At 36.0% G+C, this 69,546-nt stretch overlaps 1 protein-coding gene across 1 annotated transcript; it reads left to right on the top strand.

Annotated features, from left to right (window-relative positions):
- Positions 1-9,231: 9,231 nt before the first annotated feature.
- Positions 9,232-34,951, top strand: BPIFB4 (BPI fold containing family B member 4). The gene is made up of 15 exons (XM_031949320.1): positions 9,232-9,244; positions 12,301-13,258; positions 15,702-15,806; positions 15,996-16,139; positions 17,902-17,965; positions 19,177-19,237; positions 20,609-20,700; positions 22,665-22,868; positions 25,028-25,081; positions 26,896-27,066; positions 29,275-29,342; positions 29,517-29,559; positions 30,827-30,890; positions 32,780-32,856; positions 34,555-34,951. Exons 1-15 carry the CDS (start codon positions 9,232-9,234, stop codon positions 34,576-34,578), a joined length of 2,142 nt encoding a protein of 713 aa, XP_031805180.1. The 3' UTR covers positions 34,579-34,951.
- Positions 34,952-69,546: the final 34,595 nt, after the last annotated feature.

The following is a 69,546-nucleotide window of genomic DNA, read 5'->3' as shown; positions in this document are numbered from 1 at the left end:
TGTCACCTGTAAATGAAAAAGGTTTGAATTAGGTGTTTTCTAAGGTTTCTTCTAACAATCATTTTTATATTCAAAGTTTTCTTTTGACTGGTACTGTTCTTTTGAAAAGTTTTATTGTTGCTTTTTTATATTACAAAGAGTTTCTCCTTTATATCCTTTCCCATTTATACTTAAAAAAATTCAAAAATATGTATTTATAAATACAAGATAAATGCATCCCATAGGTGCAGTTCTTACCTCTTTACTGAGAGGAAAATGCTATGTTTCCTTATTAGTTTTCTGGGATCAATACCATCCCTTACATTTCTTCAGAGTTTGGCTACTTTTTTTTTTTTTTAAGATTTCCCACTGCATCCAGGACAATCTCCTTTGTCTAGATATTTATTTTGTCTAGATTTATTTGTCTAGATAGTTTTGGAAGAGAAAATGATGCTGGTGACCTTGTATAGCCCCAAATCCAATTCACTTGAATTATATGGTATTACTTCTCTGATATAATGGTTTTCTAAATTCAGGGTCCTCAAACTATGGCCCGCGGGCCAGATGTGGCAGCTGAGGATGATTATCCCCCTCACCCAGGACTATGAAGTTTCTTTATTTAAAGGCCCACAAAACAAAGTTTTTGTTTTTACTATAGTCCGGCTCTCCAATAGTCTGAGGGACAGTGAACTGGCCCCCTATTTAAAAAGTTTGAGGACCAATAAAACAACTTCTGTGAGTAGCAGCTGCCCACTGAGGACCAGGCAACAATGCAACTTCTTTGTTTCTTTCCTCACTCCCTTCCTCCCTCCTTCCCTCATTCCTTCCCTTTCTTCCCTCCTTTTCTTCTCCTTCCCTTCCTTCCTCCCTTTCTCCCTTCCTCCCTTCCCTCCTTTCTTCCCTCCTTCTCTTCCCTTTTTCTTTCCTTCTTTCCTCCCTTGTTCCCCTCTCTCCTTTTTTCTTTCCTTTCTCTCTCCCTTCCTTCTTTTTTTCCCCACCCTTCCTCAATATCTTAATTCATGAGCTAGATTGCTTTTTTAATGTCTCAAGCCTACATCACTTTGGTGACTAGTTAACAAAGTTCCCAGGCCACATCCACTTGGCCTTTCTTTTGGCCAAATGTTGTTTTGACCAGAAACCCTGAGAGTCTTTCCCTCCCAGATTGCTTTCCTATTATCTATCTATCTATCTATCTGCCTATCTACTATCTATCTTTGACTAGGTAAAAAAACTGTATTTGATTTGGACTGTGTTTCTCTTATAGACATTATTCATAAAAATAAAAGTTAGCTCTTATATAGCCTTTTAAGGTTTGTAAACTGGTTTAGAAATATTATTTAATTGGGTCCTTGCAACAATCCTGAGATGTACTTTGGATACTCGCTAGAAAAGATCATAACTGGCAGTGGGAAATGGGGTACTTTAATAACCACAGAGGGTACAGAGACAAACAGCAAAATGATACAGAGACATAGCAGGAGAGAGAAATAGGATGATGAGGAGAGGCAGGCTGCATTGGGAGGGGCATGGGAAGGGGAAGAGGCAGAATATTATGCATGTAACCATGGATTAGAATTGGGAGCACTAGATAGCATGGACTTTATAGAGATGGAAGAGTTTGTTTGAGATTTTATTTATATATATATATACTTTTAATAGACCAATATCTATATATGCCTTCTTGAGGTTAGTTCATTAGCATATCCAAATCATCTCAAAATTATTAATGAAACTTCAAAGTTGTTATCAGTAATTATTTTTTTTTTGATGTTTTGCTGGTCCAGAGTCTTGAAAGTCTGGGATTTGTCTGTAATGTGTGGACTAGATTCCTTATAGTAGCACCTAGAGGATTTTTGTGGATTTTTCACATATTAACAGAATGTGAATTTTGGTTAATATATGATATAGTTTGAAAATTATCCTCCTTTGATCCCAGGACTGTTTGTATGTAACTTCTAGGTTTCCCTTCACAATCTTATTTTCTATTAATGCTCCTTTATACTAGCCAGTATATAGTCACAGAGCTAGTAAATGTTTGAGTTAGGATTTTGAACTTAGGTCTTCTTGACTCCCAGGAATAGTTCATTTATTGTGCCATCTAAATGGTAAATGAGAAAACTAAGGAAAGTGTATCGCCCTTTTTCAGTGAGAAAATGGAATGGAGACAATAATTTATACAAAGGTGTAAAATGCCAAAAAGCCAGATGTGCCACCCTCCCATCTGATATTAACCAGTCTTTTGATTACAGCTTCTCTGTCTTCCTCTTTAAGGACATTTCCATTCTCTCAGTCACTCGGGCTGAAATCTCTGAGTTATTTCTGATTCCTTTCTCTCCCTCATTCCCCATAGCCAATTCATTGCCATGTTCTGTTCATTATATCTGCATGGTGTATCTATACCTTCCTTTCATTCTCAATTTTACCATCTTAGCTCAGGCTCCCTTTACTTCTTGCTTAGAATATTTCCATAGCCTTTCAGCTGGCAATCTGATTGTTGCTGCCAGATTAATTTTCTTAAATCACAGTTCTGATCACTTCACCTCCTTTCCTCAAAACTTTCAATAGTACCAAAGAAGCTTTTTTTTTTTTTTTTTTTTTTTTAATTTAATAGCCTTTAATTTACAGGATATATACATGGGTAACTTTACAGCATTAACAATTGCCAAACCTCTTGTTCCAATTTTTCACCTCTTACCCCCCCCCACCCCCTCCCCTAAATGGCAGGATGACCAGTAGATGTTAAATATATTAAAATATAACTTAGATACACAATAAGTATACATGACCAAAACATTATTTTGCTGTACAAAAAGAATCAGACTCTGAATTATTGTACAATTAGCTTGTGAAGGAAATCACCAAAGAAGCTTTCAAAAAGTCCTCCACATTCTAAATTTACCCTCTATCTCCAACCGTATTTCTTAATTGCTTTCTATGTGTGTGAGGGCAGCTAGGTGATGCCATGGATTAGGATTAGAGTGAGGAAGACTGAGTCTTCCCCGAGGTCTTGGGCACTAATTCATTTGTATGACCCTTGGCAAGTTACTTAACTCTGCTTGCTTCATTTTCCCCAGCTGTAAAATGATCTGGAGAAGAAAATGACAAACTACTCTAGTACCTTTGCCAAGAAAGTCCCAAATTGGGTCATGAAGAATATGACATAATTGAAATGACAGAACAACAGCTATCATTTATTCACATCCATCCATTCATTATTCTCCAAAGACATCCCTTGCTTCCTTGTTTCTGCTCATTCTGTTCTCTATTCCTGTACTTTACTATTCTAAATCCTTATCTCCACCTGTTGAAATAGTACACTCTTTAAATATTATCTCTTCTAGGAAGTCTACTTTAATCCTTCCCATAGAATTATATTTGTACCTCTCCTCTGGCATTTAGCTATGTTGTAATTTACTTAGTTGTGTTTCTACTTTATCCCACCCACAAGCTCAGAGATAATCCCTGAGGACAAGACTGTATCTTATTCATCTTCATCTCTCTTTGCAGTAGGATAAATTGCAAATTTTTAAGCCAGGAATTTATAGCCCTCTGTAATCTGACTAATTTACATTCCCAAATTTATTTCATGCCATTTCCTTTCACTCTTTCTGTTTCCTAACTGAAGTAGACTAATCTTGCCTTTCCCTCTCCTGCCTCTACACATTCTCAGAGGCCTTTAACTAATTTATGTAAGCTGCCTCAGTGTCTGGGATGCACTCCCTTCTCATAACTATGGCAAAAGTCCTTCTTTTCTTTCAAGGTCCAGATTAAGTACAGACTCCTCCATTAAGCTTTTCCTGATTCCCCTAGGTAGAAGCAATTTCTCTCTCATCCAGTTTTGTGAGGTAATTAACAGTTCTTTATCTTATTTTTATTGTTGCCATTTAGTTCCTAGACCCAATTAGCAAGCTAACCCTTATAGCAAAAAAAAAAAAAAAAAAAAAAAAACCCACAAAACAACAACAAAAAACTTTAAAAAGGGGGAAAAGCACTTTACTTAAATATAGCCAACATGTCAAACATACCTGAGAATATGATAATCTATATCTATGGATTTCCACATTTGCAATAAAGGGGAAACAAAAATAAGGATAAGCATTTATTAAGCACCTACTATATGCTCTTGTTTGTCCTTCATTTTCTTTTTTTTCTTTTCTTTTTTTTTTTAAATTGAAACCTTTTATTTTCAAAACATATGCAAGGATATATATATATATATATATATATATATATATATATATATTTAACCATTGACTCTTGCAAAATCTTGTGTTCCAATTTCCCCGCTTCGTTCCACCCCCTCTCCTAAATGGCAAGTAATCCAATATGTGTTAAATATGGTAAATATATATATATATATATATATGTAAATCCAATATAGGCATAAATATTTATATAATTATCTTGTTGTATAAGAAGAATCATATCAAAAAAGGAAAAAAATGAGAAAGAATAAAATTCAAGCAAACAAAAGAACTGAAAATGCTATGCTGTGATCAACATTCAGTTCTCACAGTCCTCTCTCTGGTACAGATGGCTCTCTTCATCACAAGATGATTATTTGAACTGGTCTGACTTGTCTCATTGTTGAGAAGAGATACATCCATCAGAATTGATCATTGTATAATCTTGCCATTGCCTCGTACAATGAAATGCTGGTTCTGCTCACATCACTTAGCATCAGTTCATGTAATTCTCTCCAGCCCTCTCTGAAATCATCCTGCTGGTCATTTCTTACAGAGCAATAATATTCCATAACAGTCATATGCCATAACTTATTCAGCATTCTCCAATTGATGGGCATCCACTCAGTTTCCAGTTTCTAGCCACTACAAAAAGGGCTGCCACAAACATTTTTGCACATGTGGGTCCCTTTCCCTCTTTTACGATCTCTTTAGGTTATAATCCTGGTAGAAACACTGCTGAGTCAAAAAGTATGCACATTTTGATAACTTTTTGAGCATAGTTCCAAACTGCTCTCCAGAATGGTTGCATCCATTCACAGTTCCACCAACAATGTGTCAGTGTCCCAATTTGTCATTATCTTTTCCTGTCATCTTAGCCAATTTGAGAGGTGAGTAGTGATACCTCAGAGTTTTCTTAATTTGCATTTTTTTGATCAATAGTGATTTAGAGCACCTTCTCATATTACTGAAAATGGTTTCTATTTCTTCATTTGAAAATTGTCTGTTCATATCCTTTGACCATTTATTAATTTGTCCCTTATTTTTAAAGAGGAGCAACGACATCACAGATGATGTGTTAAGTTGCTCCTGTATTGGATTTAATTGAGGCACAGTCACCAAAAGTCTTTCATAGTCATCAAAGTTCATATTTCCAGTTCATATTTCTAAGTCTTTGCTACCACAAAAAGAATAAAATGCCAAACTAAAATAATATCCCCTCCAAACCTCAAACCCTGGCTGTTTTGCTAAATGCTTTTAAAAATGACACTCATTTTTAAAATATTGCTTGCTTCCCACAGGAGAACTATATTTAACCAAAGGAGTACAGTTAAGCAAAACAAATCAATAGGTTGAATATGTGTGCCTTATTCTATACCTGTGGTGTAATCTACCACCTCTCTATCAAGAGGGATAAATGGAATATTTTGCCATCAGTGTTTTAGAATCAAATGGCTCATTAATCTGAGTTCTGATATCTCTAGATAATTAGAGGCAACTCAGTGGCATGGTGGATAGAGCATTGAGCCTATTGTCAGGAAAATATAACTCAAATACTTATTACCTCTGTGACCCTGGGTAAGCCATTTAACTGCTGCCTACATCAGTTTTCCTTATATGTAAAAGGGGGATAATGATAGCACCTATCTCCCAGGGTTGCTGAATTACAAAGTATTTAGCTCAGTGCCTCGTGTATATTAAATATAAATAAATAAAAACATTTGTATACAAATGTTAGCTATGATTATTTCTATAGAATATTGGATCTTCTCTTTGCCCTCTCCCTGTCTCCTTTATAATATAACTATTTTTATACATGTTATGTTTTCTCTTTGGTTAGGTTGTAGGCTTCTTGAGTGTAGGGACTTTGTCATTTTTCATTGATAAAAACCCAGGGCTGAAAAATAAACTGTATAAATATGTATTCATCTATTGAATTTAACATTTATTTTAAGATATTTAACATGTATTGGAGTACCTGCCATTTAGGGGAAGGGATGGGAGCAAGGAGGGGAAAATTTGGAACACAAGGTTTTGCAAGGGTCAATGTTGAAAACTTACCCATGCATATGTGTTTTGTAAATAAAAAGCTTTAATTAAAAAAAAAAACCCAACACCCCCCCCCCCAAAGCACAAAAAAGAAACGAGAGTTCCATATTTAAAAAAATAAAAAATAAAAACCCAGGGCTGAGTCCAATAGTACATAGTGAGTGTTTATTGGCAGTTTGTTAAATTTTGCTCAGTATAGCTATTTCATTGAATTAATTGAATTAAAAGACACATTTCTTAGCCAAAAGGAATACATTTCAGATATTTTTCCAATCAGAGAGAAGAAATTTTTGGATGGGTGAGAGCCCCCCACACCCATAGTATATGAGCATCTGCAATGTTAAATAGTGTATTTACCTAATTAATATTGGGCTAGTATTACTCAAATTGTGTTTTCCTTAAAAATAATAATACATTTCAATAATATGTTAAAGTTTATAGAATGCTTTATTCACAATTACTTTATAGGAGAAGGTATTACAAATGTCATTATTACTATTTTCCAGATAAGGAAAACAGCTTCAGAGAAGTGACTTGTGCAGGATCATAGAGATAATAAATGTCAGGATTTGCACCCAGCTCTCCTGACAACAAATCAGTGTATTTGACACTATTGGATCCTGTCTCCCACCCCTTCATGGTCATTCACTGTGTTTTTCCCAGCCTCAACCACATATAGACAGAACTGTGGTGATGGTCCTCAGTGGGTTCATTTGGGAAACGAGGTTTCCATCGATTTGTTAAATAGGAAAGAGCCTGGATTAGCCAGTGACCTGGGCTGGTCAGCTACTAGTCTCAGCAAACAATCCTTCATCCTCAGGAATGCCTGATAACAACCTGGGCTGATTAAATACAGGTCTATATGATATCCTTTGAGGAATGCAAGGTTGTGGTTAATCATTTCCATCAGATTTAATCTCAAACCACAAAATACTGTGGTTTGAGATTCTGGGTTTTTTGTTTTTGTTTTTGTTTTTCTTTTCCTGCCGAGGAAATCCTAATTCTGACCTCTCTCAATTACCAGATTTCCCTTTATCCTCTCTACTAGTGCCCACATGATATAAAAAGGAAAGTCTTGCTTCAAGATATCCACATCCAGAGGTCCAGGGGACAGGACCTCCCTGGACTGGAAAATACCTGGAGAAGCAGAGCAACCAGACCCTGTTTTACCCAGTGCCTGGACAGGTAAAGTGATGTGACAGATTCCTTGGGGATGGCTCCCCATCCAGCCTTGGCCCAACCTAGCAGGCTGAGTTGTGTCTCTGAATTATGCTGAGATCACAAATTTGGAGACTGACAGAGGCACCTTGGTGGAAAGGCAAGTGCTTGGATTTGGAGGCAGAGGACTTGGGTTGAAATCCCATCTCTGATCCATATTAAGTGTGTGATCTTGGGTAAGTCACTTCTCTCTGGGTTTTGATATCTACATCTGTAAAATGAGGGAACTGGACTATATGATTTCTAAGGGTCCTTCTACATATGTCTGTAACACTCTGATCTAATGAACATTTCAGAACTAGAGGGGTCCATAGAGATCTTTTTCTACAAATATCTAAAACCAGATGCCTTATATATAACTGTCACGTTTACTACAACTTCTTCATGGGGCTTGTAGCTACATCTTTCCTTGGAAGGTTTTTTGTCATTTTCTTTCCTTACCTTTTATCCTTTCTTTTTTTGCTACCATCCGAGATTCTCATGCTTCGTGCTATGATTATTGCATTAGTCTCCTAACTGATGTCATGACCTCTGACGCATCCTGTAAGGCATCCTCTGTGCATCTCCCACCTCTGTTGCATCCTGCACAGGCTATCATGCTCAACTTTATATCATCATAATAGCCCCTTCAAAGTCACTTTGTCTGAGGCAGAATTCAACCCACGTCTTTCTGACTCTATGTCTAGTACTCTATCCACTACCCCTTTCTACAAAAGACTTTAACAGGTTTCTATTTTTTATTGAGTAAAATTCATAATCCTTTACTGTATATTCAAATGTCTTTACAATCTGATAATAATAATAGCAAGCATGCAGATATTGTTTTGAACTTTGCAAAGTATTTATAGATATTATTTCATTTGGTCCTCACAACAATTCTGGGAGGTAGATATTACTATTATCCTCATTTTATAGATGAGAAAATATGACTTGTCTGGGGTTATCCAGCTAATAAATGTCCAAGGCAGGATTTAAACTGAGGTCTTCCTAGTTACCTCTGGTACCACCTACTTTTCCAGCTTTATCTTATATTACTTTTTTCCTTTTCCTTATATTACTATCTTCCTTTTCTTCTTCACCTATTAATTAATTAATTAATTAAGACCTAATCAAAAGTCTGCTCCTACAGGAGGCCTTCCTTGGTCCCCTCTATCCATAATGATTTTTCCCTTTGAGGCTCATACAAAATTGTGTTTTTACTGCTCTGATACAATTTTATAATCTGCATCTTTTGTTGTTGTTCAGTCATTTTAGTTACTTCCAATTCTCTGTAACCTCATTTGGGGTTTTCTTAGTAAAGATAGTGGAGTGCTTTGCCATTAAAAAATGGCAAACTTCTTTAGTTTATTTTTACAGATGAGAAAACTGAGGCAAACAAGGTTAAGTTACTTGCCCAGAGTTACATACTTAGTACATCTCTGAGGATGAATTTGAACTCAAATATTCTGACCTCCAGACCTGGCATTCTATCTTAATTCCACTTAGCTGCCTCAGTTTATACCTAATAGCCCAATGAGATTTGAGTTACATGAGAGCAGAGATGATAGTGTTCCCCTCAAGCCAAAGGACAATTCTTTGCCTATAACAAGTGTTAATGTATGTTTATCAAATTCCATTTAATTACCATTAATGATTAATGAGAAGCTTCCTTCTTAGGGAAACTACAGACAAGATGCTGAAAACGTGGTGTCTAGCAGCTCTGTGTAGCTCCATGGTGTTCACTGGCACTCTCTCAGAAACAAATACAGTCCTCAGGGTGAGCAAAGAAGTCCTTAGTAATGGTAAGTGTCCCCTTAGGGCCATGGCCTATACAGGTAAGAAGGGAGGAGCCCAATAATTGTCATCTCTTTGAAGAGACAAAGGAGAGGCCCATAGGCTCTGGTCTCAGATGTTGAGTACTGGTACAAGAGAATCCCTTCAAGAGCTTATCTTAATATCAATCAATAAGCATTAATTTGGTGCCTACTGTGTGCCAAGTACTGTACTAAGCCTTGCTGCTCTAAGAGAGGAGTTTTGGAAGAAGTAAAAAGGTGCTGTCAAAGAACAGGTAGACCATACAAAAAACTGGGGTGAGAGAGTCAGGAGACCTACTTTCTAATCCTGGCCCTGCCACTGACTTGTGTGATAGTGCTAGTTATATTCTCTCCCCAGACTTCAGTTTTCTTTGAAAAAATAAGGGGGATAGGTGGTTTGGAAAAAATTAGAGTGGTTTGTCATTTCTTTCTCTAGTGGATTAAGGCAAGCACAAGTAAAGTGACTTGATTGGGGACACACTGATACTAAATGAGTAGGGTTAAATTTAAAATCAAGTGTTTCTGACTCCAAGCCCAGCACTCTATCTATCCATTGACCACCTAGCTATCTCTATGGCCTCAGTTTACTTATTTGTAAAATGAGTGATTTTGGACTAGTTAGTCCTATTTATGATTTTATCTGGAATACTTGAGGTAAGAGTAGTCCTCTGGTAATTGGTAGAGACTGAGTATGAAGGTTATTTCCAAATTTTTGTTGCAAACTATATAGTTGAACATCTTTCTATTATGTATAAGGCAACTTCTCTGCCTTAGTCAGTAGAGTCAAGTGACTGTACCTGAAGCTTTGTTGTTAACAGAGGGTCCTGTGAATCTAAGGATTTATCCTGTTGAACAGGAATTCTTTCAGAATAGGCTGGATCATGATAATAATTCAGTATTACCAAAATAATAATGTTTATAAAGTGCTTAGCACAGTGTCTGGCATATTATTGCTGTGCAGTCATTTTAGAAGTGTCCGACTCTCTATAACCTATTTGGGGTTTTCTTAGCAAAGATACTGGAATAGTTTGCCATTTCCTTTTCCAACTCATTTTACAGATGCAGAAAATGAGGCAAACAGGGTAAGTGACTTGACAGGCTAGATCTGAACTCATGAAGATGACTTTTCCTAATTCTAGGTCCGGCATTCTATCCACTGCACCATCTATCTGGCTGGCATATAGTAGACACTTCATAATGTTCATTCCTTTCCTCTCCAACTGTGACCACATGGATAGAGCTTTGTGATGTGCATCAGATGTGTATGTGAGCTCTGAGATGAAAGCAGAGCAAAGGTTTTCACCTCCATTGTATAGAAAAATAAAACTAAGGCCCAGGGAGAACAAATAAATTTCTCAAATTTAAAAAAAGGCTAAAAAGTGAGGAAAGCAGCACAGCATGGGGGATAAAAGACCTGCCTTTGAAGACCTGGCCCTTGGTTTCTGTTTTTTTTTTTCTTTTTTGAAGAATCCCCATTGTTTTATGGTAGGGTGGGCTTCCCTTTTCCTTTCTCTGTCCTGAAGGGAGTATAGTAAGAGGGAATAATGAGCCCTTCCCCTTCCAAATTCATGGAATTTATGTGTGTGTTTTTTTTGGAGGAGGACAGGATGGTGGAATGATGGATTAAAGAATTTCTGTATGTCATGCCTTCAAACTTTGTTTATGTACATGTATACATGCATATAAGATATATATATATGACTATATAAATTGTATGCATGTATGTATGAAATAAACAGTTACTGATCCTATGCTGGTCAATAAAGGAGACTTTGGAAATTGCAAAAAAAAAAAAAAAGAATTTATGGAATGTCAAGTCTTAATTGTGATGTACCCTCCATATTTGGCCTGGTACACTGCCTCCAGCTTAGATGCTGAATTGTAGAAGGAGTGCCAGTTGGAATTAGGACAGAGAATTTGTTTGTTCTCTTTAACAAGAAAATCATAGGTCTACTCTGGAAAAAACAAGCAACCCATTACAACATAATACAACAAAACTAGGAAGTGAGAGAAGTAGGCCCAGAACTAAATGCTTCTTAGTCAGTCCTTGCTGCTTTTCTTGAACTCTATGAAATGTGGCTGATGGTGGATTGAACCCAAGATGCCCCCAGGAATTAAAAATAGTAACAACAAATCCTTCTTATTGACTTGTTTTCTTATTCATTATTTCTTCTTTTTATATTGGATGTTGCTTACCAAAAGTCCTCAGTAAAAGGAATTCTGGATAACTGGGATTTTGCTCTGCTATGACAAAAAAATCTATGGGAATTCAGACAAAATCTATCATAAAATTAAGGGTTTAAAGGAGCTTTATTGGAGGAAGAAGAGAAAGTGAGAAAAAAACAAATCCAATACTGGGTTTGGAGTAAGAGAATAGATCTAAATCTGGACTCTTTTAAATAATACTAATAATAATTAAAATAATTATAACAACAACAGCATTTATATAGCATTTAATATGTGCCAGGTATTGTGATAAGTTGCTTTAAAATTATCATCTCATTTGATTTTCAAAACAACTCTGGGAAGTAGTTGCTATTATTATCCCCATTTTATAGATGAGGAAACTGAGGCAAAAAGAAGCTAAATGACTTGCTCAGAGTCAAAATGCTAGTAAATGTTTGAAACTGGAGTGGAATCCAAGTCTTTTTCACCTCAGGCTCAGCATTCTACCTAGTAGCTGCCAACTTGTTAGTTATATCACCTAAAATAAATATCTTTCCATTTCTGGAACTCATTTTCCTCCATAACAGAAGGACATTATAGCATGATGGGTAGGGAGCTAGATTTGGAGGTAGGAAGATCTGGGTGCAAGTCCTGCCTGTGTAACCCCAGCAACTCACTAGTAACCTCTTAGTACTGCACAATGGACCAAAGGAGGTGTCCATTTGCACTTGTAGAAGGAATTTTCTTATAGGGGAGTTCCCTGCATCAATGCAATCATCACATTCCTTATAAAAGGAGAAGTTTGAACCAAATGATCTCTGAGATCCCTTCTTACTCTAAAATTCATGGACCTTATGGTCCTACAAAGGAAGGATATGCTGATTTATGGAGTTTCTTTGAACTATTTTCAGCCATTTCTGGTACTCTGCAGCAAGGAGATGCTCTTCGATCAGCCTTGAGAGAGGTTCCCATTGGTAAAGCCGGTGGTGATGGCGGGGGCCCTCTGCTGGGGGGCCTTCTTGGAGGAGGAGGAGGTGGAGGGGGTGGAGGTGGCCTGCTGGGGGGCCTGCTTGGTGGTGGGGGTGGTGGGAACAGCGATGATCTGTTAGGTGGAGTTGGAGGAGGTCTGCTGGGTGGTGGGAGCAGTGGCGGTGGCGGGCTGTTGGGCGGCAGCGGTGGCGGGTTATTGGGTGGTGGCGGTGGGCTGTTAGGTGGTGGGAGCAGTGGCGGCGGTGGGCTCTTGGGAGGCAGTGGTGGCGGTGGTGGGCTCTTGGGAGGCGGTGGTGGCGGTGGTGGGCTCTTGGGTGGCGGCCGACACCGTTATGATCGTTATGATGACTACAGACGTGCTGAAATTCCTCGAGGTGTTGGTGGTGTTCCTTATAATGACTTCCATGTTCGGGGAACCCCCCAAAAATACAACAACGGCAAGCAACTTGGAGGAAATTACAAATATGGCCTCATTGAATCCAATGAAAACACTGCTCGCCTCGGTGGTAAATACAAATATGGTGAAATTTTAGAAACAGACGGGAGCGTCAGGGATCTCCGGAACGTCAATAATGCCTATGGAGGTGTTAAGGGCCGTAGTGGGCGCGCTTATAGGTCTGTGAACTATTTAGATAATAGAAATCAGCACCGTGACCTGCGCCCTGGAGAGATCCCCCCTGGTGTGGCCACTGGAGCACTCGGTCCAGGAGGGCTGCTGGGCACAGGAGGGATGCTGGCTGCAGATGGCATCCTGTCTGGACAAGGGGGCTTGCTTGGTGGTGGTGGTCTTCTGGGAGATGGAGGCCTTCTTGGAGGAGGAGGGGTCCTTGGTGTCCTTGGCGAAGGTGGCATCCTCAGCACTGTCCAAGGAATCACAGGGTAAGGAAAACTTTGAATCTCACATACTGTATGTTAATGATAGCATCTAAATGGGAGAAGAAAAAAGTACCTACTTTGGAAGCAGACCAGTCATATTACTTGTTATCTGTGCTCCACTTCCCTTCTCTGAAAAGTGAGAGGGTTATTGTTCACCCTATTTTGGGCAAAGATCCTGGAGGGGTTTGCCATTTCCTTCTCCAGCTCATTTTACAGATGAAGAAACTGAGGCAAACAGGGTTAAACAATTTGCCCAGGGTCATACAGTTAGTAAGTGTCTGAGACTGGATATGAACTCACAAAGAGGTGTTTTCCTGGCTCTAGCCCCTGCACACCATGCACTTAACTACCTAACTAACCCAGAGAAGGTTAGATTACTTCATTTCTAAAGTCTCCTTTTAGCTCTATAATCTTGGATCTTTTGAGATCCTGAGTTCAAGTTTTTTTTTTTTTTAATAAGTCTGTTGAAGTTGCAGCTGCTAGAAAATAATTTGTTATTTGTGTAAACTTGGCCAAAACACTTGAAATCTGTAAATCTTAAGTTTCCTCACTTCTAAAAGGAGGGAGTTGAACTGAGATCAAGAGTTCTTAATCTGAAACCTGTGAACTTAAAAAAAAATATTTCATGACTTTGTTTCAATATCATTGGTTTCCTTTGTAATTCTATGCACTTTGATTTAATCATTTAAAAGCCACTATTCTGAGAAGGGGCCCATAGGTTTCACAAGATATGATTAAAGGGGATATACGGCCCCCAAAAGTCAAGAATCCTTGGACTAGATCATCTCTTAATCCTTGGCACTTTAAATCTATGATCCTATGATGTGATGATTCTGTGATTCCAAATCTACTTTTGTTCCATAGTTCTTCATGTTTTTTTTTTGTGGGAAATTCACTTCTCCTCTTAGTACTTGTGAAAACTATCCACAGACATGAAGCTTCAGAGAAGGTTTGAATTAGAAGATGAACTTTCTTCATCTGGGAGTTCCCACACCACTGAAATAATAAGTCCCTTCATTATCATTCTCTTACTATAAATCAGCCATTTAGCTAGCTGCTGGAGATAAAAAACCCAAGCCCCAAATATTCTTCTTTTCAAGGCTATTATATTTGACTATTTATATTCTTAGCAGTTATCTGAATGAGCTACTTGTGTCCCACCTCATTAGACGTCTTCAAATAAAGAGTATATGGTCACTGGACAAATATGTTATAGAAGAAATTGTTGGTAATTGTGTATGACAAAGGATTAAATCTTTCCAAATGTTGGAGAGCGCTTAGAAAGGAAATCCAAGAAATACTCCAAAGATATATGGCAGTCCTATCTTGAACTATTCCTTCTTCAAGAGGATTTCTCTTTTGGGTCTTATTTTCTTAATGACTTGGAGATAATGAAATGCAAAGATTCCTTGTTTTAAAGTTAGGAGACGAGAATTTGAGTTTTGGCCCTGACAGTAGCTATGTGTCTTGGGCAAATGAATTAATTGCTTTGAGCTTTGGTTGCTTTGTCTATAAAATGAATATAATATTAATGAATTATAATTATAAATAATTTATTATTTTTATAATAATTTACTGAATTTTTGAATGAGGAAAAATACTTAAGTAACTCTTAAAATGATATGGAAAAAGGAATTTATTATTATTATTATTGTTATACAGTTGGCTGTTCTTTCTCAGAGATTCATTGGAGGCTACTAGTTAAAGGTTTTATTCTAAAATCACAAATAATTAGATGTGATTAAAACAGGATTTCTCACTTGTAGTCATGATCTGATCTTTAGTATGGTGGTTGCTTTGTAAAATAAGAGTTATGTAGGGAAAAGCATGCATTGTCAGGATTACCCATGGAGATCTCAACAATAAAGATCATCCTGAATAAACATCAACCAGAACCTCCTTGGCAACTCCAGTATGTACGTACACTCAGTGAAATACCAACAATCAACAACCAACAACAATTACCAACAACTCAAGCAAGGGATCCCCCTTGCTATAATTTGGCTTTAGCATTCAAGACTACAAATACTCTATGAATCAACCTTATCTTGTTTCCTGTGTTTTAGATTGAAAATAAAGATGGGGAGTTCATGATCTTGTTGCTAGATGGCCCAGGGGCTGAAGTGCTGGACTTGGAATCAGTTAGTCAATAAGCATTTATTAAGTGTCTATTATTTAAATTCAATGTCAGACACTCACTAGTTATATGACCCTGCTTCAATTTTCTCTTTCATAAAATGAAAGGATTGGATTTGATTGTTTCTAAGGTCCTTTCCAGCTCTAAGATCAATGACCCTTTTCATGGTCTGGGAAGACTGAATTCCTTCTTAGCTCCTTCCCTTCTTTTATGAGGTACCCTGATCTCCATTTCGGGATATGCGTATCATCCCAGTATCTGAGTTTCTTGCTCCCAACACTTCTTTACTCTGCTCTTCCCAATTTGCAGGTTGAGAATTGTGGAACTCACACTCCCCAGAGTATCTGTAAGGCTCCTGCCTGGTGTGGGAGTCTACCTGAGCTTGTACACTCGAGTGGCCATCAATGGCAAAAGGTGAGTCTCCTTCACCCTGGGGCTTTACATCACTTAGGTCACTTAGACAGAATAGCAATAAACCTGTGATATACTGGTCTAAAGTCTTGTCATCAGAAGTCCTTGCCTGTGTTTCAGCTCTGTCTAGCTGTGGGATCCTAGGCATGGTCCAAGCATGATGGGAAGATGACTATCTCTTGTTCTTTCCAGTCTCATTGGCTTCCTGGACATTGCTGTAGAAGTGAATATCACCGCCAAAGTCCGGCTGACGATGGACCGGACAGGCTATCCCCGGCTGGTCATTGAGAGATGTGACACCCTTTTGGGAGGCATCAAGGTCAAACTCCTTCGGGGGTGAGTGACAGCTGTGTCTGGACATCTCCCTTCAATTTATATTGCCCTTTATATATTAAAAAAAAGACCCTGACCATTGGCAAGATGCATTTATTTGTTGTTTGTATGGCAGTGATGTCATTCTTACTATTCTCACTGATCCCTATTGTGAGATGACTTTCATCTGAGAGATTGATGACAGGAGATCTACTTAAGGAACAGAACATTTTCTAATTGCCTCCAATTGTACTGAGAGGTAGTGTGACTTAGAGGAAGCCTGGGGCTATGGCTGGAAGGTTGCAGGGATCCTCAAACTTTTTAAATAGGGGGCCAGTTCACTGTCCCTCAGACTGTTGGAAGGCCGGACTATAGTAAAAACAAAACTTTGTTTTGTGGGCCTTTAAATAAAGGAACTTCATAGCCCTGGGTGAGGGGGATAATCGTCCTCAGCTGCCGCATCTGGCCCGTGGGCCATAGTTTGAGGACCCCTGGCTCAGAGTGAGGAAGACCTAGTGCCAATTGTGTGACTCTGGCTTATTTAAGTTAAAATAATTTAGATTGTATTGCTGTGGGCAATTTTCTAAAATTTATCTGCTATGTCACAGGTAGGTTCTAATCAGTGTTGGAAGCAGTTCCCCATGTAGATGATCACCAATCCTTATATTGGGGTAGATGTGACAAGAAGAACCCTAATTTGAAGTCAGGTGACTTGGATTGTCTTCCCAGCTCCCCAATTTGCTAGCTGTCCAGTCTTGACCCAATTTCTCTCAATCTTACTGTTTTTATTTGCTAATGCTTGCATTGCCAAGTTGTAAAGGAAACATTTTGCATACTATATATATCCCTATAGAAGTGTGAAATATTGTCATTATTACTTTCCATAAGGAAACTCTAGGAAATATTGGTGTCTATCTTATTTAAGTTTTTTTGAAAAATTTTTTGATTTCTTTTATTTCTATATCACACTCCTCAGCCTTGTCTGACAGTATATAAAATATTTCTTCCAGAAGTCCCTCACCTTTCTGTCAAGAGGTAGTAAATATATGGTGTTATCTCTTTTCCATGACCTTTGCTAGCTTTTTCTATTACTCAATTTATTTTACTTTGATCTTTTCATTTGCATTATTGTAGTTATTGCATTATATATTTTTCCCTTGCTTTTTTTTCACAACCATCCAGGAAACTTGAACACACCATGCAAAGACATTTATCTAGTGCTTTGTAGTTTATAAAGTACTTTATATATGGTATTTCATTTGTTCTTTACAATAAGCTAGATGAAAAAAAATTTAAAAACCCAATAAGCTAGATGCTATAGGTACAATTATATCCATTTAGAGATGAGGAGCCTGAGGTGCACAGAGAGTAAGTTATTTGCTTAGGATCATATGATTAGTAAGTGTCTGGTGTGGAATTCGAACTGGGGTTTCTTCTGATTCCAATATTTCCAAGAGAAGCACTCTTTCCTCTGTATCATGCTGTGATACTCTTTCTACCAAACCAAGACATTACAAGTCAGGCTAAATCATACCATTTACTCTATACTATGCCAGCTCATCAATGGCAAGCTATTTAATGAATCAGTTGACAAACATTTATTAAATACCTATTATATGCCAGACACTTGTCTAGGGGTTGAATATTTGACAAAAATGAGGCAATCTCTGTCATTTAGAAGTTTATATCCCATTAGGGGAATAAAAAATTCTTCTTTCCTGGTGCAAACCTAGGGGATGTTAATATTTATCAATTTCTCACTCAGTTTGTCTTCTGGCTTTTCCAGCTTGCTCCCTAATCTTGTGGATAACTTAGTGAACAGAGTCCTGGCCAATGTTCTTCCTGACCTGGTAAGTGGGGGAGAAATCCCAAGGGTTCTGTGTTCTTGGTTTTTAGTCCTAGAGCTATCCAATAATGAAACTGGTTATTCTGGGAAGTAGTGAAGTTCTTATTTCTGACAGAATTCAAGAAATTCTCTTAGATTAGGTTTTTGTCTTTTTATGGAAAAGGGAAGAAGAAAGTAGCATTTTATTGGAACCACTTTCAACTGAAGAGGCAAACAATTATTTTTCCCATTGGGAAGAGAGATGATGGGAACATATAAAGAAGTTCATGGTTGGGGGGGAAACTCATCAAAAACCCATAAGGTATTGGAAACCTGGTGGAGAGGTACCAGATTGGCTATTTTGCGGTGGAAAGAAAGCATCAAGGCCTGTCTCCTTGAATTACTAACTTTGAGACAAGTCTTTCTTTTAATCGGACCAGTCTCTTGAAAGGAGGTCATTCCATTCCAGAAGGAGTTTGCAAAGTAAATGTCCTTAGGTACTTTATAAAAATTCTCCACCCTATAACAGTTTAACTGAAAGGAGAGAATAAATGGGGGAAAATACAATTAGCAGTAGAAATTGTAAAAAAAATTTCCAAACAAGTTTCTCTAATGGAATAATATTGTGCTCTGGAAAATGATGAGCAGGATGCTCTCAGGAAAAAAAAAAAACTCTGGAAAGTCTTCATGAACAAAGTGAAATATACTGTAATCAAAGTAATAGCAATGTTCTGGGATGACCAGCTGTAAATGACCTTGTTGTTTTCAGGACTACAATCATCCATACCTACTCTGAAGTACTTATGATGAAAAATCCTATCCATACCCAGAGAAGGAACTGATCAAGTCTGAATATAGATAGAACCATTCTCTATTACATTCTCTCTATTTTTAACTTAACTTTTCTTGAGGGTTTTATTTTTATTATGGTGGAAGATCTATGTTTTCTTTTATAACTTGACTTTTATGGAAATGTTTTGCACAACTTCAAATGTGATTTTTTAATTGTGGGTAGGGATAAGGGAGAGAACCTAGAACTCAAAAATCTTAAAAACAAATATAAATAAATTGTTTTGAATGTAACTGGGGAAAATATTAAATAAATGTTTTAAAAAATCCCCCCCACCCTGTTCTGAGCCTGGAAGACCCATGGCAGAGCTTTCTAACCCTCCAGGACTCCTATGGGCTGGATTTTAGAGTGCCTTCTTATGACATTGCTACTCTATTGCCTTTCAGCTCTGTCCAATTGTGGATGTCGTGTTGGGCCTTGTCAATGACCAACTGGGTCTTGTGGATTGTAAGTTCTTTTTGTTCTCTCATGTCTTCTCCTGCCTCAGGATTCTGCCCATTACAATACTTCCAAGACCTATCCTTTAGACTTCTACATCTGAACTCTGTGGAAGGACAGAACTACTCCTATGAGATCTGTTAGCTATAGCTCTATGTTCTTCCCCAAAACATTCCAGAGGGGAAAACTCAAGATCATATTGGTACTGGATCTGGAATAAGGGAAAAGAGAGCTTTGTAGTTCTTGAAATAATTCAGTCCACATTGTGTCCTATTGAGGGTAATATATTTTTAAAAAAGCATTGACAAGTTCAGGAGCATCCAGAGGAGAGTGATCAAGGTAGTGAAAGGCTGGAAAACCATACTAAAAGAGGACTGACTAAAAGGATCGGAGATAATTAGACTGAAGATATTATATAGAAAATGGATTAAGGTTTGCTCTATTTGGCTTCAGAGGGAAAAACTAAGAGCAAAGGGTGGAACTAGCAGAGAGGAGTAGATTTTGGTTGGTATAACAAAGAAATTTCTTAGTAATTGGAACTTAGCAAAAGAAGAACGGGATGTCTGGAAAGGGGATGAGTTCCCTATGACTTGAAATCTTTAAATGAGGTTGGATAACTACTTGTGGACATTTATCTGGTCAAGTTTGGGTTGAGCTAAAAATGCCCTCTAAGGTGCCTTCTAATTCTGAAATTCAGTGAGTCTGTATAAGACAAATGGAGGGCTGAAATTTTTTGCATTCCAAACAGGCACGAGCATCTTGAGGGCCAGCCCAAGTTATCAGTGAAGGACTTTTGACTAGTTTTTCCATTAGGTTCCATAGATTCCATAAGGTTCTTTCCACTGAGTGAGGGGTAGAGAACCTATTGGGTTGACAGTCCAAACAGTGAACAATTTGTTTTTCTTCAAACTCTGAACTGTACATTCCCCTATCTCTATACTTCTGTTTGACCCAATTTCCTAACCTTAGAGTATCCTCCCTCCTCATCTTTACTAAGTCAAATACCTCCTCCTTCAGGAAGCTTTCCCTGACTCTCATCCTTGAGTTGGTGAAGAACTTTCCCCTTAAGCTATAAATAACATTATATTTCAGATCTCTTGTATTATTTAATCACGGTAAATTGTTCTGAGATCTTATCTCTGTACTAGGTAGTGTGCTTCATGAGGGCAGAAATGGTTCATATTGTAATCTTTTATCTGCATGATCTTATTTGTTTCTCTCTTAGTACTTAATACAATTATTTCAATGTTTTAAAAATTATTTATTTATATTTAACCCCAGTATGTTCTTAGTAAATATTTATTTAAATGAATGAATGAACTGATGTGGGCAGAAGTGTATTCATTTTTTTCCCCTGATCCCTGACCTGTTTCTCTTCAGCTTTAATACCACTTGGTATATTAGGAAGTGTTCAATATACCTTTTCAAGTCTTCCATTGGTGACTGGTGAATTCCTGGAGCTGGATCTAAATGTAAGTCTAGCCATTTCATTGACGTTGAGTTAGAAGGTGGTAAAACGCTTTTCCTTTATATCTGGAGTTACTGGGATACCTTCCTGGTCTCAGAGATCCTTTCCGGAGGACCTATTACTTGCTTCCTATCATAAAGACAATATTCTTGCTCATTGTCTGTGGAGATAAGTTCCCACTTTCCCAATGCTTCAGAGTTATAGTCCCAGTCAACAATTTACATTTATATGGCATTTTAAGGTTTTCAAAGCATTTTCTTCAAAACTCTGTGAACTAGATAGTGCAGATTTTGTTATCCTCGTTTTATAGTTTGGGATACTGACCTTCTAAGAGGCTAAATAAGTATTGTGTCCATAATTAAACAGCAAATAAGTGCTCCTACTGAGCAACTGATAGAACTGTTGTTTTTGGCCCAAAGTCAGAGCTCCTTCCCATCTTCCAGAAGGACAGAACTGAATCAGTTTCATCTGAAATCAGATGATATCAATAGTACCTGGTCCTCTTGCTAATCTGAATTTAGCAGCATAGATACCTCCTGCTGACTCTGCAGATAGACATAGGCAAATGGGTCCCTTCCCTAGGATCCCTTTTCTCTTGGGAAATGCAGAAATAAGGTACCATTCTGGAGTCCAAGATTCAAATAGTAGCCTCATAAGCTTGTAGTATTTAAATTTGGGAGATATTTAAAAGATTTTAAAGTATAACTCCCTTATTTCACTGATGAGGGAATTGAGACCTGGAGAAGGAGAGAGACTTATTCATTGTCCTATAGGTAGTAAAAAGTAGAATGGGATTTAAACACAGTTCCCTTATGATCTTGAGCTAGTCATATTGCCTTTCTGAACCTCACTTTCTGTAAAATGGGAGAATTGGACTAAATGGTCTTTAAAGTATTAGTTCCAAACATCTATGATTCTTAGATTCCAAACCCAGCATTATCTATTCCATTAACCTTCCTGATAGAGAGAGGCCTCCAAGGATTGTGTTTTCATTTGTATGTGTTCTGAAACCCACATTTGTATGTGGGTTGTAAAACCCAACACCTCTTCTCAACAATAACTTGCCTCAAATGTCCAGAGGTATGTGGTAATCACCAGAATTGGGTTGTACCAGTCAACGATTAGAGGATAAAGAATCTATAGATCAATATTATAGATCAATGACTTCAAGATCATCCCCTGCATCCTAGGCCATTGGCAATCATCTTGATTTTTATCCTGTCCCTAGACATTGATGATTCTGAAAGAAAGATTGAGGCTGATGACTTTGTGAAGCTCTCCCTCACTTAAATCCAATTTACTTGCAAGTCAAGACATCACCCTCATGATTCCATTGTTCCTCTTTGAGCATGAAGGATGAACAACTAATATTATAGGATTCTTATATGCTAGCTAGCATTTATATAACACTGTAATGTTTGCAAAGCACTTTACAAATATTATGTGATTTGACCCTTATAACAACCCTGGGAAGTAGATGCTATTATTAGCTTTATTTTTATAAATGAGAAAACTGAGGCAAACAGAGGTTGTGACTTTGCCCAGCTTTGTAAAGTCAGAAAGTTTTTGAGGCTGGATTTGAATCCAGATTGTCTTGACTCCAGGTCCAGGTCTATTCACTGTAAAACTTAGCTGCCTCCACTGACTTATGTAGGATGGAAAAATTAACTGATAAAGAAAACCCTTTTGAGTAGTGTAATTACCATTACTTCTCTTCCCATCACAATATTCCATTTGTGCCTTCTTCATTTTATTGCATTTGTAAACTCTTTCCTTGGTGTGCATTTTGTATGTGTTTGTGGCTTCTGCAGTGGCTATTTTCCTGCTTATCAACTTTCCAAGATCTCTTGGGGGAAGGGGAGGAATGTCAGCAGTGCAGTGCCTCACCAGTATATAGTGAGTACCTTATGAGTACTCGTTGGTTGACTGATGATATCTATGCATAGCTTTCTCCCCTGTTCTTGATAGACTCTTGTTGGAGAGGCTGGAGGAGGTCTGATTGACTATCCATTGGGCCGACCAGCCACTATGCCAAAACCCCAGATGCCAGACTTACCACCCATGGGTGACTCAACCAATTCCCAGCTTGCAATTTCTGCCAACTTCCTGGGCTCAGTGTTGGCTCTCCTGCAGAAGCAAGGGGCACTGGATATAGACATCACCGATGGCATGGTAAATAATTCCACTTGGACCATTTAATCTGGGACATTTTCTGGTTGACCTTGGGGAAGGCCAGTTAGGGAAGCAAATATTTATATAGATCATAAAACTTGAAATGGCATGGTAACTATACTTTTGTCTGCTTGCATTTTTGATTTCCTTCACAGGCTACCCTAACTATTTCAAAGTCTGACTCTTTTTGAACAGCAAAATAATTGGACATGTATACTTATATTGTATTTAATTTATACTTTAACATATTTAACATGTATTAGTCAACTTGCCATCTCGGGGAGGGGATGAGGGGGAGGAGGGGAAAAATTAGAACAAAAGGTTTGGCAATTGGCAATGCTGTAAAATTACCCATGCATATAACTTGTAAATAAAAAGCTATAATAATAATGAAAAAGAAATGGCGCGGTAATACAGGTATCCTTTATCAGGAGTTCTTAATTTGCGATCTATAGGTGTTTTAAAAAATGTTAAGTGTATTTCAATATATGTTTTCCTTTGTAATTCTATAAATTTCATTTAAAACATTTAAAATAATTATTCTTAGAGGAATGTACAGATTCTACCAGCATGCTCAAGAGTTCTAGGACACAGAAAAGGTTAAGAAACCCTGATCTAGTCCAAGACCTTTTTTTTATGTTTGGGCATATATGGTTCCTATTTTATGGATGTAGGTTCAGAGAGAGGAAGTAAATGATCCTGGTTCATACAGTTAGAAAGTGTCAGAACCAAGATTCAATTCCATGTTTCTTAATTCCAATTCCAATACTTTTCCCACTGCAGACATCAAACTTTTTTTTCTTCTCTGTTTCTCTATTACACTGTTACACCATTTGAAGTATGAAAAATTTAGCTAAGCTACCATTTGTTTGGATTATTTAGCCTCTGTAGCTTGGGTATATTAGGCAAATGTCACTTAATGAGTCAATGTGTGTTATTTTAAGAGAGAATTATTTTTAACCCTCACTTAAGTTCTATTGATACCTCATTGTAGTGTGGGGTACTCTGGATTCTTTAAGTTGTGTATCTGTCATTTGAGAACTAACAGTGTATTTCCATAAAGTTAACCACAAGAGAATTATTATTGTTAATGCCACAATTTATGAAGACTTACAGACCATGATCTTCATTGATGGAGGTAGTCTGCACATAGGTGAAATAATGGTTGTTTTGAACTATTGAAATATATATGTACATATACATGTTCAATACACATATGCACATAAGCATATATGTATACATTGTCTACACAATGTATGTTCACTCTATACAGAGACAAATGTGTGCAACACCCTTGTGTACACATGTGGATATATAACATAGGTATGTATATGTGTGTGTGTGTGTGTGTGTATGTGTGTGTGTATAGAACACACACACATACACACACACATAATGGGAAAGGCACCATTGCCTTTGTCTTTGTGTGCTGTGCCTATTATTCATTCTTGTGATAAATTTATTGTTTAGCCATTTCAGTGATGTGTGATTCTTCACAAACCCATTTGGAGTTTTCTTGGTAAAGATAGTAGTATGGTTTGCTACTTCTTTCTGCAGCTCATTTTGCAGATGAGGTATTTGAGGCACACAGAGTTAAGTGACTTGCCCAGGGTCACAAAGCTAGTAAGAGTTGAACTCAGATTTTCCTGATTGCAGGAATGGTGCTTTATTCATTGAGTCACCCAGCTGCCCCCAGTCCCTCTAAAATGGCAGCATTTGGTGAAAGTAAATAGAATGGCAAGCATAGTGGGTCAAAAAGCCAGAAATTAGCCTTTCTAGGGTTAGTTTTGTAAATTTAACCTCTTGAATAGTATTCTATGTGAAAAGCAGTTTGACTTTTTCATGGGATTGATTTTATTTTATGTTTTTCCTTGAAAGAGAATATTTGAATCCTTAAGGCAGTGGTTCTCAAACTTTTGTTTTCAGTATCTTAAAAATTATTGAGGGTCTCTCCAAAGCATTTTTGTTTATCTGGATTATATTTATAGACATTTACCATATTGGAAACAAAAACTATTTTTGAACTTGTAGACCCTCTAAAAGGGTTTCAGAGATCCCTAGGATTCTCTAGACCATACTTTGAGAACCACTGCCTTAAGGGATTCATTTCCAACTTCTGTTATAGGAAGGTTCACAGAAATCTTTATTTTTCCTTACAGTTTCCTGAGCTCCCTCCTCTAACCACATCCACTTTGGGGGCATTGATCCCTAAGGTGAGTAAGATTGGTTCCTGGGGTTCTGTTCTATCCTGAATCTCTGTGTGGTCTTCATCAATTTTAAGAAAGTAAACTTCACAACAGGCCTAAGAAGAAGGCAGTTCAAATGTTACTTCCAATTTAAAGAGGCTATAAAGCTTAATAACTTGAAGATGACATAGCTAGTAAAAGTTTAATTAATTTGGAAAAAAGGATGACTGGCAAAGTGAAGTGTTCTCCTTTCCTCCCTCAGGTGCATTGTAATGATGGTAAGACTTTTCGTGCAGTATTAAGTAGAATCTCTGAGACCAAAATCTTAAAGGCATGATCATAACAGCAGTGATAAGAGATCACAGTCATAAGGAGTTTTAGGCTACATAGTCTTCTACAGACATGACCTTATTTGATTTTCATAATAATATCATGAGAGAGGCACCTTAAGTATTATTACTTCCATTTTAAAGAGGAAAAAACTAGGACAGTAAGAAGTTAATGACCTATCTCAAATAGAATGCCTAGTAAATGGTAATGCTGAGACTTCATCACAGGGCTTCTGACTCTAAGTGTAGATGATAAAAGAGGGATCTGGTTAGATAATTAGGAACTTCTCTTCTGAAAGGAATATAACAATTAGGGATTCTTTCTTTCTCTCCCAACATATTTCATAAAGCAATGTGTTTTAAAAATAAATAAATTTACTAGGAAAAATATTTAGCAAGTAGGTATTGTAAAACATTTACCAAACACAAAACACATTATAATGATGAAAATCTGCTTTATATCACAAGAGTTTTTGTAGATATCTATGCAGATAGTAATTTTAGTAATGTCCCATTATTAAATGTTCCATTTTCACTGTCCATAAAAGAAAAGAAAACATGGACACTAAATATTATCAGAAATTATAGAGAAAGACAGTTCTAAGTCTTTCTGTAAGGTCACGGTTTGGCTGAAAAGTTACTTAGTCGTGACATTCAAGGTTAATTCTCCTAAAGAAGCAGGAATATTTTTGCCTTTTAATAAATTTTCAATGTTCTGCTTTAGGCAGATTTTCCTTCTGAAGGGATCTGAAGATCTGCCTTTTGGAACAGAACTTTCTGTGAAAGAATTTGTAAACAATTGTGGGATTTGATACTTCTAGATAAATTGTTTTTCCTCAAAAAAAGAAATTCTTTCAAAATCAAAGGGACCTGAGCTAGATAAGCTGAAGGCTTATCTTACTTTATATTATATATTATATATATTGCTATATATATACTCACGTATATATACTATACATATATATATATATATATGACATGGAATTACCAACCCATATATTTTTGGAGACGGAAGCATCCTTAGAAGTCATACTCATTTTATCAGTCTCAAAGTTGGAAGGGATCTTAGAGCAAAGGACAGAGAACATCAGAACCAGAAAGTACTTTAGAATGTTATTATTAATATTACAGTTGGACACATATCTAGAAGAGAAGTGAAAGATGACCTGATCTGGGTGAGCCCTTTTTGTCTGAAAAATTTTTATGTGTGCTAGGATATATGAATAGGTGTATGGTTCAAACATTTACTGATAGTAAATCATATTTTCATAGTCCCCACATTCAGTTATGACTCCCTTATGGAGTCACAAACCACTGTTTAAGCAGCTAGTTCAATCCACCCACTTTATAAATTTGTAAAATTTTTTGGCCAAGCATCAAAACCCTTGGAAGACTGCAGGAAACCCTTGACAAATCCAGAAAAGTTGACTGTCCTACATTTTCCTATAAGATTTCCTGATGAAGTTTTCAGAGTCAAATGGTCTTGTTTTTTTATCATCTGTGATTCTCCAGGTTTTCCAGCAGTATCCTGAATCACGTCCATTGACCATCAAAATTCAGGTCCCCAATCCTCCTGATGTCACTTTACAAAAAGATCAATGTGTGGTAACAGTTTTTGCAACCTCCGAAGTACAGGTGTCCCAGCCAAATGATGTGGAAACTACTATCTGTCTTCTCAATGTGGTAAGTTTTTGAGTAAAGAGTATTAACAACTTTGGTTTTAGTCCTAAAGACTTAATGTAAAAAAATGCAAAGGCAGAAGATCTCCAAAGTTTCTCTGAGGAATTATAGTCCTTTTCTATGAGTGCCATCTTTGATGATGGAGAACAGTCATTTCCAATGTCCTCATGATAAACTCTCAATCACTGATGATGATAAAAAGTTACTTTTTGTCCAGCTTTCTGATCATGGGTAGGTGTTATGCAAACCACCTGCTAGTGACTGGCCTGGGGTTTTAATTCTGACCAGTAGAATAGATCGTGTCATGTGAGATGACTTATTGTCTATATAAGGAGACTGAGAGGCAGTTGCAGTGAAAATCTCTTAACCTTTTACCTCTGATTTATTTCATCCTTATATAGATTATATATTTTTAAAGCACATCAAGGCTATTATTGATTAAAGAAAAGCATACGTTCTTTACCAAGAAATATCTGCATCAGTAAATTTGTTTTATAACTTCCAGACAGATATCTCTGACTCTGGGTTTCCTCGAGCCTGTTAGCTTACTCAGAGTAAGATACAGATTGTACAAAACATTCCTTTAAGTCTCTCTAGTATGCTGTGATTCACAGCTGTAGGGGTTGGCATTCACAACTGTGGGGGCTTTGGAGAGCTGACCCGTCCTGAATGGAGCAGTCCCCTTTAACCTTCTTACAGGCTTTCTGGGTTCCACACTTAAGCATGGTCCTCAACAGGTAGGGAACATTGTTTCCCCAAATATGGACCAGTGATTCCTAGACAAAATTATTCAAAGGAAATGAGATGTTTAGTCTGGAGAAGGAAAAATTTAGGGGAAACTTATGTTCACAGAATCATGGAATCTCAGCTTTGGAAGTTATCTTTGGGATTATTTAGATAAACTTTCTCTCCTAAATGAATCTTTTAAACTTCTTTTCACATATCACAAAGAGTTGTTATGGGGAAGTGTTTACCTTTCTGCTTGACTCTGGAGGAGAGAATTAGAAATAATACTTGGAAATTAGGAGGAGATAGATTTTGATTCAATGCAAGGAAAACATTACTAATATTCACAGTGGTCCAATTATGAAATTAACTGACTTTAGAAGCAGTGAGCTTCCTGTCAATGGAGATTTTCAGAGGCTGGATGGCCATTTCTCTGTCATATTGTAGATGGAAATCCTACTTCAGGGAGAAATGTCTGAGGTCTTTTTCAGCTCTGAGTGGATGAGACTCATCTTCTATCAATAAACTCATCTTTTTCCAGCAGTGGAGATGAATTTGCCTGAATCACTCAAGCTTCTTTCTACGTTCCTTATAATTAGTAGATGATTAGAGTTGGAAACAAGATCAGGATGAGAAATGAATGAACAAAATTTTGAAACTGATAGAGGTCTTTCTATCAATAGCCAGATGCTTGTTGTAGTAGATCACAAACCACTCATGCCTCCCTTCCTCAAAAAGACAAGGAATGGCCATCTTGTCAGGAAATAAGTCATTCATGGAAAAATAGTACCCATAACATTGCTCTTATTAACACTGAGATAACTCATAATTCCAATTATGACAACAATAGCTCCTGATTATTTCTATGATGCTTTACCATTTACAAAGGGCTTTATAAATCTAGTCTCAATGAATCCTCACAACAATCTTTGTGAATCAAGTAGTCCAGGATTACTATCAACATTAGTGTAGGACAAAATGGATATCTAAAGAAATGAAATGACTTTTTCAATGTCACACAATTAATTAGTGATAGAACCAATTCTTATCCTCAGGGACTCCAGGTATGTCAAGACATTTCTTAGAAGTTACATTTCTTCTGTTGACCTGTTGACTCCTCGGTGGGGCAGGGCACTATCCTGCTTCTATATCTATATATCTACCAATAGAGGACCTGATATAATTTTTCCTTTTCCTTCTTTAGGTAAGACCTGTGATTTTGTTGCTAAAGGATACTGAGTCCCTATGAGGAAGCTGCCTTTACAAATGTAGATTAACACCTTTGAATTTTAGAAAGTTGCCTGGATATCAAAAGGTGTTACCAAGGGTCTTGAAGGCAGCATTTATCAGAGATGGGTTGTGAATTTAGGTCCTCTAGGTTGCAAGGGCAGCTCTCTTATCTACTGTGCTATGCTATGCTGCTTCTCATGTAATTTTATGTGTGACCTATCCCTCACACACCTCTCAAATATTTTCTATTTTCAGGATGTTGAACTCTTGGCCATGTTCTCTGTGGAAGGTGATAAGCTTATGATTGATGCTAAGCTGGACAAGTAAGCAACTCATTGAGTTTTCTTTGCTCCCAAATGAGGAAGGTTCATGGCTGGGATGAGGGGTACTGGTTTCGAGAATAATTTTTTAAAAATTATAACTGATCAAATACCCAACTATCTTATCACTGCCGAAAAATATTCATTTACCTTAACTGGATGATTTCTTTTTCTTAGGACAACACTCACCTTGAAAACTTCAAATGTGGGCAATTTTGATGTAAGTGCCAAACTGGGAGGTGGAAAAGGGAACATCACAGTATGTCAGAACAGGGTTTAAAACATAGAACATATAGAATCAGAAAGCACAGCAGGATCTTAGAGAGCAGATAGCTCTGGACCCTCATTTAACAGGTATGTAAACTGAGGTCCAGAAAAAGGAAATGATTTTCCTAAAGCCAAAGGGACAAAGTTAGAACTCAAATTTGGGTTGATTGCCAGCACAGGGCTTCTTTCATTCCATCACATACTCTGTCTTTCACCAAGGAGGGAGCCAGGAAAGACTCTTGGCTGTTACTGGATGGAACTCTTATGCATCATCACTGGTGGCATTTTCCCCATGAAATGGGATGGTAATTTCCCATATCAGGACCCATGAAATAATTAGTCTTCAACAACCTTCAGGATGTTCAATGCCTGAAGATTAGGGAGCTATGTGAAGTGTCAATTGTTTTCCAATGGTGTTTGATGCACTTGAAGGTTTCAGTGACTATAACACTGAATTAAAAGAATGAGCTATGAATAGTACTTCTGAAATGACCTCTTGGACCCCTAAGGAATGTTACTGAGGCTGCCTATGGGGAAGTTCTATCTGAACTGAACTGAAACAACACTCACCTTGGATTCACGGGGTTTGAGATTTCGCTTCTGCCGTCTATTCATGGTGTAAAATTCTGGGCAAGTGAGTTTTCCTCTCTAGGGCTCTATTTCCTCCCCTGTAAAATGAGAATGTTGGGTTGAATGATCTCTCTAAAGGTCCATGAACTTCTCGAGGGTAGGGCACTCTCTTGCTTCTACATCTATAAACCTACCAACCAGGACCTGATATAATTTTTCCTTTTTCTTCTTTAGATCAGACCTGTGATTTCATTAGTAAAGGGCTCTGAGTCTTTGTGAGGAAACTCATTACAAATGCAGATTAGCAACTTTGAATTTTAGAGAGTTGCCTAGATACCAGGAGGTGTTGCCAAGGGTTTTGAAGGTAGCATTTATCTGAGATGGGTTGTGAACTTAGGTCCTCTAGGTTGCAAGGGCAGCTCTTTATCCACTGGGCTATGCTATGGTGCTTTTCATATAATTTTATGTCTGACATGTAGAAGGTGCATAAAAATGCTTATTGATTCACTACTTGCTTCCCTCAATCAATTTAAGATACAAGACTTAAAGAACATATTTTTAAAAGGGGGAAATGGGGAAGAACGCTGGGTCAAGTTAAACAATTATTCCCATTTTTAAGTTTCTTAAAATCACTTTCTTCTCCCTGATAGGTTGGCTTGATGGAAGTGCTGGTCGGCAAGATTTTTGACCTTGCTTTTATGCCGGCGATGAATGGTAATGACAGCTATCAATTCCTTGTAGAGATATTGTCATGTATTTCCTGCACTTTAATTTCACACTTATGAGCACAGTAGTTAATTTCAAATCAATTTGAGGTAGCTTTTGAATGTTCTCTAATATCATTCTCGTAATAGCATAATACCTCATTTTTCTGGTATTGTCAAGGCCCTCTGATTCATGTAATTAGATTTTCCAAATAACTGAAGATAACCTTTTGTCTTCTAAGAGAATTTTTTTTTTCACTTTAACAATTTTGGATGCAAATCTTCTTAATGACATACTTCTTCCTTTTTAAATGAGACTAAAAAGGAGAGTCCACTAACAAAATGGAAACCATCAAAGACTCAGGGTCATAATTCTGAGTTTGCTGCTCAAATGGATTATGAAACTCTCTAGATTCATTGACTGTGTAGAACCTCAGAGCTGTCTGCCTTTGGGGTGATTCTGATATTAAAAAATTCAAAGAATTTGAGAACATTGAACATAGAACATTGAGTTAGAAGGAAACTTAGACCACAGAATAGAGCTGTGAGGGACCTTAGAGCCTCTCTAGATCAACCACCTCATTTTTCAGAGGAGGAAACTGAGTCTCAGAGAGGGGGATGTGAATTGACTAAAAACATAAGAAACTGGTAGCAGAGGTGGGGCTAGAATCTAAGACCCCTCCTTTTTAGTATTAACTTTGTTCTTCTTCACCCTCTATTGAAAGCTCTAAACTTCCTCTAGGCTCCTCAGAATGAATAACTCTGCTCTCACAATGTAATGAGAGGAATTTTCATTGTACCTGGTACAATATGGGCCAATTCTGTCCACACTAAATCAACAAGTGTTTATTAATTACATACTGTATATTAGGCAAATGCACTAAAGATACAAAGAAAGACAAAAAGAACTCCCAAGGAATTTAGATACTAGCAAAAAAGACAGTATGTGAATAACCTTCAAGATGTGTATAGAACCTGTACATGTAGGGTTTGTATTGACTGTAATACAAGTCAAGTTGTATTTGTTTATGTAAGTTGTGTTTGTTCACATCAGTCATCTAAGGACCGGTTGTTGGGAGGCATGGATAATATGTGTAGAATCATGCCCATCTTTCTCAAAAGATTTTGATGTTACCTGGATTGGAGTTACCTGTTCTTTTCTGAAGATGTTTCAGACTAGAATTATATTTCTCCACTCTGCCCAGCCCTGAATACAGTAGATCTAAGGGTGCTATTTTTCTATCTTCCAGAACAACAAAGCTAGTAGATTCTATTGTAGCATTCCTTTGAATGGGGAGGGTACACCAAGTTTACATCTGTAGATTTGACTCCTCACCAAAAGCTAATGATAAAGTTTAATAATAAATAGTGAAGAATGAGTAAGCCATTTATCCCAGCAAATAGAAAACAAAAACCAGGGAAGTCCTCCAAACGAGAATATACTAGAAAATACAAATAAGCAAATGAATTTTTTAGATGGGAATGAGCTGAAATCTCATTTTATAGAGACAAGTTTTGTTCTCATCCAAGGAGAAATTCTCTGATGTCTGTAGGGAGGCAAGCTAGAAATCAGTCATGGGTCAGTGGAGGCTCCTCTATATGTCTGTTGCTTCCCAGAATATTTTTTTTCTTCCTATATGGGTCTTTCCTTGAAATATAGAAGAAAGTGTGTCTCTGTTAAAGAATAAATCATATGGGTCTCTCCTCTCCAAATCTCTTGTATCTTGCTCTCATAGAAACATGAAACACTAAGTTAATATTGTTTCACCAATTAGGAAAGTCTTATACAAAATGCTTTATTTTTGAAAGCTGGGTTATATTTGTTGGGAGTAGATGAAAGTACATGAGGCATCTGCCCTCCCTTGTACACTGATCATATATGCCTGCTTCTTTTCACAGCTGTGCTAGGCTCTGGAGTTCCACTCCCCAAAATATTGAATATTGACTTCAGCAATGCCGATATTGAGGTCTTGGAGGTGAGAGTGTTGACATGATGGGTATATTTTCTCCTATGCTATGTCTTTGTTTTCCTGTTGGTTTCATCTTCCATCCACTTATTTATTCATTTTTTTTTCATGCAGCCCATTTACCAGGTGATAAGAGACAGGGAGCCAAAGCAATCAGGTTATAGGAGTCCTTTTTGGTTGATTTCTGTCATCATAATAGCTCATTTCTGCAGCTTTTCCTGGTTACAAAGTACTATTGCCCATATTTCATCTGGTCCTTACCCATAGTCCTGTGAATGAGGCAGGGTAGAGCTTATTATCTTCATCTTACAGATGAGGAAATTGAAGCACAGGGAGAATAGGTGATTTATTCAAGGTTACCTTATTAATAATGTCAGAGGGGAAAAGGAAACTGGGCCTTCTAAATCCAATGCTATTTCTATTATATCTGAGCTGCTTCTATTATATCTGGCTCCACTGGGATCTGGTCCAGTAAGCCTTTTCACATGTTCATTGCTGGAAGATGTAAATATATTTTTAGCCAAGAGACTTGGGATACTAGAGCAGAGTCTAAGGATAAGCCAGAAGGGGACTTTGGGAAACATGACTGAAGACAGTAAACTAAATGGAATCAGTGTAAATTGGTGACTTTTGAAAGTCACACTAGAAATTTATTCTGTGGCATTGTTTCTTTGGAACAGAATACCAATTCAAATCAGTTCAGCACTTATTTAGCACTGTGTTCCATGCTAGGAATACAAGATGAAAAGTAACATAGCAACTGCCCTCAAAGGATTTGAGATGTGCATTGATTGGTTGGTTGTTGCCTTTTATTCTCTTTTTTTTTTTTCTTTTTCTTTTTTTTTTTATTTAATAGCCTTTTATTTACAGGTTATATGTATGGGTAACTTTACAGCATTAACAATTGCCAAACCTCTTGTTCCAATTTTTCACCTCTTACCCCCCACCCCTCCCCCAGATTGTTGCCTTTTATTCTCAAAGAATTTTGTTAGAGTTATATTATAGTGTGTCTGAATGTGGCCAACATGAGCTTGGAATGCTTTACTATAGGTTGGGCACAAATCGTCTGTGTTAACATTTGGGTTAGTTTCTCTAATTTTGCACATTTTATGTTTCTTTTGAGCTACTTCAATTCTTCAGAGCACATTTTCTATTGAGGGCATGCAATATCGGGTGGTCCCATGCCATGGTCTCTCATGTCACATAATCAATTCCCAAGTTCCTAAGACAAAGGCTTAATAAAAATAGAGTGTGATAGAGTTGCTAGGAAGATGCAAAGTGTTTAGGAAAATTTGAAGAGATGGAGAATACTTTCAGATGTTGGGAAGAGAGCTCTCAGGGAAAACTCAGAGAAGGCAAAACCTGATCTGAGCCCAAAAAGATTTGGATGAGAAGGGAATGTATATTGGTGATGGAGCACAGTTCTGCTTGAATCCGAGGAACTTGATATGAGACTTGTCTACCTTGGACCCCAGCAAAAAGCTGTGACTACTGAAGCCTCTGCCTTTGGTTTTTCCAGTAGGGCTTCATTTTAGGTTATCTTCCCTCTGAGGCTGAGCTATGGCACATACCCAGAGGACAGTACTGCAGGACTTAACTTGTTGAAACCCTCCTTTTGTCATTTTCCCCAAAAAGTTTTCGCTGGTTGAAAAGCTCTCTTTATCAAGGGACAGATGTGACCCAAACTCCTGTGCTTCATTCCCTCAGGACCTCCTTGTGTTGAGTGCATGAGTTTAAGAAGACCAAGGCATGGAGCTCTAAGCTCCCTCTCTCCATCTGCAAGTTAGTACTCCATAGTACCATCATCACTGCCCTGAAGAAGGCAGGACGATCTTCTCCTTCCCTGTTATTTCACAAAGATGGTGCCTGAGCTCATCCATCCCCCCAAGACACCTGTCACTAAAGGCTGACTTGACTGAAATGGCCTTAGGGGACTTGGCAGCCATAGTTTGCTCCAAAGCAATTGAATTTCCCAATTTGCTAAAATGAGGTGAAGACCAGCCAAAAGGACATGGGTAAGGGCTGTAGAGACAAGGATGTTTTGAACATTGTTTGTTGTTCATGTTGCTTTTTCAATAAAAGATTCCCCTTTGTCTGCACTTCAGATGGGGATGAGTTTCCATAATGGCGCCACCAGTGCTCTTTCCACAACCCCATGCTGCCTTGTGGTATGATATCACTTTACTGCAGAGCTGGAATTCCCAGTTTCTAATAGTTTTGGGTATGCATTTGGGAGAGGGGTGGTCTCAGGGCCAGTGTACAGTTCCGTGCTGGAAATACTGACAATATAGCAGTTCAAGTTGCTTCTATTCCAAAATATCCCGAGTCTCTTAGAATAAGAGGGAGTGTGATATAGTTGAAAGAGTATTGAAAGAATTGGACAATCAAATTCCAGCTTTGCTACTTACTGTGTGATTTCACCTCTCTGGACTCAGTTTCCTCCTTTATAAAAAAAAGGGGGTTGCACAAGACCATATGTGGTGAACATCTGGCCTGCCACAAAATCATTTGTCAAAGTAACCATAGGTGATGATGAACTGAAATCTGGGTACAATAACCTCTCACTGCTTGAGTTCTCTAAGTTGATAATTTTTTATGGATTGTGGATAATGTAATAAATATCCAAATAGCCCTTGACAGAAATAAATGTTCCCCACTCCTGCACTAGACACTCTCTTAAATCTCTTCTATATATAAATCCTCCAATATTACAACTACAGTGAATCTTTTATCTTACTGTTGTGAGTATTCCAGCCAGATTGAAACCCATGCTTTTTTCTATTTATGTGACTTTTATTGAACTCCTTTCCCTTTCTTGGTCTCCAAAAGGATAGATAAGATGCATTCAGGACTTATTCCAGCTCTACCTTTATGATCCTAGAGTTCCTTCATTGCCTTCCAATTCTATGCCTAATAAGTCTACGAAATACCCCAAATCCTGTATTTAAAGTCTAGAATGTAATACCCATTATAGAAAATAACAATAACAACAACAATGACAAAGTTATGCTTACTTGAGGAGTCAGGCTATTTAGATTTGAATACCTGCCTTGAGGAGTGCATGCTGTGTGATCTTGGGACAGTCTGAGCTTTAGTAAAATGAGGGAATTTGACTAGATGTCTCTCTGGTACTTTCTACTTCTAGTTGTTTTTTGTCTGTGAAAAGCTGACTTCACTACTATTGAGATTATCTAGTTGTATACCCTGGTCCCATTGCCAGGCAGCATGCAGCTCACTTTTCATCATCACTGGTATTCTCACATATCACATATATACATATTGAGCACTTCAGGGATTAGGTTAATACAAAGTCACAGTATGGGGTTGAGCAAGGTCCCTGAGTGGCCCCAGGGTGGTTGGTGCTGCTGAAATCTGAGATCCTTTTGACCTTTACTTTGGCTTGGTCCTCCAAGATTTTGTGCCTCATTAATCATTTCTGCCATTTTTTCCCCTTTGTTTTCTTTTTCTGGGGTGGGGTGGAGATGGAGAAAGTCACCTGTTGTGTCCATAGAGTTCATCTATAATTGGTAGTTGGGTATTTGTTCTGTGGCCTTTAGAATTAATCCATATTTTGGATTCTGATCAGGATGTGGGGGCTACTCCCTGAATCACCAGTAATAATATAAAACATATAAAAATTGGCTACATTTAACTATAAATTGGCAAAAAAGCAGAAATATTAAAAATATCCATTTCAGATCATAATGCAATGTAAATTATATGTCATAAGGGATGATGGAAACAAAAATTAAAAGCTACTTGAATATTAAATAACCTAATTTTAATGAATGGGTTGAAGAAATCATAGAAATGATGAATAATTTTATTAAAGAGAATGGCATTAAAGATAATTTGTATCTCTAAATGCTTACATCAATAAAATAGAGAAAGAATAGACTAATAAATTGGATATGCAATTTAAAAACTAGAAACAGAAACAAAAAATTCCCAATTGAATTCTAAATTGGAAATCCTGAAAATTAAAGATGGGATAAATAACACTGCATATGAAAAATACATCAAATCAATGAATAAAACCAAGAGTTCATTTTATGAAAAAAAACAATAAAATAGGTAAATTATTAGGTAATTTGATTAAAAAAGAGAGAAGAAAACCAAATCATTAGTATTAAAAATCAAAAGCATGAATATACCATTGACAAAGATGAAATTAAATAACTATAAAGAGTTATTTTGCTCAATTACATATCAATAATTTTAACAACTCGAGTGGAATGGAAGAATATATACAAAAATATAAATTGCCTAGATTAGAAAAGAAATAGAACATCTAAATAGACCTATTTTAGAAAAAGAAATTGAACAGGTCACAAATGTGCTTCCTAAGAAAAAAGCACCAGAACCAGATAGATTTACAAGTGAATTTTATCCAACACTTAAAGATCAACTAATTTTAATATTAAATATATTACTTGGAATAATAAGCAAAGATAAAAATAAAATAATAAATAAAACAAAATAAAATCCTTTTATAGAGCAAATATGATACTGATTTAAGTCAGGAAGTATAAAAATAGGAAAGGGCAATTATAGACCAATTTCATTAAAATCAATGCAAAAAAAAAAATACTAGCTAAAGGCTTACAAAGATTATACATTATGATCAAATCAGATTTATACCAGGAAGGCAGGAATGGTTTAACAGAAGGAAAACATTAACATAATTGATTGCATCAATAATAAAAGAAAAAAAAAACCATGAGATTTTATCAGTAGAAGCAGAAAAAGCTTATGATGAAGTACAACACATATTTCTATTAAAAACACTTGAAAGTATAAGTATAAAATGGATTTTTCCTTACAATGATAGAAAGTAATTGGAATAAAAAGCCTTCCCAACAGGATCAGGTATGAAATAAGGATGCCTATTGTCATCAATATTATTAAATATTGTATTGGAACTTCTAGCAATAACAAAAAGAAAAGAAAAAGAAATAGAAGGAATCAGAATAGCAAATGAGATAATAATTATCTTTTTTTTTTTTGCAAACAATATGATGATATACTTGGAAAACACCAAAGACTCAAGTAAAAAGTTAGTTGAAATGATAATTTTAGCAAAGTGACAAAATATGAAGTTAATCCATATAAATCATTAGCATACCTATAGATCACAAACAAAATTCAGCAAGAAGCAATAGAGAGATCTATTCCATTAAAAAAATAAACTCCAGATGGTATAAAATACATGGGAGTATACCTACAAACCAAGGAACTATATGAACAAATTTATAAAAAATACTTTTTATACATTTAAACTCAGATTTAAATAATTGGAGAAATATTAGTGATAGGTAGGCAGGGCCAATATAGCCAAAATGACAATTTTACCAAAACTACCTTATATACTCAATGCCAAACCAATCAAATTACCATTTTTTTTTTACTGAATTAGAAAAAACAATAACAAAAATTATTTGGAAAAACAAAATTGAAGGATAAAAAAGGAACTAGTGAAAAATGTAAAGAAAGGAGGTTTAGCAGCACCAGATCTGAAACTATGTTACAAGATTGCAATTATCAGAATTATCTGATACTGGCTAAGAAATAGAGTGATAAATTAGTGGAACAACATAGAATACAATTTAAAGCAGCTGATAAAAACAATTTTTGACAACTGTAAAGTCAAGTGTTCAGGATTAGAATTCATTATTTGTAAAATATTGTTGGACAATCTGATAGAAATTGGACATAGAACAATATCTTACACCATTTACCAAGGTAAGTTCAAAATAGATATAATGACCTAGATATAAAGACATTTTATAAGAAAATCTGAAGAACATGAAACATTTTTATCAGATTTATAGATAGGTGACCAGTTTATGAATAAACACAAAGTAGAAAGCAGTATGAGATATGAAACTAATAATTTTCATTTCACTAAATTAAAAAAAATTTGTATGAATAAAACAAATGTTTCCAAGATTAAAAGGAGAGCAGAAAATTAGGGAAAAAATTTTACATGCAGATTCACAGATATAGGTATCATCTCAACTATACAAAGAATTTTGTCAAATCTTCCATACTACATCATTCTCCAATTGATAAATGGTTAAAAGACATGAAAAGACAGTTTTCCTCTTCACAACTTCCTATTATCTTAATTTTATAGATGAGGAATCTGGGGACCACAAAGTGAAATGATTATTAGAGCCAAGATTTGAATCTAGTTTTCCTGATTTTGAGATCAAAACACTTATCACTATGCTAAGTACTGAAATGTGTAGCTCTGCTCACTCCTTGGACAGATAGATAGCATAGAAGATAGAATATAGGGTCTGAAGTCAGAAGTACCCATCTTCATGAGTTCAAATCTGGCCTCAGACCCTTACTTATATGACCATGGGCAATTCACTAAATCTTATTTGCCTCAGTTCCTCATCTGTAAAATGAGCTGGAGAAGGACACAGTAAGAAAACTCTAAACCCTTGCCAAGAAAACCTCAAGTGAGATCACAAAAAGTCAGACATGACCTAAAACAATTGAACAAAGCCGTATCCTTGCACAAAAGTTTGGAAGATTTGTTTTCTTCATCAATGATATGTTGCTTCAAATAGGAACAGAAATTATGAGCAGCAGGCAATTATTTTCACTCTATCAGAACCCAAGGGGATTTGAAAATATCTGGATAATTATGTGTTTTATTTTCTTTCTGGATGTTTCAATGTTATAGTCACAATCCTGATAAGTCATTCAAACATGAGTGTCCAAACTATGTACTGGGTATGCCCATGGTTCTTTAGAACTCTCAGAATCACTGAATGTCAGGAGTGGAATGGACCTTAGAAACCAACTAACCTCATCCTTTCATTTTAGAGATTGGCAAATTGACACAAACTAAATTTAAAGTGATTTCCTCAAGATCATATAACTAGTAACTAGTATAGCTAGGACTCAGACTCAAGTCTTCTGATACCTATTCAGTGCTTTCCACTGTGGCACACTTGTTTCCACTAGTACATGAATGGATCTTGAAGAATGGGAAATGAAAATTCTATTATTATTAGTTGTATTCATATTAGGATGAAAAATATTAATATGCACTTTGAAATACTGGTAACACATGGGGGGCACTCTAATCAACCTGCCATAAAGAAAAATGTTTAGATTTCAGAAGTTTGAAAGAAAGTTTAGTTATTGTAAGAAGGTTGGCCAACCTCTATAATGTTAGCACCAAATCTACTTCAGCTAACACCTTATAGTAAGTCAATAGAACTTACTCTTAAAGAGAACTGAGCTGCATGCCTTCATTTTAGAGAGGGGAAAATTGAGGTCTAAAAGATAACTTTTTCAAGGACACATAGTGATGTATAGTCTAGTAATGACTAGAAGCTATACCTTCCAATTTCTTTTTTTTCTTTTATTATAGCTTTTTATTTACAAGATATATGCATGGGTAATATTTCAGCATTGACAATTGTAAAACTTTTTGTTCCAACTTTTCCCCTCCTTCCTCCCATCCCTTCCCCAAGATGGCAGATTGACTAATACATGCTAAATATATTAAAGTATAAGTTAAATACAATATATGTATACATGTCCATACAGTTATTTTGCTGTACAAAAAGACAAGCCTTCCAATTTCCAAGCCATAACTGTTCTTGTCAATCATCAGTTTTTATCAATACCAGATTCTCAACTAAAGGACTTCCCACTTTTTAGAACCTCTTGAAGTTCCAAAGGAGCTACTTGATCAATATTTACAGCTAGAAAGATCTGGATTGGGAAAGATAAATAATAGAAATCACAGAACTTAGAAGCTGAAAGATCTTTAGATATCATAAAACTCCTTTTATACATGTGGAAACTAAGGCCCAAAGAGAAGTCTGTAAGATGTTACAGAGAGAGTGAAAAGTCATTACTTCAAGTCTTGATTCTGCCATTTCAATTTGAGTGAACTTGGGGAAAGACAGCTTCTGTCTTTGTGCCCCAGTCTCCTGTTCTGTAAAATGAGGAAATTGGATTTGATGGTATCTCAGCTTCATTCATTCCAGCTCTAGAGAGAGGATCTAAAAGTCTATGTGCTGAAGATCACTTAATAAGAGACAATCCAGGGCTCATAATAGCTATTCCAGAAGCTGAAAATGAGAGAAGATTTTGGGGAAAAGGTGCATGGGACTGTAAGGACATCTATTGTGGCAGAGCAGAAGCTTTCTTCTAGAAATGAAGAAAAAGATATAGAGTCGGGGATTGGGGAGATGGAGGGTTGTTATGATTGGGGAGAAGAAGGGTAGAGATGAGCTAGATTGTTGGAGTCTAGAATTTCAGCCAAAAGAATATAGCTTCTTGGGGATTTCCCAACCTGCTCTGGAATGGAAGGTGACTCCTCCTGCAGGGGTCTCTGGGAATATTACAGGAAAATGATATTCTGAAGATCCAGTTTATGGACCTACTTTCAGTTTTCTTTACAGGAATGGAGAAGAGCCTGAACTTGTTCCTTCTAGTTCCTTGTTCTTCAATGCCAGGTCATGATCACATTAGGTCTTATGGATAAGAAGCCCAGCTTAGCTCACAGGACTATTTGTTTTCCTCCTCCTATTGACTGAACCATGATACAGGCTCAGACTCCTTTTTTCAGACTCCAAACTTACCTCAAACAATTCTTTTTATGAAGGCAGCCAAAAATATCCTGAGGCAAAAGATAAACTGATTCCCATGAATTCTGTTCTTCTGATGATGTCAACTCACATTTTTATTGCATTTAAGGTTTACAAAATACTTTCCTCACTATAGCCTGGTCAGATAGGTATTGAAGGGACAAAATGGGGAAAAGTTACTTGTACAAAATGACATAATTGGCAAGGGACAAAACACTGAGGTATAAAATAAAAAAATCTAGGCATTTTAAAGACTTTCAAAAATTGGGTTTATTTTAGGAAAAACAGAAATGTCTGTAACATTCATTTTGTAATACCTATACTAGATATAAACATGTATCTGTTAAGACATAAAGATGCTAGCCATTCTCCAATTGATAAATGGTCAAAGAATATGGACAATTTTTATATGAAGAAATTAAAACCATTTCTAGTCATATGAAAAGGTGCTCTAAATCACTATTGATCAGAGAAATGCAAATTAAGACAACTCTGAGATACAACTACATACTTCTCAGATTGACAAAGGACAGGAAAAGATAATGACAAATGTTGGAGGGAATGTGGGAAAACTGGGACACTAACATATTGTTGATGGAGTTGTGAACCGATCCAACTATTTATTTTGGAGAGCAATTTAAAACTATTCCCAAAGGGCTATCAAACTGGGCTTATATCTCAAAGAGATCTTAAAGGAGGGAAAGGGACCTACATGTGCAAAAATGTTTGTGGCAGCCCTTTTTGTATTGGCAAGAAACTGGAAACTGAATGGATGTCCATCAGTTGGAGAATGGCTGAATAAATTATAGTGTATGAATGTTATGGAATATCATTGTTCAATAAGAAACGATCATCAAGATGATTTCAGAAGAGGCCTGGAGAGATTTACATGAACTGATGCTAAGTAAAATAAGCAGAACCAGGAGACCATTGTACACAACAACAGCAAGATTATATGATAATCAATTCTGATGGATGTGGTTCTTTTCAACAATGAGATGATTCAGACCAGTTCTAATAATTTTGTGATGAAAAGAGTCACCCATACCCAGAGAGAGGACTAGGGGAACTGAATGTCGATCACAACATAGCATTTGCTCCCTTTTTGTTTTTGTTTGCTTGAATTTTATTTTCTTTCTCATTTTATTCCTTTTTGATTTGATTTTTCTTGTGAAGCAAGATAATTTGAAAAATATGTATGAATATATTGAATTTAACATATATATATATATATATTTACCATTTTAAACATATATTGGATTATTTGCCATCTAGGGGAGGAAGTGGGGGAAAGGGAGGGAAATTTGGAATACAAGGTTTTGCAAGGGTCAATGTTGAAAAATTATCTATGCATATGTTTTGAAAATAAAAAGCTTAAAAAATGTAATGATGTCTTGTTTTATTTCTTTAGTTTAGGATAAACTTAAGCCCCATCTTTAAAATGTTTAACAAATGGCTGCTTCTAAATTGACTTTATTTGAATTTCCCAAATTCCTTCAGAAATTTTTTTCCTCCACAACATTTTTGTATTTTATTACTAAACTCACATTTTTAGATATATAATTAATATTTAACTAATAAGAAAATTGAGTCCCAATAAGATGAAGTGACAGGGATGTTAATTCCCCTGATCCTTAGTTCTCTTCTCTATACAATGAGAGGGTTTGAATAGATCATCCTGAACACACTCTACATTTTATATTCAGTGGTCCCTCCTAGCTTTGGCATGCTAGTTTATAAAGTGTCTTCTCCTCTTATGGTCTATATTCCAAGGTACCTCACAGCTCTGACATCCTATATTCCAAAGTCCCACTTAGTTCTGATATTTTGTATTCTTAGATGTTTTTTAATTCTAAAATTCTACATTCTAAGGTCCTTCCCAGTCCTGACATTCTGTGTTGTAAAGTTCTTCTAAATTTTAACATTGCATGTGTGAAGGTCCCTTCCAACTCTAACATTAGCACATGGAATGTCAAAATTTAGATTGACCTCCTTTCTTTGTTCTGTCCCTTATGCCCTAGTACATTTACCAGGAAGTGCCTTACCTGGATTTATCAACTTGAATGGTCACTGACAACCTCCCTCCAATCAATGTTCCTTATTCCTATTGCTCACTGAGTACAGACCTATATAAGGGCTCCTTCCTGGCTGCCAACCCCATAATTATATGAGAACCATGTGTGCTGATCAGCCTTAAATCCCATCCCAGGTAAGTTCCCTGAGGGGGCTTTCATTACACAAGTCTCCAATTCTTTTTCACAAGTTGCTTTAGAAGATACTGGGTGAAAAAAAAAAGTCATAAAATCAAAAGTTTATTCTGGATCAGCCTTCAGCATGTTATAATCAGAAAAGCACTGATTTTAAAGATGGAAAATCTGGGTTCAAGTCCCAATTGTTTTCTTACCTGAATAAATTTGGGTAAGTCATTTTATTTCTTTGGGCCTCATTTCCTCATTTGTAATATGGGGGAGTTGGAATGGTTGATCTTGAAGGTATTTTCCACTCTAAATTCTCTAGATCTATTTTCTTATAATCTTATAACACGAATTTGAATTCTTGCTTTACTACTAAGGATGGCCATGGCTGAATAATTTAGGTTCCCTAGGATTGTTTTCTCTTCCACAAAGTGAAGGCATTGGAATTAGATGTCTTTTAGGTTGTTTCCAAGTCTTCCTTTATGTTGATCTTACGAATGTCCTTACAATCCCCCTTCTCCTATTAAAATTTAAGCTTACTGTTACTACAATCCATGCTGAATTTCTCTTGAGAATTTTAGGGTCTTGCACAAGGTTTTGCACACATTAATTTCTTAATATTTTCTGAGTGAATGAAACAAATCATATTGAAGGGTGATCCGAGTAAATTAACCTGCAAAGTGTGAAACGTTAATATTTCTAATATTTGATGAATAGATACAGCCACATTTTCAACTTCAGGAAGGCCGGATATCTTGAAGGTAGTTTTGCTTTGCTTTTAAGGTGTTTTCCTCTGGAAGCCAGTTAGGAGAATCAGCCAGTAACCAAATGACTCTCCTTTTCAGAACCTTGGACAGCAATCAACCTTGGGCTATTGGCAGTGCCCAGTTTGAAAGTATACAAATCCTTTAGACTTACTTAGTATTTCTTAGTGTATTTCATAGGATGACAGAGCCTAGAGCCAAAAGACACAGTAGTGATCATCTAGTCAAAACCTTTTGTTTTATTATTAATTCCCCTTCCCCCCTTTCTCCCCCAGCCCCTCCTTCCCCCTCCAAAAGAGGTAGAAGAGCTGGGATTTGAACTTATCCTCTGACTCTGATTCAGTTTGCTTTTTTTTTTTCTTCACACACCAAGTTTTCTCTTCAGGTTGTTTTGGAGCTGATGGTGATGTTGGGGAAGAGGCATACTATATTTGTAGTCAGAAGATCTGGGTTTAAATATTGACATTTATTGCTTGGATGATCATGGGCAAAGCATTTGACGTTTTGTGACTTGTGATTTTTTTTTAATCTGTCAAGTGAGGTGGTTGGACCAAATGGTCTGTAATGTTCCTTATTCCACCCTAAATGCTTTTAACTAAAAATTTTAAAAGTCAGATTATATTATTTCTGCATCTCCACTTTTTTCTCCCTCCCCCAGCCTTCTTTCCAGTCTGATGAGTTTCGTGATGAATGAATCACTGCAGAAAGTCTTACCAGTAATGGTGAATTGAACTGGCCAAAATTCGCATAAAAATATTAGTTCAGGGCATGGATAGATGGAGGTAAGAGCTATTGTACGATTTAGAGGTGTAACACCATTTAGTTCATCCACATTCTATTATTTACAAAATTGTGGTCCAGATATTAGGAATAACAACAACAACAACAAAAGCCATGCAGTATGCCAGTGAAAGGGTCAGGACTCAAAGCTAGGTTCTAACTTTTAATGCAGACTAGGTACACTATAATAACACCACACCATAATGCCTTTATGATTTTTCTAGCTTTTTTGCCTTTTATCTATCCCAGTTTAGTTAATTTCAATTAAAATGTGTATTAAATGAACAATATACAAATTCTGAAAAATCTAATAATTATTCCATCTATTCCTTTCTTCAAACTATTGATATTATCAAAGCTAAGAAAACTTCTGGTGGGTAATCCTAGCACCAGACTAGTGAGGTAGAGGAAATGGATGATCTCTTTGTGGGTTCTGTCCTGTTCCTTGAACACATTTCTGATCCTGGCCTGTCCTCTCACAACATGGGTGTCCTTGGGTAGAAAAATGACCTGTGAAACAGTGAGACAATATTGTTGATTCCATCTCACCTCATATGCCAAACTCACTACTGGAATCATATTCAAGGTTCAGATATTCATGCATCTATTCTCTCCTTATGTCAAAACCAACTTTATGTGTTCTTGGGTGTCAAATGGAGAAATAATGATGATGATGATGATGATTGATGATAATGCATTTTTGATAGTAATTTAAGGTTCATGATAATTTTATGAAGTAGGTTGTAGGTTTATTCTTCCCATTTTAAGGATGACAAATGTTCAATATCTGGTGGCCAATCACAGAATCCTGGGTTATTTCATTAAAAATTCTTAAATTTGACATCCAACCATTAATGATTATGATTTGGGCTCAGTCATTCAACCAATTCTGAATCCATCTTACTAGCATCCAGCCCACATATCTCAAGGAGCTCACTTGGGGTACACAATATGTAAAGTGGGTATGTATAAGATATATAAAGAAAATGAAAGATAATGTGAAAGGGGAAAGTACTAGCAGATGAGATGACTGAGAAAGGTCTCCTGCAGAAGGTGGGTTAATCCTGAGTCTTAAGGGAAGCTAAGAAAAATAAGAGGTACAGTAAAGGGGATGGAGTATTCCAAACTTCTGGGACAGCAAGAGCAAAGTCATAGAGTTGAAAGATGGGGCATCATGTTTCAGGAAATGCAAGGAAGCCATGTATCTATATTGTAAAGTGAATGAATGGGAGTAAAGTTAAGAAGAATGAAAGGATAGTAAAGGAGATAGGTTTTGAAGATCTTTAAATGCAAATATGTCTATCTTTAAGGATTTTAAGGGTTTTTACAAGAAAGAGGATTATATCCCTTCTTCTTGATCCTTCAGGAAACAACTAGATGCTAAGTATTAAAATTGTAGAGAGGCAAAGTTAATGCAAGTCAAAGTTAATCTACTGATTAACTAGAGCTATCCAAAAGAGTAGAAGGGTAAAAGCTTTTTTAGTAGAACATGGCTTTCATGTGGGCAGAGGCTATTTGATTTTTGTCTTTGTATGCTAACACCTCAAGTGGTGCTTGCTACATAGAAGAGCCTTGATAAATTCTTGTTGAAAATTTGATTTAAAAATGAGAATGAAGTCATTGAGCAAAGAGTGGGTTTCCCCTACTTATGGTCTTTCAACAGACTGGGAGACCACTTTGGGGGATCTTATGTTGAGTGTATTCTTTTGCAGGTTTAGTTGTAATAGATCATCTCTGAGGACTCCTGAACTCAACAGTTCTTTGTTTCTCTGTGATTCTTGACACTATCTAGATACTGGGATTACAAAGATCTAAAAATGACATATCCCTTGCCAATACAGAGCTTACATTCTATAGTAGATGGTAGACAATAAATTCTCAAATTAAACTTGATGTAGGAGAAGACACCAACAATCTAGAACACCAGGAAAGGCTTCACAAAGAAGGTAGCATTTGAGCTGAGCCTTGAAGAAAAGCAAGGATTATGATGAAGTGGAACTAAAGAAGATCTTCCAGGCAGGGAGTTCTCTTAAGCAAATAAATGGAGGACATAGAAGAAGCTTCCCAGAACCCTTCTGATGTGCTATTTCCTCCTGCTGAATAGGAAAACAAATTCATTAGGTCAAAATGGCAGGAAGTGAATTTTTTCCTTCTCCTCCTAAGGAAAGAAAATAAATGGAAAACCTGGGAAAAAAAAAATGGTGAACACAGAGTTAGGGATAGAAGTCCTTAGAGATATTCTAACCAAGTGGTGTCAAACTCAAATAGAATTGGATCCCTCTAGGTACATATTCACTTAGAAAATCACAAATTAACATCATCTATTTTGCATTAACTTTTTTGTTAAGACGTTTCAATTATATTTTCATTTGATGTGGGTCATTTTGTTGGCCCATCAGTAGTGATAGCACAAAATGAACCACTCTCATTTTTCAGAGGAATAAATTGAGTTTTTAAAGGATGAAAAGATTTTCCTAAAGTGACAAATATAAGAAGGAGTAAAGTTTTCTTTTAAAACAAGGACTTTTGACTCCATATTTAGTGGTGGTTGTTGTTGAGAATTCAAAATGCCATAACCAGAATTAATATCAGAGGTCATTTACCACACTCTTCTCTTTGCCACATTTTATAGAGGAAGAAACTGAGATCCAAGGTCTTGTTCAAGGTTACACTGAAAGTTTCCAGATTACAGATTGAAAGTTGGAAAAGACCCTGGAGACCATTTTGTCCATTTGAGAGTTGAAAAAACTGAGTTGTAGAGAGGTTATGATTAGCCCAACATAATGCAGATAGTAACAATATGGACTGGAGTATCCTGAATTAATTTCTTTTTTATTGTATACTATGGCATTCCCAATGGCAGAGCTTACCTTGGTTTTTTATGAAAATTATTTTGTGCTAACCAAAAAGTTCAGGTCTCATGAAACCATAAAATTTTTTTGTGTTGTAGCTGTGTCCCGTGGTTAGATTCTGGATTGTTGTCATCAATCAACAATTGCAAATCATAAACAGTGAGTCTCTGAGTTTGTTTTTCTTCTTTATTCCCTTAGAAAAGTGAATTTGGATGTACTTAGACAAACTGGATTAATTATCCTAGGAAGAAATTTTTTCCTTACATAAAAATCCTGCTATTGTCCTTCCGTGATGCCATATAGCCAAGAATGGAAGCATATATTGTCACTGAACATTAGAGTAGACATCTTCTGGTGAGTTAGTCTTGGAGATGAGGTCTGATGCTAGTGGATCATGCAGAGTAAATGGATGTGATCTCCTTGTGTGTTCTCTCCTGCTCCTTGAACACACTTCTGATTCTGGCCTGCCATCTCACAACATGGTATGTTTGAATAGGAAAATGACCTGTAAGACAGTGAGACAATGTTACTGAACCCATCTCACCTTCATGTGCCAAACTCACTTTTGGAATCATGCCCAAAGTTCAGATATTCATGCATCTATTCTCTTCTTATGTTAGAATCAACTTCATGCATTCTAGAGTGTCAAATGGAGTAATATTGATGATGATGATTGGTGACAATATATTTTTGACAGTAGTTCAAGGTTCATGATAGTTTTATGAAGTAGGTTGGAGGTTTATTCTTTCTATGTTAAAGTTGAAAAAAATGAGCCTCTTATGGAAGAATTCACATTTAATAAGTATCATAACTAGAATTCAAAGCTTCTTATCATTTCTCTGGGAAGTTAAAATTTCTTCAAAAGTCCTACTGTACTTATATAAGGTTGACCTTGTGAGAAAGATAACCCTTGCAAAACAAAACAAAAAACCCTAAATTCTCCAAACTACAGACCATTGCACTTATCTGTCTTCTTTCATGGAATCACATGAGAAATCTTCTCCAGAAAATCAAACTCTTTCTGGAAACCTGGATTTATAAAATTTAGAGTTGGAGGGGTCCTACGGATATTATTTAGTGCTTTCCTTAATGTGTTTATGAGTTTTCATGATATTGTAAGCTCTTGGTTTGCCTGATCACTCTCACTCAGGCTGTGTGATCTCCAAGGCTCTGTCCTACACTTCGTTTTCTTTTTACTCTCTCATCCACTGATCTCATTAGCCCTTATGAGTTCAATTGTTATCTTTACACACATGATTTCTGGAAATACATATCCAGCACTGATCTATCTACTGTCATACAGTCTTATATAAAAAAATATGATTTGTTGACATCTTGAACTGTATTTCCCATAGTTCATCACATTTCAATATCAGCCATCCAAACTTGAACTCATTATGTCTCCATTTAAATTTTCCCTTATTACTTATGACTGTTTATTAAAATTTTTTTAAAATTATTTTTACCATTCTTATCTTTTAAAATTTTGGATCCCAATTTTTCTTCCCCCTTCCCTTATACTTCCTACCCTTTTTAGAAAACAAATAATATGATATTAATTATATATGTGAAATCATAGAAAAGATTTCCATACTTCAAAAAAGTAAGAAAAAATCAAGAAAGTGAAAAAAACAAAACTTCAACTTGGATTCAGAGTACATCATTTCTTTCTGTGGAAATGGATGATATTTTTTTTTGTCATGAATCCTTTGAAATTGTCTTGCCTCTTTGGATTGATCAGAGTAGCCATAATTGATATATTGTTTTTCAACGTTTCAACAACATTTCTATTATTATGCACATTAATTTCTTGGTTCTGTTCACTTTACTTTCCTTCAGCACAATAATATTCCATTATAATAATTTGCCATAATTTGTTCAGTCATTCCCCAATTGATGAGTATTCCCTCAATTTCCAATTCTTTGCCATCACAAAAAAGCTGTCATAATTATTTTTATACACATAGGTCCCTTTTCCCCACTTTGATTTCTAGTAGTGGTATTGCTGGGTCAAAGGATATACAAAATTTTATAGCTCCCTGGGCATAATTCCAAATTGTTTTTCAGAATGGTTGGACCAGTTCATTATTCCATTAACAATTTTTTTCTCTCTCTCTTTGTGAATTTATCTTTCTCTTATCACCTCCAACATTTGTCATTTTTGATAGATGTGAGGTGGTATGTCAGAGTTGTCTTAAATTACATTTCTTCAGTCAATACTGATTCAGAGTATTTCTATCTGATTATAAATAGCTTTCATTTCCTCCCTGAAAACAACTATTTATTGACTGGGGAATGGTCCTTATTGTTAAAAATTTGACCTAGTTTTAGACCCAGTGTATATTTGAGAAAGGAGGCATTATCATAGAAATTTACTCTATTTTTGACATTAATTCATCTATGATGCATTTTTTTTAAAAAAGCAAAAAGAAGTTTCTATAATTATCCATTTTAATTAGGTTTATTTTTGCTTTTGTTCTTTGTCTGATTGCTACCCTTTTTTTTAAAAAAAAATTCAGTTGAAGAATATTAGATTCTGTTCCAGCCTTTTATTTTAACTCTCTGTGTTTTTCTATTTCAAGTGTATCTCTCATAAACAACTTATTTTTGGATTTTGTTTCTAATCCATTCTCCTCTCACTTCCATTTTATGGTTGAGCTCATCCCATTCACATTCACAATTATGATTACTAAAAGTATATTTCCCTCTATCCCATTTTCATCTGTTCCCTTTCCCCCTTTTTCTTTTTTATCCTGTACCTCCTTAAAAGTCTATTTTGCTTCTAATCACTGCCTCCCTTAATCTGTGTTCTTTTTTTTTTTTTATCATCTTTCCCCTTCTTTTCCCATTTCTCTATCAAATAAGTTATATTTCTTTATACATCCCTTTCCTTTTTTGAATCAATTGCAATGAAAGTAAGGTCTAAGAATTGCTTGCACCCCCTTTTCCTCTTCACAGTAAAATCTCTTCCTTGTATGCCTCTTTTATGTGAGAAAATGTTCCCCATTTTATCTCTCCCTTTCACCATTCCCCCCTTATACTCATCTTTCTCACTATTTCATTTTTTGGGGGAAGATTATTACAACATATTTGACTCATACCCATGCCTTTGATATAGACTCCTTCTAGTTGTCCTAATAATGATAAAATTATTGGGGGTTAGATGTATCACTTCATATAGAAATGTAAAAAGTTTATTGGAAGTCTTATGATTATTACTCTTTCATGTTTATATTTTTATGCTTCCCTTGAGTGTTGAGTTTGAATGTCATTTTTTTTCCAGCTTTGGTCTTTTCATTAGAAATGCTTGAAAGTCATCTATTTAACTAAATATTCATTTTTCCCTCCTGAAGGATTATAATCAGTTTCGTTGGTTATGTTATTCTTAATTACACTCCCAAATCTGTTGCTATGTATATATCATATTCTAAAACTTCCTCTCCTTTAATGTGGAAGCTGCCAAATCTTGTGTAATGCTGACTGCAGTTCCATAATATTTAAAGTTTTTCTTTCTGGTTGTTTGAAATATTTTCTCCTTGACACAGGAGCTTTAGAATTTGATTACAACAAATCTGTTTTTCATTTTGAGATCACTTTCAGGAGGTGATCAATGGATTATTTCTTACCTTTTTACCTTCTATGTTTCTCTTGAGTTCCATATTTGAAGATCAAATTTTCTGTTCAGTTTTGATCTTTTCATCAAAATAATTGAAAATTCCCTCTTTCATTGAATAACCTTCTTTTCCCCTGAAAGATAATGCTTAGTTTCACTGGCTAGTTGATTCTTGGCTGCAGTTCAAAATCCTTTTGACTTCCAGAATATCATATTCCAAGTCCTTCTATTCTTTAAAGTGGAAGTGGAAGCTGCTAGGTCCTGCATAATTCTGATTGTGGCTCCTTGATAGTCAAATTGTTTCTTTCTAGTTGCTTGCAATATTTTCTTCATGATTTGATAATTCTGGAATTTAGCTACTATGTTCCTTGGAGGTTTCATTTTGGGATTTTTTCAGGAGGTGATTGGAAGATTCTTTCAGTTCTATTTCTATTCTATTATTTTATCTTCTGGTTCTAGGATATCAGGGTTGTTTTCTTTTTTTTTTTTTTTTTTTTTTTATTCATTTTTTTTTTTTCTTCATTTTACTGGGTAATTTTTTTACAACATTATCCCTTGCACTCACTTCTGTTCTGACTTTTCCCTTCCTTCCCTCTACCTCCTCCCCTAAATGGCAGGATGACCAGTAGATGTTAAATATATTAAAATATAACTTAGATACACAATAAGTATACATGACCAAAACATTATTTTGCTGTACAAAAAGAATCAGACTCTGAATTATTGTACAATTAGCTTGTGAAGGAAATCAAAGATGCAGGTGTGCATAAATATAGGGACTGGGAATTCAATGTAATGGTTTTTAGTCATCTCCCAAAGTTCTTTTTCTGGGTATAGAGGGTTGTTTTCCTTGATGATTTCTTGAATGGTGTCTAGGATCTTTTTTTTTTTTATCATGATTTTTAGGTAGTCCAATAATTCTTAGATTGTCATTCTTGGATCTGTTTTCCAGGTCAACTGCTTTTCCAATGAGTTATTTTACATTTTCTTCTATTTTTCTTTTTCTTTATTATTATTTTTTTTTTTTACTGATACTTGCTGTCTCATTGAGTCATTCACTTTCATTTGTTCAATTCTAACTTTCAGTGAATTCAGTCAGTCTTTTTTTGCCTCCTTTTGCATTTGGCCAATTGAAATTTTACAGGAGTTGGTTTGCTCATTGGTTTTTTTCCTGTTTCACTAATTATATTTTTAGGGAGTTGTTCTCTTTTCCCATTTCATAATTTATTTTTTTCAAGGAGATGTTTTTCCATTTGATCAAATCTATTTTTAAAGTATTGTTTTCTTCAGACAATTTTTGTCTTTCTTTTTATTCATTCATTCATTCATTCATTCATTTTCATTAAAGCTTTTTATTTACAAAACATATGCATGGGTAATTTTTCAATGTTGACCCTTGCAAAACCTTCTGTTTCAAATTATTCCATCCCTACCCCCACCCCCTCTCCTAGCTGGTAGGTAGTCCAATATATGTTAAATACTTTAAAATCTATGTTAAATCCAATATATGTATGCATATTTATACAGTTATCTTGCTGCACAAGAAAAATTGGATCAAGAAGGAAAAAAAACTGAGAAAAAATAAAATGCAAGCAAACAACAACAGAAAGAATGAGAATGCTACAACATACACTTCTAAGTGAAGAAAACTTCTAAATTCATTTGTAGAGTCTTTTCTTTATTATAGCTTTTTATTTACAAGATATATGCATGGGTAATTTTTCAGTCTGTTTCACTTTCTAAACTTTGCAACAAAGCTCTCATTTCCTGTCCCCATTCTGTTCTTTTAATTCTATTTTAAGATCCTTTTTGAATTCTTCCAAGAGAACCTTTTGAGGTAGACTCCATGTCATACCCAGTTTTGAGGCTTTATCTGGATGTGTTTTGCCTTTAGTGTCTTCATGATTTGAGGTCTGTTCTTCCCTGTCTCCATAATAGCTATCTATGGTAAGATTCCATTTTTTCCTTTTTTGCTCATTTTTAAAAGTTAAGGTCTGTTCCTAGGGCAAAGGTGAAATTGTCCCAAGTTCCCTCTGTTAGGGTGACAGGGGTTTTACACTGCCCTGGGGCCAGTGCTGCTTTCTTCCAAGTTGGGTGGGTGTGACCAAGTCCTCCTGCCTGTCTTGCTGGGGTTCAGAGACTCATTATTTTCCTTCTGTAGTTGCAATGGAAGTTTCACAGCTAGTTTGCTGATCCACTGGCTTCTGAACCAGGACATAGTAGCCAATACTGCTGCATTTTTGGCTATTAGTCTCTCATTATATTTCCTGTAAGGTGCCTCTCTGCCCTGTGCCTCCCTATGCTGCATTTGCATGAGGCCACATCATCCTGCTTGATTGAGACAGACATTTCTTGAAGTCCTTCCAAATTGTCTTCTGCTGGAAATTTGAAATATTTTTAGATTCTGTCATTCCAAAATATGTTCAGAAGCTCAATCTCATCTTTGTTTTGAGGGAATCCAGGAAGAACACAGGCAAAGTCATATCTACTTTGTGTCATCTTGGGTCCACCTCTCAATGGATTATTTCCATTTTATTTTACACTTATGTCTAAGGTACTGGCACAGTTTTCCTTGATAATTTATTGAAACATGAAGTCTAGGTGCTTTCTTTGATCTTGGCTTTCAGGTAGTCCAATACTTCTTAAATTATCTCTTCTGGATTTATTTTATAGGTCAGTTGTTTTTCTGATGAATAACTTCACATTTCATTCCTTTGACTTTGTTTTATTGTTTCTTGATGTCTAATGGAATCATTATCTTATTTGTCCAATTATAATTTTTAGGCAATTATTTTCTTCAAAAACGTTTGTACCTATTTTTCCATTAGATTAAATTTGTTTTTAAGGAGTTCTTTTCTTCAAAGAATTTTTTTATCTCTTTTCCCATTTCGTCTATTTTGGTTTTTAAGGACTTCTTTTCTTCTGTGAATTTTTGTGCCTTTTTTACTCTTAGGTCAAAATTTTTTAAAGATGCTATTTTCTTCTGTATTTTTGAGATTCTTTTGTCAAGCTGTAAATTCTCTTTTTTATAATTTTCTGGTATCACTTTCATTTCTTTTCTCAAGTTTTCCTCTATCAGTTCCTCTTTATTTAGCTCTTCCAGGTATTCTTGTAGAGTTTGGGCCGAACTAGCATTTTCCTTTGAGACTTTGTTTGTATCTATTTTCAAATTATTGTCTTCATCTGAATTTGAGTCTTAGTCATCCTTGCCACCATAGTAGATTTTTATGGGCAAGTTCTTTTTGTTGCTTTTCTTGCTCATTTTTCCAGCCTATTTCCTGACTTTGAGTTTTATGCTAATGTGGGCTTTGTTCACTTAAGGGTGGGAAAACACTGTTCCAAACTTTAGGTTTCTTAATGATGCTGTTTTCTGGAGGTCTGCAAGTTTTTGGTGTTTCTAAGGTGGTATAATTCTGGAATAAATATGGTTACTGCTTTCTCAGGTTTTCCTGTTCCTGTCAGTTGTTAGTATATTTCTTTTTGAGATTATTTACTATCTAATCTCTCCATATTGTCTATCTGTGTAGCTATTTATTGCTCTCTCCCTCCCACCCCATTAGAATGTGAGCTCCTTAATAGGAAAAACAATTTGTTTTGTATCCCTAGAGCTTAGCAGAGCTAGGTAGTATAGTGATTAGAGTTGTATTTGTAGTTAGGAAGGCCTGGGTTCAATCTTGCATGTGATACTAGCTATGTGATCTTGGGCAAGTAACTTAACATATCTCTGTCACAGTTTCCTTACCTGTAAAAAGAGAGATTTTGTACCTGTTGGTCTCTCAGGTTTATGCCAATTCTAAATCTATGATCCTATGAAATATAGTTTGGCATGTAGTAAGCTCTCAATAAATGCTTGTTGATTTACTGACTTAAGCATGTGATTAAACAACCTTATGATATAACAGAGCAAGAAGCATTCCAGATAAGGGAAGGTACTTGCCCAAGGTCATACCACAAAGAATTTCAAAACAAGTATTAAATTCCAGGTACTTTCACTTTAAATTCAGGACTTAGAGAAATATTGGAGAAATATAGAGAAATATCCAGTGGCTGAAACGTGATGAGTGGGTTGTCTTCTCATAAACCAGTAATTGTTTCAAGAATTCAAACCTAGCTACTACTAAGTTTCTGCTCCTAACCTGGTTCCTATTGCTCCTTCCATTCAGATGTATATTGCTTTGACTTGCTTGGAAAACTTAATTCTGCTCTCATCAAGAGGCCCTTATCAAATGGATATGCCTATGAATTAGACTTTAAGGTATGTGCTGTTTATTAGATTTCTTTACATTCTTTCACTCTGATCATGTCTCAGAATTTCCTAAATCTTTTCTGTCAGGCAGTCAAGCAATGTGGGCATGGGAAAAAGCTCCAACCTGAGACTCAGGTTTTACTTTCAACTCTTGCACATAGTGTCTTCCTGATGTTGGACTAGTCAATTGTCCTCTTCTGGGTCTCACATTTCTCACTTGAGAAATGTATGAGAAACAAAGAACATAGACTGAAAGAACTCTAAGGCCAGATTTTTGGCTGGGGAATCACAAGTGCTGAGCTTGAACATTAATGGGTGGAGTGTGGTCTCAGGTAAATCCTTTCTTCATTCTGGGCCTCCATTTCCCCACTTTAAAAAATCAAGGTAATAATTTTTGCATTACCTTCTTCCTGGGGCTATAATGGTAACAATGGGTAAATGTAGTGAAATGACTTACAACCTTATATAGGATACTCAATATAACTAGGTATTTTAGGGGATACGAGAAAAAGAAGCAGCTACGCAATAACAACAATAGCAGGTAGCATTTATATCACACTATCTTTTGCAATGTTCTTTACATATATTATTTCTTTTGTTCCTCAAAACCAACCTATCTGGAAGATAGGTGCTATTATTATCCTCATTTTACAAATGAGTAAACAGAGGTAAATAAAGGTTAATAATAAACAATTATAAATATAAAAAATAAAATGTTAAACAATTATAATAGAGGTTAAATTAACTTGCCCAGGACCATAGAGCTAGTAAGAGATTGAGGCAGAATTTGAACTTGTCTTCCTGATTTCAAGGTTCAATGAACCTGGGTCCAAAGTCAATTTTAGCTTTGACACTAGTTGTGTGGCTATGGGCAAGTCATGAAATCTCTTTGTGTTTCAGTATAAACTTTGAGGTACTACTGAAAGGGGAGGTGTTGTTCTTATTGTTGTTATTACTATTGCTACTAGTTTGTTACTAGTATTTTTTTGTGGGTGAGACAATTGGGGTTAAGTGACTTGCCCACGATCACATAACTAGTAAGTGGACTATTATTTTCCACTATTACTACTACTACTACAACTACAATGACTACTATAAAAACTACTACTATCATTACTACCATTATAACTACTACTATAACTATTTTCTCTATACTAGTACAACTACTATTATTATTACTGCTTCAACTCCAACTACAACAACTACTCCTATCACTACTATTAAAACAACAACTACTACTATCATGACTACTACAACTACTATATAATCACTACTACTACAATTACTATTACTAGTCCTGCTATAACTGCTACTATTACTAATACAACTAATACCACTACTTTTAGTATTACAGCATTACTTTTACTACTATTACTACCAACGTCCATCAGAAAACAGGATTAAATACGGATTATATTAATATATGGATACAAATTAAATATGGATACAAAATAGTTTTAAAACAACTGCCAGGAGTTTTGGCACAGTAAACAGTGAATATATGGATACTAAAGGGATTTCAAAGCAAAGGAGGTAGAGAGGAGCTTAAATTTCTTCTTAAAGGTGATGAGGTTGAAGATACAGAAGTTTAAGGTTAGATGGCGAGGAAACCAGGCTGCAATAGTGACAGCAATAAAATTTCTTTTTCTTACTTGGCTTTTTCTTTTTTCAGTACAAATCTTTCCCATCTGGTTTCATCAATTGGCTCCTTCAAGGTAAAGTCCTCATTCCTCACTCTCTGTAACATTTGATTCTCTCTTTTTCCAGACAGGAGAAAGAAGAACTTCTTAATAATCACAGCTTTGTTTTGTTTTTGAGGTTTCAGTTGTGTCAAACTCTTCATGATCTCATTTGGGATTTTAATTGGCAAGGATGTTAGAGTAGTTTGCCAATTCTTTCTCATTTTACAGATGAGGAAAATGAGGCAGATAGGGTTCAGTAGTTTGCACAGGGGTCACTACTACTGTCTAAGTATCTTACTATTAACTAACTATTTAGTGTCTGAGGACAGATTTGAACTCAAAGCTTTATGAGGGTTAGACCTAGAATCACTGCTGCAACAAAACGAGCTACCAAATGAGATATTGAACTATGTGCTCCTAGAAATTAGGCAGGGCAGTCACTTGTAGAAGAGGTAGGGTGTTTTCCTGAGGTGAACTTCTCCAACCTGAAGTCTCTGATTTTGTGAATGATCTGGAAAGTTGCTTGAGTCTCTCTTTCTCCTTCTTTTCTTTCCTATTTTTATTTTTCTCTCCTTCTCTCCTCTCTTCCTTCTTCTTCCTTCCTTTTTTCCCCTTCCTTCCTTCCTTCCTTCCTTCCTTCCTTCCTTCCTTCCTTCCTTCCTTCCTTCCTTCCTTCCTTCCTTCCTTCTTCCTTCCTTCCTTCCTTCCTTCTTTTCTCTCTCATGGCTCCTTTGTTGAAATAGATGTCATTTCTGAGCATCAGTTCATAGTTCAGGACTGGCTTTGGTCACAGGCAGTTAGAAACCAGAAAGCAGGCCAGGCTTGATGATTGTAGGAACATGTGGGAATTTCTGACTATTGTTTGAGAAAGGATGAGTGATTATAAAAGGAGTCTGAGGAAAGTTGTGAAAGAGTTTTGAAGATAATACTTGATGAGTGACTTGGGTGTAAGAATGATTTCCCTGAGAATATATTCTGTAAGAATTTAGGAAAGAGTCACTGGTAGTGACAATTTGGGATGAAAAAATTGTGTTGAGTAAGCTAAAGAAAAGGAGTGACTGAGCTGGTGCATGACAGAGAAACCTACATGAATAGGACTGCATATGGGAATGCCGAATAAGCTGGGGTCTAGTATCCATCACTCATGAAAAGTCAGCAGAAGAGATTAGTATTGAAAAGTTGTAGGATCATATTCCATCTCATAAAGCTTAATTGTTGAGTTTATTGTTCAACTTAATGAGCTTGCTCATCAGCACTATTGTTGGGATTCCTAGGTTAATAGATTTATGGGTACCAGTCAACGTTGAAACCTCCATTAAATCTGCTTCATAGGTAGGTTGTGAAAAATAGATAATGTAACATCTCATCCCTCATGGCAGAGTCATAAGGACTACTAAGACAGAATATCATATGAATACAAAAATTCTATATCAAATGTTTTAATTAATGCTCTCCTTTGTCATAAGGGAATGTTTAATCTGGAACGGATGAGAAATTAGGATAAAATAAAAACATTTTGCTTCATAGATTGCTTCATAGATTCATATATTTAGAGCTGGAAGAGACTAAGATCCTATGACTAGAGATCTAGAAATTCAGGATCAAATATAAAATCATCTGTTTAGTTTTTAAAACCTTTTATAGCCCTCTTACTTTTTAAGCCTTTTTACATTATCCTGACTCTGTATTTTGTGATTATGTTATACTGGATTGGCCTCTGTACTGTTATTCATATAGTCCATCTCCCTCTTCAGGACATTTTCCCTGGTTGTCTGTTATGGCATGAATTCTTTCTCTCTTCACCTTTGCCTCCTGGCTTCCATCAGTTCTCAGCTAAAACTCAAACTTTTACAAGAAATCTTTCCCAGTCCTCCTTAACCTTTGTGCTTTCCTGATGTTATCCTCTTTTTAACCTGAATTTATGTTGTATATAAACTTAAACATTTGTTTGTACAAATGTATTATATACAGTTGTTCATATGTTGTGTCCTCTGTTAAATACTAGACTTTTTGAAAGCAAGGATTGTCTTTTGTTTTTCTAGCTCCAGAGCTTAGTACAGAACCTGACATTTAGTAAACACTTAATAAATGCTTGTTGACTGATTCTCTGATTGACTGAAGCATCATAGCAAGGGCCAAACATAACTGCCTTAGGCACTAAAAGAATTTGAAGTTTAGACAACCAAATTCAGAACCCATGCAGCTGATGGGGAAAGCAGGGAGGAACATGTGCAAAATATTTGTAGCAGCCCTTTTTACAGTGGGAAGACACTGGAAACTGAGTGGATGTCCATCAGTTAGAGAATGGCTGAATAAGTTATGGTATGGGAATGTTGGAATATTATTGTTCTATAAGAAATGATCAGCAGGATGATTTTAAAGAGGCCTGGGGAGACTTATATGAACTGATGCTAAGTGAAATGAGAAGAACCAGGAGATCAGTGTAGACAGCAATGAAAGATTATATGATAATCAGTTCTTATGGACATGACTCTATTCAACAATGAGATGATTCAGGCCAGTTCCAGTGATCTTGTGATCTTGTGATCAAGAGAGCCATCTATATCCAGAGAGAGGACTGTGGGATCTGAGTGAAGATCCCAACTTAACATTTTCACTCTCTTTGTTGTTGTTTGATTGAATTTTATTTTTTCTCATTTTTTTCCTTTTTGATCTGATTTTTCTTGTAAAGCAAGATAATTGGATAAATATATGCATATATTGAATTTAACATATTTTTAAATCATGTTTAACACATATTGGATTACTTGCTATCTAGGAGAGGGGGTGGGGGAAAGGGAGGGAAAATTGGAACACAAGGTTTTGCAAGAGTCAATAATGAAAAATTATCCATGCATATGTTTTGAAAATAAAAAGCTTTAATAATAAAAAAGAAAATGGGGGGAAATCTAACATAGATAGGCATCCCAATGCTGGCAGCCTTTCTTATGATTTACATATACTGTTTACTATTGTTACTCATTCTGTAATTAGAAAAGAAAAAGGGATCTGGAGGCCAGCAGAGAATGGGGAAAATGGCCACTAGACGTAATAGGAAGGCTTTAAATACCTATTTAGACCAGACTGGCCTTAATTTTACATGTGAGAGTTTGGGCAAGTTGACTTATTGATGTAGGCAATTTGATACCTGCTGGTAGGAGAATTGGATATTGCTCTTGATGCCTCTGATGTGTTTGAAGGAATAGGGTCAAGTAGTAACGTCATTTTGATCCTCTTTGAGCACAAAAGACAACAATTAACTATGGAGGGGTGTAGGGTTGAGGCAGGGAAGGATCAAGGATTTAGAAGGAGACCTCAGCCAACAAGACCTTTAAATTTAGGAGTAGAGTGGGAGATAAATTTCAGTAATAGAGAGGATTGGGCTCACAGGGAGAGATTAAGTAAATCCTCAAAAGAGCTCAGACCTCCATAAGAAAGCAATAAGGAAGAAAGGACAGCACAAGACCAGAAATCCCTTTAGTGGGGTTGTAAGCCTTGATCCTAAGTAGAATTTGGGCTAAGAAAAGAAGTGATGAAATGAAGCATTAGGGGGAATAGGAGTGTTGTACTGTGTAAATGGAAATTGTGAGGTTGATTTCATAAGGATGAATGAGGGATTCAGGAAGAAGGTTAATGCAGTGTAAGGGTGAAATGTTTTACAGGAGAGAACAATTGAGGTTGTATGGGAGAATTGGAGCTTTAGCTCTGTCGTTGAGAAACCTAGGTTCTAATATTCCTTCACTACTAAGAGGGACCAGGAATGAGAGATGTTAAGATTACATTATTTCTTTCCACAGTTACCCTTAAGCGCAAGATTTTAAGCTATTGATATTTATTTTATAAAAAATAAAACAGAGGTAAAAAAGAGGATACTGAGTAACCAAGGGCAGGAAGGGGAAGCAATATAATGACACCCTTAAGCTCAGGATTTTATGTTCTAAGGTTTTTGCCTCACTTTGGTAGTTTATATTCTCTGTTCTAGGCTCCCTTCTAGCTTTGATTTTCTATAAAGTATATGGTGAATTTCCTTCCATCTCTTTGACCTACCCAACAATGTCATTCCTAGTTTTGATTTTTCTGTCTATTGGTTTAAGCTCTCTCCCAGATCTGATTGTTTATGTTCTATGTTCTTTTAAAGCTCTGACTTGCTATGTTCTCTTCCAAGATTCTTTCCAGCTGTGACCTTCTATGACCTATGTGCTAAACTTTCTTCCAGACCCAAATCACTATGTCCTATTGTATTCTGGCTGTAGTCTTGAGTGATGCACATCTCTGTCTCTAAAATTACTCATTCCACCCTTTTGTTCTCAGTTTCAGGGGTAAAAGAATATAGGAAGCACTATTCTCATCATCCACACAGAGTAAAGACTCCTGAGTTTATGGGTTGATTTGGACCTTGCCAAGCCATAATGATAAACCACAAACAGAATCACCCTGCAATGACTCCTTAATATCCCTCATTAATATGAATCCAGAATTCCTCAGAGATAAACAAGTTGTGGCTTAACGTCCCTTTGGAGTATTTGATTTTTGCTGTGTTTGACAGAACATGTTCTCCTTGTATAGCTCTCCTATGGTCACTACTCTAATTCTTTAGGTCCCTATTATCTCTTATGTAGAATATTTTAGTAAACCTTCTTACACCTAGCCTTCTAGTCTCCCCATCTGTTTCCCATACTGCATCCATCTATGTCATCCTCTTATTGCTCAGTTCTGACCATTTCCTCCCTTATTCAGACAACTTTCATTGTTCCTCACTGCTGAGTCACAACTAGGAAGCTGGGAATATTCAAATTTTCTTTTTCAATAAATTTTTTTTGGGAAAAGTGTGAGGGAGAGAAATTAAATTTTGTTAACTAAAAACAAAATTAAATTAATGTAAAAATTTAAAAGTGAGTAACAAATAATATATAATTATCAACTAAAAATAAAATTAATTTTAAAAAGATTGATTCTGCATTGCAAACTTCTTTTTCATTCTCTAGAGGTCAGTATAAAATAAGATTCAAAGGTTTTCCCTACACTGAAGTAGGACCAGGAGGAGAAGAAATTTCCTGAATAGATTAAAGTTAGATCAAGAGACTTATCTGAACCATTTGGTACTGGCTAAGAAATAAGAATACTCAATCAGTGGAATAGGTTAGGATCACTGGACAAAATAGGCAATAACTATAGCAATCTAGTGTTTGACAAACCCAAAGACTCCAGCTTTTTGGATAAGAACTCACTATTTGACAAAAACTGCTGGGAAAATTGGAAATTAGTATGGAAGAAATTAGGGCTTGACCCACACCTAACACCACATACCAAGATAAGCTCTAAATGGGCTCATGATTTAGACATAAAGAATGACATCATAAGCAAATCCGAAGAACATAGAATGGTTTATCTCTCAGATCTGTGGAGAAGAAAGGAATTTGTATCCAGAGAAGAACTAGAACTCATAATTGAACACCAGGTAGATAATTTTAATTATATTAAGTTAAAAAGTTTTTGCAGATAAGATCAGAAGAAAAGCAATAAATTGGGAAATCATTTTTACTTTTAAGGGTTCTGATAAAGACCTCATTTCTAAAATGTATAAAGAACTGATATGAATCCAAGCCATTCTTCAACTGATAAATTGTCAAAGGATATGATAAATATGTCAAAGGACAATTTTAAGATGAAGAAATTAAAACTATTTCTAATTTTATGAGAAGGTCCTCTAAATCACTCTTAATCAGAGAAATACAAATTAAGATGACTCTGAGATATCACTACACACCTCTCAGATGGCTAGGGCGACAGGAAAAGACAAGGATGAATGTTGGAGTGGATGTGGGAAAACTGGGACACTGATACATTGTTAGTAGAGTTGTGAATGGATCCAGCCATTCTGGAGAGCGATTTGGAACTATGCTCAAAAAGTTATTAAACAGTGCATACCCTTTGATCCAGCAGTGTTACTACTGGGCTTGTATTCCAAAGAGATCTTAAAGGAGAGAAAGGACCCCACATGTGCAAAAATATTTGTGGCAGCCCTCTTTGTAGTGGCCAGAAACTGGAAGCTGAGTGAATTCTCATTAGCTGGAGAATGGCTGAATAAATTGTGGCATATGAATGTTATGGAATATTATTGTTCAGTAAGAAATGACCAGCAGGATGATTTCAAGGAGGCCTGGAGAGACTTACATGAACTGATGCTGAGTGAAATGAGCAGAACCAGGAGATCATTGTACATGACAACATCAATATTATACAGCAATCAATTCTGATGAACGTGATTCTTTCTAACAATGAGATGATTGATACCAGTTCCAATGATCTTGTAATGAAGAGAGCTATCTACATGCAGAGAGAGGACTGTGGGAACTGAATGTGGATCCCAACATAACATTCTCACTTTTTGTTGTTTGTTTGCATTTTGTTTTCTTACTCATTTGTTCTTTTTTAAATTTGATTTCTCTTGTGCAGCAAGAGAATTGTATAAATTATATATATATATATATATATATATAAATTGTATAAAATGTATTAGATTTAACATATATTTTAATATGTTTAACATATATTGAATTTTTGCCTTTCAAGGGGGGTGGGGGGAAGGAGCAGTAAATCTGAAGCACAAGGCTATGCAAGGGTCAATATTGTCAAATTATCCGTGCATATGTTTTGAAAATAAAAAACTTTATAAAAAAAGAAAGATCAATCAGATCTTGCTCTTCATAAGGCCTGTATATGTGTCCAGATAGTTACAATGCAAGCTAGGATAAGTGGGACACACAGTAAGTGTCCTAGGTTCTTACGAAAAATAATTATTTACTGGCCTGATGAGGCAAATGGTTGGTAACTTTTATTATAGTTAATTTTTTTGAAAGATTTTCTCAGCGACTTGCTGAGGTCTGCCCAAATTAGCGAGCTCCTTCTGAGATTTCCATGATTTTTATTCTCTTTGTGGGGATCTGAGTGGGAGATGTCTTATTTCCCTAATATCCAGCCTTTTCCTACTGAAAGAGAAGGGTGCTGCCTTTCCCTGGATCTGTGATTAATCCAGGAGAAATACTCTCATTGGGGAGAACTGTCAGGGAGCCCTAGAATATGAGAAATGGGGGTGGTGTGACACTTTGGCCAATGATAGGGTTCTATCTCCAATAAAATAGGGTTGATACCTCCAATAAAAAACTGTTTTCACTGAAGGCAGTCCGGTGTGTGATTGTTTTCTCAAATCTGGATAAGCTGCCCATTACCTATTTTAAAAATTGAATTCCATTAGAAGAAGCAGGGTGATTTAGTGGAAGCAGTCCTGCTTCAGTCAGTCAATAAACATGTATTAAACACTAATTATGTTCCAGGCACTGTGCCAAGTGCTGGAGAGACAAAGAAAGGTAAAAAGTAGTTCCCGTTCTCAAGGAGCCCACAGGTGAGTGGAGAAGACAACATGCAAACTGCTATATAAATATAAGATACATCTATAGGATAAATTGGAGATAATCAACACAAGGAAGACACTAGTACGGAGCAGGATCGAGAAAGGCTTCCTGCAGAAGACAAAATCTTGTTCATCCTTTTTGTTCTTGAAGAGGACCTATGATGTCATGAGGGTGATGTCTTGACTTGCAAATGAATTGGATTTAAATGAGGCAGGCTTGTGGGGTCATTAACTTCATCCTCTCCTCTAGGCATTGCAGAACAGTGACAAGATATAGGTCAGAATAACTGGCAATGGTCCCCAAGGTACTATCTCAGAGAAGGCAGGAGATAGGGATAAGAAGGGAGTGTGTCCTAGGCATGAGGAATAGACAGAAAATTCCCAGAATTGGGAGAAGGAAACTCTTGGGAGAGGAACATCAAGGAGACTGGTGCAATGGATTGTAGAGTATATGGAAGAGAGTAAGGTATTAAAATATTGAAAAGGTAGAAAGAGCTTTGACGTAAGAATTTTTGAACTAAGAATCTCTCTGCTCCTTACTAAGAGTTACTTCCCTTTTTGGGACCTTTGTCTTCTTAACTGTAAAATGAGAAAATAACCTTTTATTAACAACTTCATGAGGTTGCAAGGAAAGTGTTTGGAAATATTTAAAGTACTAAAGATATGAGAGTTGTTATTTTAACAGAATTTTTTCAGTTAAAACAAAAACGTTTTTAATTTTTTATTGTTTTCTTTTTCTAGTTATACATACACATTAATTTAAAAAAATATACATTGTGTATGAATTGTGTTGGAAGAAAAAAACAAAAACAATAACAACAAAAAAAACTAAGTAAAAAAAAGAAGAAAAAGGGGGAGAAAGTGAACATAGCATATGTTGATTTACATTCAGTCTCTAAAGTTCTCTCTCTGGATGCAAATGGTACTTTCTATCCAAAGTTTATTGGGACTGCCATGGCTCACTTAACCTCTGAGAAGAACCAACTATCTTATAGTTGATCATCGCACAATCTTGCTGTTACTATGTAAAATGTATTCCTGGTTCAACTTGTTTCACTTAGCATTGGTTCATGTTAATCTTTCCAGGGTATTCTAAAATCAGCTTGTTCATAATTTTTTATAGAACAATAATATATCATAACTTATTCAGCCCTTTCCCAATTGATGGACATCTACTCATATTCCAAATGAATATTTTTAAACTTAAACTTGCTTACAGTTTGACAAATACTTATGAAGCAGAGGAGAGACCCTGATGATCAATATGAATTGTGTAGGCCTGCTAGTGGAAATGGATGGAAAACTGGACATGGAGACGATTTTAAATCCTGACTCAGACACTCAGCTGTGAGACCCTGGGTAGTTCACAGAATCTCTATTTATGAAATGGAGATAATAACTACATTCCCAGATTGTTGTAAAGATCAAATGAGATGTTTGTAAAGTACTTTGCAAACCTAAAGCACTATGTAAATGCTATTATTATTATCTGTCAGTATATGGAGCTGATAAGGATGTCAATTTTCTGGATAAAAGAAAGTTTGTGCTTTTGTGTGTGTGTGTGTGTGTGTGTGTGTGTGTGTATGTATGAGGAGAAGAATCTGTTGGGAACAAGAACCTTGCAGCTTGGTTCAATTAGTCTCCATAGCCTTAACAATGAACAAAGTTGGGGCCTTAAGGTGTCTAAGTTTCCTTACAGTTCCAGCACTCCATACTCTATATTCTGAGGATCCACTAATTTGGCTGTTTTCTGTCTCATACTTGGATTCTGTCCTGATACAAAAGTTTGCTCTTTTTAAAAAAATTATTATTGCTATTGTTATTATTATTACAAAAACAGAAGTGTAAATCTGGAGCTATTCTCAAAGCCTGAGGATCAGAGGGCTGGGAGGTGGAAGAGAGACTGACAGTAGGAGAAAGCCAAGATCTCACCTTTATGAGGGACTCTGGGGAAAGTGAAAAGTCTGTGGGTCCAGTCCCCAGAGCCTCCCTCTCCCCTAGAACTGGTCACACCTGTGTCCTAATCATAGAATCATGGGGGCTAGAATGGTGCTGGATTTGGAATTCAAAAATCTGAACTTAAAGATTGGCTTTTCCCTTTATCACCTGTGTGAACTCAGCCTAGTAACAGAGCTTGTTGGGCTTCAGTTTCTTTATCTGTAAAATGAAGTTTTTGGACTATTCAGGTTTTTAACCTTATTTAACCTCTATAATCATTATAATAACATTATAATCATTATAATGATTATAGAGGAAACTATATTAAAATTTAGTTATCTATTTCTTTGTCAGTCTGCTTGTCTGTCCATCTGTCCATCTGCCTATCTATTTGGCTTTTAGACTCCAATGATCTTTAAGTTCCTTTCCAGTACCGAATCTATGATCTTACAACTACTCCACCTTCATTATACATAAGGGGAAATTATTCTCTCGATTTCTCTCTATTTCCCCCCATCCAAATATATTTCTCTTTCAACTTGAAAGGTGACATCTATCTCATCTCTCTCACACAGTGTTCCATTGTTCTCTTCACATGAGGGAAATGAAAATTAAACATAAAACCTCTGAACAAAGCAGTCATTTTCAATATTGTATCCTTTGCCCAGGGTTCAAAGACTTCTCGGTTTATAGGATGAGCTGGCACTTGTTTCATCTGTCTCCTGGGCTAGTTTTCCCACATATGTTGATGAGATGGGGGAACAGTTTATCTCTTATTCCAATATAGATTCTTCATATATAGGACTTTATAATCCATATTTCATATATACTTCCTACCCTATGCAGCCATTCAATCTATTTAGTAAGTTCAATTCCACTTGAACTTGAATTAGTTGGTCAGTCATTTGATTGAGTTGACCAATCTATAATTTAACTGACTTGATCAATGATCTAGCTATATAGACTCCTAGTTTGGTTGCACTGTTCAACATTTTGACTGAATTGGACGATGATATAGCTGGAATAATTCATTTATGTTACAACTCAAAAGCTTAATGATTTAGATAGATTAATCAATGCTTTTATTTAATTGAAGAACATTAACTGACCAGGTTTAGTTATTTTGCATAGACACATTGCTCTCTGGAATTATTAAATTGAGCAGAGAATGTGTGGGATTGATCTATTCATAGTTTGGCTATCTGGTCTAGATGAATTGCCTAGGAATATAGTTAGTCTAATTGAGCCAGATCAGTCTTCTGTTTGGATAGATTAAACCACATGTGGTCTACTTGTATGGTGGAGGCCTGGCTGGATTTCAGCCAGCCTCATCTCTATCAAATGGAGACATATTCTAGTTATACAAATTGTGGCTCTTTCCATTGTCTTGATCTCAGAAATTGCATCATTTTATCTTTCCATGGAGTGATAGGGAAAGACTTCAATCACAGAGGCACGATATCACCAATTAGATGAGAGGAGAACATGGATATAGCAATTGTTTCTTAGTTATTTCTGGAGAAGAGGAAAAAGAGAGAGAGAATCTTATGTTACCCTTTTAGAGATAGGTTGGCATTGGCCTGAAGTAGAAGTATTAAATTTGTAGCCCTGAAAGCAGCTGCAAAACTCCTGAACATTTCCAAAATGTTTTTTTTTTGATGAAATATGTAATATGGATGAAAAAAATAATAAGGAAATTTTTAACAAAATAAACATATAATGCAACATAGGTAATGGTAATTTGTGATTTTCCAAATTGATAGGTGTCAAACAGAGATACATTTCCATTTAGATTTGACATCATTGGTCTTGGGCATAGAACTGAAGAAGATGGAGAACAATTTTAAAAATAATTTTCTTCAAATGCATGTTTTTTAAAGAACATTTTCAAAATATATGTAAAGATAGTTTTCAATATTCACTTTTGTAAAATCTTGTGTTCCAAATTTTTCTCCCTCCTCCCCACCCCCTCCTCTAGACAGCAAGTAATCCAATATATATTAAATATGTGCAATTCTTCTGTACAAATTTCCACAATTATCATGCTGCACAAGAAAAATCAGATCAAAAAAGAAGAAAAGAGAAAAAAAATGATAAAAAACCAAAAAGCAAGCAAACAACAAAAAAGGAGAAAATGTTGTGATCCACACTCAGTCCTCATGGTTTTCTCTCTGGATGTAGATGGTTCTCTCCATCACAAATCTATTGGAATTGACCTGAATCACTTCATTGTTAAAGAGACAAGTGAATCACAGTTAATCATCACGTAATTTTCTTTCTATGTCCAATGTTTTCTTGGTTCTACTCACTTTGCTTAGCATTAGTTCATTTAAGTCTCTCCAGGCCTTTCTGAAATCATGCTGCTAATCATTTCTTATAGAACAATAACATTCCATAATATTCGTATACAATAATTTATTTAGCCATTCCCCCAATGTTGGGCATCCATTCAATTTCCAGTTCCTTGCCACTACAAAAAGGGCTGCCACAAACATTTTTGAACATGTTGTTTTAATCATCTTTTTGGGTTATGGTAGCAGAGACATTGATAGATTACAGGATAAAATGCATATGTTTTTAATGATAGAAAATTCCAT

This window comes from Sarcophilus harrisii, chromosome 2 (assembly GCF_902635505.1).
Source record: "Sarcophilus harrisii chromosome 2, mSarHar1.11, whole genome shotgun sequence".
Lineage (NCBI taxonomy): Eukaryota > Metazoa > Chordata > Mammalia > Dasyuromorphia > Dasyuridae > Sarcophilus > Sarcophilus harrisii.
This window is presented reverse-complemented; position numbering and strand designations above follow the sequence as displayed.

Coding starts and splice junctions, on each gene's coding strand:
- BPIFB4 (XM_031949320.1), top strand. Junction 15,807..15,995: donor GTGGCCATCAATGGCAAAAG/GTGAGTCTCCTT, acceptor TGTTCTTTCCAG/TCTCATTGGCTTCCTGGACA. Junction 16,140..17,901: donor AAGGTCAAACTCCTTCGGGG/GTGAGTGACAGC, acceptor TGGCTTTTCCAG/CTTGCTCCCTAATCTTGTGG.